The following is a 72,089-nucleotide window of genomic DNA, read 5'->3' as shown; positions in this document are numbered from 1 at the left end:
AACTCTTGTAGTTGAAACAGTAACTGTTGTTGGTTTCAGAGTTGTTGATGTGATCTTGGGTTTCTCTGTGAAGAAAACAATGCTAAGTTAAATAGTAGCTAAATCTTGTTGACCAAGTAAAGCTTTCCTAGTCATGTCTGGCTCAAAGACTATTCTCTTTCTCCCCCCAAAACCCCTAGACAGGACTTTTAGGAAACCAGTCCTTATTATGGCCCTCACAATGCTTGGTCATTTTTATTAGTGCATATTACTGTACATAACAATGAGTTTCATAACACTAATCCAACAAATATGACCTGTGTTCTGGTAATACTCCCCACCCCCTTACCCCCCCCATTGCTCCTGTGCATTCCCACACACAGCCTCACTTTACATGAAACAACAGAAACCAGTATACTAGGTAAAATAAGTCAGACTCTGAAAGATGAATGTCTCAAGATTTCTCTCAATTAGTGATTCTTAGATTTTATAAAAAAGCCTAAAAGTCTTATATGTAAGAAATGAAAGTAGAACCTACATGCATTTTGCTTGGATTAATTATAAAAATGTATAACTAAAGAGATTTACATCAATACAATATTGCAGGTTTTAAGCTTTTCTGTGTTGAGAAAAACCACAGAGTTGGAATAACATCTTACCATACCTCTAAAGAGGTATAAATATGTGTCAACTTTAATATACTAACAAAACATGCAAAACAAATAAAAATCCCTGCATGCCATCACCATGGAGACAGTCTAGGTAAATTACTGTATGCTAGTATGCCTGTCCCTGAAGCAACTGGTTATATCTGTAATCACATCCTGCCCTGCCCACCAGGCACAAAGTTCTGAAGTTCAAGTGGTATATGCAATTTTCATTGTTTTTATTTTTAAAAAAAATCTATGTCACACGCTGCATGTTTATAACTCAAAATTTCTGACACAGAGCACAGCTCCTCCCAGGTCCTCAGACAGTGAGGGTAAGATTGGACTTAAGTCACCTTTCTATAGAAGCTATTTCATTTTAAGGCGCTCATACATATATACAAATTATTCTTTGTTTCACTAAATTCTTATTTTAAATAAAAAGTATATATATACTCCCACTGAGTTTACAGCTTCCGGGAACTTCCTAATTAGCATTTTGTACTGATGCCCAATCTAATTCCACTGTGGTCAGGAAGAAGGCTATGAATACGGCACCAGGGCTGAGGTCAGCAGATGGTCCGTTTTGGTAACTGTGTCCTGGAAAGGACTGATCGTCTGTCATTATGGGGTTCAACTCTTCCATGAAATCTGCTTCACCTTAACCACTGGGGCTCACTCTCCTCGGTTCTTAGTGATCTTTTCCTGTTTTCTTCCTTTTTATCTTTTAGTTAGAGGAATAGGTATGTGGATTTCTCCAATGATAACTATAGATTTTTCTGTTTTTTGTCTTCCTATCCATTCAATATTTTTGGTACTAATATTAATCTACTAAACAAGACACCAGAAGGAGGAGGCCATTCAAAGCAAACGCCCTTTGTGGTAAAGTGTGTAAGGGTTCAGCATTAGCTATTCAACAAAACCATGACCCTTCTTAGCATGGTGCCTTAGGTAAACTGAAAAGAATTCAGTTTTCTATACCCAAAGTTCTGAGTGAATGCCAGACAGTATTTTCATTCAGATTCAGGTTCAGTATCAATTGAGATGGTGTGACCGAGATAGTAAAGTACAGGTCCTAAGACAACAGGCCAATGTCACTATACCTCAGGAACCAAAACCGCACTCTGACTTTCTGCAGCGACCCCATGAGTCTGCTAGAGTATTCCATGCATGCTTAGTTTTCCTGGGCTTGGTAGAAGAGGCAATTTGGCTCCTCGTCTCAGCTGTTAGGGGTAGGGCAACACCCAGGTGAGTGAATGCTGCTCTACTCTAGGTGGTCCTTTATCCCAAAGCTCCCCAAGAGACAACAAAAAGAACACTGTGAATAGATCAAAGCCCAACTGAGGAGCCTGAGGACCAGGGTATCTGGTAAATATTAATTAATGAGTTATAAGTCTGTCTCAAAGAGGACAGGATGTTGCATTCTAATAATCATTTGGAGGAAAGAGACATTTCAACCTTTTTTCCAAGACAGGAACTGTCTATAGAACTGGCTATTCTGGAACTAACCCTATAGACCTGGCTGGCTTCAAACTCAGTGAACCTCCTGCCTCTGCCTACCAGTGCTGGGATTAAAAGTGTGTGCTACCCCAGACTGAAATCCCATGGCCCAATTGAGGAGCAGAAGGAGAGAGAGCACGAGCAAGGAACTCAGGACCGCGAGGGGTGCACTGAGACAATGGGGATGTTCTATCGGGAACTCACCAAGGCCAGCTGGACTGGGTCTAAAAAAAGCATGGGATAAAACCAGACTTGCTGAACATAGCAGACAATGAGGGCTGCTGAGAAGTCAAAAACAATGGCACTGGGTTTTGATCCTACTGCACATACTGGCTTTGTGGGAGCCTAGGCTGTTTGGATGCTCACCTTACTAGACCTGGAAGGAGGTGGGAGATCCTTGGACTTCCCACAAGACAGGGAACCCTGACTGATCTTCGGGCTGCTGAGGGAGGGGGAGTTGATTAGGGGAGGGGGAGGGAAATGGGAGGTGGTGATGGGGAGGAGGCAGAAATCTATAATAAATAATAAATAAATAAAATAATAAGTGATACAAAAAAATAAATGTGTTGGGTAAGAAAAGTTAAAAAAAGAAAGTGTGTGCCACCACCACCTGGAATACATTGTTATCTATTACTAGGAAATCTTTTCAGGTGATTGGTGAGTTAAATAACACATGATTTTATTTGTCTTAAAAACCATCCGAACAGTAAGTATGCATTAAAATACACTAAGTGAAAAAGTATGTATATGAAGATAAATACACAGATTACCTGTGCACTGGGGTGCTGGGCCACTCCATTCTCCTTGATCACCATTCAAGGTACAATAAATGGAACTGTTTCCAACCAGGACGAAGCCTGTGGCACATGTATAGGTGACAGTGTGTCTATAGACGTAAGTTTTACTTTCTCCTTGCATTTCTCCATTTTTAATTTGTGGTGGATCTGGACAATGAATTTCTTTAAAAGAATAAAAATATCTTTTTAAATAAGGAAAAAACTGAGACTAAAACGAGATAAAAATTTTTGAAACAATTAAAATCAACTTTTTTTTTCTGAGCTCAGCATTACCACAGAATGGACGCTGACTAATGTCTATTGGTATAGTTCTCAACCTATGGGCAGCAGCACAAACCCTAGGGTAAGGGATTTTAGGGAAGACTGAATAACTGAGACCTTACACAGGACAGAAATTACAACCATTTGAATCAAAATAAATAAAGTGCAAGTTATGTTGTAATGGTTATACTGTTAAAAAAAACTTTCTGATAGTTATACTAATAGCAAGATTTTGGGTTTCATGTTCTTTAGAACCATTAAGTTAATCAAAAAAAAAACAATATCAGGCACGTGGTGGAGAACGGTGCAGAGACGCGGCGGAGATGGGATAGTCCAAGCATGAAATAGTGAAACCCACACTGACAGCAGATCGCCCCACTACAATTAAATAAAGTAGGTTTTTGAGGGCCTGGCCTGCAGAGTGGTAGGCCTTTTATTGGCGAGGTTCACTGGTGAACGGGGAGCCTGGTCCTGTTCCTGAAGACCCTCCTGGGTGAGGAGAGTGTTCTTGGTCTGCAGCGGGACACAGGAAATGGAGCAGGGGCATTCCCTGACCCCCTTGACCCCCTGGTTAGTCTGCGAGGACTGGTCCCCTCTGCTGGGTCTGCTCCTCCTCTGCTGCGACCTCTCTCTCCCTGGCCCATCCCAGCTTGCACCCAGGGGCCTCCTTCACTCGCCCTCCCTTCCACGCGGTCGTGGGATCACCCAGTTTAGCCTGATTGGGCTCTAGGTCAGGAGCTTGGGGCAGAGGGCAGCGGGAGTTTCTCTGTTTTGGTGGCTGGCCTACAGAGTGGTAGGCCTTTTGTTGGCAAGGTCCCTGGCGAACGGGGAGCCTGGTCCTGTTCCTGGAGACCCTTCTGAGTGGTGAGAGGGAACTTGGCCCGCAGCATTTTGTAAGCAGGGCCCCTGGCCAGCAGGGAAACCTGATCCGGTTTGAAAAGACCCATTAGATAGCATCGATAGGAGGAAATGGGCAGGTGCCAAGGCAAGAATTCACCCAACAATCTGAAAAACAACATGAAAACACCAGAACCCAATGATCTTACAACAGAAGGACTTGAACACCCTAACACAGAAGAAGTGGAAAAAATGACTTTATGAAAGCAATAGAGTCCCTTAAACAACATGTAAAAAATGCCCTTATAAAAATGGATGAGAAGTATAACAAGAAGTTTGAAGAAATGAGTAAATACGTAAATGATACCCTGGGAAACCAAGAAAAAACGATCAAACAGGTAATGGAAACAGTTCAAGAATTGAAAACTGAAATGGAAGCAAGGAAGAGAAAAAAACACAAACTGAGGACCAGCTGGATATGGAAAATCTAGGTCAATGAGCAGAGACTATAGAAACAAGCATAATCAATAGAATACAAGAGATAGAAGAAAGAATCTGAGATTCTAAGGACACCGTAGAGAAAATAAACGCACTGATCAAAGAAAACAGCAAAGCCAACAAATTCTCATCACAAAACATTCAGGAATTATGGGACACAATAAAAAGACCAAACCTAAGAATAATAGGGATAGAAGAAGGAGAAGAGGCACAGCTCAAAGGTCCAGAAAACATTTTTAACAAAATTATGAAAGAAAACTTTCCCAACATAAAGAAAGATATTCCTTTGAATATTCAAGAAGCATACAGAACACCAAACAGACTGGATCAAAAAAAAAGCATCCCCTCGCCATATAATAATCAAAACACAAAATATACAGAATAAAGAAAGAATGTTAAGAGCTGCAAAGGAAAAAGGGTAAGTAACTTATAAAGGTAAAGCGATCAGACTTACACCTGACTTCTCTATGGAAACCATGAAAGCCAGAAGGTCCTGGATAGAGGTACTGCAGAAACTAAGAGACCATGGATGCAAACCCAAACTACTATACCCAGCCAAGCTATAGTTCACTATCAATGGAGAAAACAAGACATTCCAGGATAAGAACAAATTTAAACAATACGTAGCCACAAATCGAGCCCTACAGAAAGTAATAGAAGGAAAATCACAACCCAAGGAATCCAACATTGCCAACACTGCCGACAATAACTCAGGCATCTAGTGACCCTTCACCAGCACGACTCAAAGAAGGGAGACACACAAACTCTACTACCAAAAACAACAAGAACAACCAGATTAAACAACCACTGGTCATTAATATCACTTAATATTAATGGTCTCAATTCACCTATAAAAAGGCACAGGCTAAGAGATTGGATACGAAAACAGGATCCAACATTCTGCTGTTTGCAAGAAACACATCTCAACCACAAAGTCAGGCATCTACTCAGAGTAAAGGGTTGGGAAAAGGTTTTTCAAGCAAATGGTCCTAAGAAAAAAGCAGGTGTAGCCATACTAATTTCTAACAAAACTGACTTCAAACTAAAATCAATCAGAAGAGATTGAGATGGACACTTTATACTCATAACAGGAACAATTCATCAGGATGAAGTCTCAATCCTGAATATCTACACCCCTAATATAAAAGCACCCACTTATGTAAAAGAAATATTACTAGAACTCAAGGTAGACATCAAACCACACACACTAGTAGTAGGAGACTTCAACACACCTCTCTCACCAATGGACAGGTCAATCAGACAGAAACCTAATAGAGAATTAAGAGAATTGTTGGAGGTAATGAAGCAAAGGGACTTAACAGACATCTATAGAACACTCCACCCAAATAGGAAAGAATATACCTTCTTCTCTGCAGCTCATGGAACCTTCTCGAAAATTGACCACATACTCGGAAACAAAGGAAACCTCCACAGATACAAAAAAAAAAATCAGTGTCCACCTGTATATTATCAGATCACCACGGATTAAAGTTAGAATTCAACAACAATGCTACCCCCAGAAAGCCGACAAACTCATGGAAACTGAACACTCAACTACTGAACTACACCTGGGTCCAAGAAGAAATTAAGAAAGAAATTAAAGACTTCCTTGAATTTAATTAAAATAAAGAGACAACATACTCAAACCTATGGGACAGGATGAAAGCAATGCTAAGAGGAAAGTTCATAGCACTAAGTGCCCACTTAAAGAAATAGGAGAAAGAATACATTGGGGACTTAACAGCATACCTGAAAGCTCCAGAAAAAAAAGAAGCAGACTCACCCAGGAGGAGTAGAAGACAGGAAATAATCAAACTGAGGGCTGAAATAAACAAAATAGAAACACAGAAATCAATCCAAAGGATCAATGAAACAAAAAGCTGGTTCTTGGAGAAAATCAACAAGATTGATAAAACCCTATCCAAACTAATCAAACGACAGAGAGAACACGCAAATTAACAAGATCAGAAATGAAAAGGGGGACATAACCACAGACACAGAGGAAATTCAGAGAATCATTAGATCTTACTACAAAAGCCTGTATGCCTCAAAACTGGAAAATGCAAAAGAAATGAACATTTTTTTGATAAGTACCATATACCAAAGCTAAACAAAGACCAGGTGAACGATCGAAATAGACCTGTTAGTTGTGAAGAATTAGAAACTGTTATCAAAAATCTCCCTTCCAAAAAAAGCCCAGGACCAGATGGTTTCAATGCAGAATTCTACCAGAACTACCAAGAAGACCTAATACCTATACTCCTTAATGTATTTCACAATGTAGAAACAGAAGAGTCATTGCTAAATTCCTTTTATGAAGCTACAGTTACCCTGATACCAAAACCACACAAAGACACAAACAAGAAAGAGAACTACAGGCCTATCTCACTCATAAACATCGACGTAAAAATTCTCAATAAATTACTGGCAAACCGAATCCAAGAACACATTAGAAAAAGAATCCATTATGATCAAGTAGGCTTCATCCCAGAGATGCAGGGCTGGTTCAACATATGAAAATCTGACAATGTAATCCACCATATAAATAAACTGAAAGAAAAAACCATGTGATCATTTCATTAGATGCTGAAAAAGCATTCGACAAAATTCAACACCCCTTTATGATAAAGGTCTTGGAGAGATTAGGGATAAATGGGTCATACCTAAATATAATAAAAGCTATTTACAGCAAGCCGACAGCTAACATTAAATTAAACGGAGAAAAACTCAAAGCCATCCCAGTAAAATTAGGAACACGACAAGGATGTCCACTCTCTCCATACCTCTTCAATATAGTGCTTGAAGTTCTAGCAATAGCAATAAGACAACATAAGGGGATCAAGGGGATTCTTATTGGAAAGGAAGAAGTTAAGCTTTCATTATTTGCAGATGATATGATAGTATACATAAGCGGCCCCAAAAACTCTATCAAAAAACTCCTACAGCTGATGAACACCTTTAGTAGCGTGGCAGGATACACGCTTATATATACAAAGGACAAGGAAGCAGACATGGAAATCAGAGAAGCATCACCTTTCACGATAGCCACAAATAGCATAAAATATCTTGGGGTAACTCTGACCAAGGTAGTGAAAGATCTATTTGACAAGAACTTTAAGTCTTTTAAGAAAGAAATTGAAAAGGACACCAGAAAATGGAAGGATCTCCCTTGCTCATGGATTGGGAGGATCAACATAGTAAAAATGGCAATTCTACCAAGGGCAATCTATAGATTCAATGCAATCCCCATCAAAATCCCAACAAAATTCTTCATAGATCAAGAGAAGACAATAATCAACTTTATATGGAAAAACAAAAAACCCAGGATAGCCAAAACAATCTTATACAATAAAGGATCATCTGGAGGCATTACCATCCCTGACTTCAAACTCTATTACAGAGCTAAAGTATTGAAAACAGCTTGGTATTGGCATAAAAACAGAGAAGTAGACCAATGGAATCGAAAGAAGACCCGAACTTTAACCCACAAACCTATGAACACCTGATTTTCGATAAAGGAGCTAAAAGTATACAATGGAAAAAGAGAGCATCTTCAACAAATTGTGCTGGCAAAACTGGATGTCAATCTGTAGAAGAATGAAAATAGATCCATACCTATCACCATGCACAAAACTCAAGTGCAAATGGATTAAAGGCCTCAATATCAATCTGAACACACTGAACCTGATAAAAGAGAAAGTGGGAAGTACTCTGTACAACACATGGGCACAGGAGACCACTTCCTATGTATAACCCCAGCAGCACAGACATTAAGGGCATCATTGAATAAATGGGACCTCCTGAGACTGAGAAGCTTCTGTAAAGCAAAGGACACTGTCACTAAGACAAAAAGGCAACCCACTGACTGGGAGAAGATCTTTACCAACCCCGCAACTGACAAAGGTCTGATCTCCAAAATATATAAAGAATTCAAGAAACTAGACCGTAAAAGGCTAATAAACCCAATTATAAAATGGGGCACTGAGCTGAACAGAAAATTCTCAACAGAAGTTCAAATGGCCAAAAGACACTTAAGGTCATGCTCAACTTCCTTAGCAATCAGAGAAACGCAAATCAAGACAACTTTAATATACCATCTTACACCTGTCAGAATGGCTAAAATAAAGAACACCAATGATACCCTTTGCTGGAGAGGTTGTAGAGAAAGGGGTACACTCATCCATTGCTGGTGGGAATGCAAACTTGTGCAACCACTTTGAAAAGCAGTGTGGCGGTTTCTTAGGAAATTCGGGATCAACCTACCCCTGGACCCAGCAATACCACTCTTGGGAATATACCCAAAAAATGTCCTATCATACAACAAAAGTATATGCTCAACTATGTTCATAGCAGCAGTTTGTAATAGCCAGAACATCTGGAAACAACCTAGATGCCCTTCAATGGAAGAATGGATGAAGAAAGTATGGAATATATACATATTAGAGTACTACTCAGCAGTAAAAAACAATGACTTCTTGAATTTTACATGCAAATGTACGGAATTAGAAAACACTATCCTGAGTGAGGTAAGCCAGACCCAAAACGAGGAACATGGGATGTATTCACTTATATTTGGTTTCTAGCCAAAAATAAAGGGCATCAAGCCTATAATACGTGATCCTAGAGAAGCTAAATAAGAAGGTGAACCCAAAGAAAACATATAGGCATCCTCCTGAATATTAACCTTCATCAGGAGATGAAAGGAGACAGAGACAGAGACCCACATTGGAGCACCGGACTGAAATCTCAAGGTCCAAATCAAGAGCAGAAGGAGAGAGAGCATGAGCAAGGAACTCAGGACCGTGAGGGGTGCACCCACACATTGAGACAATGGGGATGTTCTATCGGGAACTCACCAAGACCAGCTGGCCTGGGTCTGAAAAAGCATGGGATAAAACCAGACTTGCTGAACATAGCCGACAATGAGGACTACTGAGAATTCAAAAACAATGGCAATGGGTTTTTGATCCTACTGCACATACTGGCTTTGTGGGAACCTAGGCAGTTTGGATGCTCACCTTACTAAACCAGGATGGAGGTGGGTGGTCCTTGGACTTCACACAGGGCAGGGAACCCTGATTGCTCTTAGGGCTGCTGAGGGAGGGGGACTAGATTGCGGGAGGGGGAGGGAATTGGGAGGCGATGGCGGGGAGGAGGCAGAAATCTTTAATAAATAAATAAATAAAAACAATATCATTCCATGTGCACACAAAATTAAACTGACAATAAAGGTACTTAAGCTGGCATAGGAAACTAGCAAATTCATGATACATTTTAAACTAAGCAAGAACCACCCAATGAACCAGTCCAAGCATACTCAGAGCAACTAACACATAGTACTGTCCTGTGAGAAAAAAGAAAAAGCTACTTACTGGGTCTTAAGAAACAACAAAAAGAAAACTGAGGATGGATCAAGGCCCAACTGAGGAGCCTGCGGCCCATGGTATCTGGTAAATATTAATTAATGAGTTACAAGTCTGCCTCAAAGAGTACAGGATGTTGCATTTTAATAATGATCTGGAGGAAAGAGACATTTCAACCATTTTCCAAGACAGGGTTTCTCTCTATGGAACTGGCTATCCTGGAACTCACCCTGTAGACCATGCTGGCCTCAAACTCAGAGAAACTCCTGCCTCTGCCTACCAGTACTGGGATTAAAGGTGTGTGCTACTACCACCCGAAATACTTTGTTATCTTTACCAGGAAAACTTTTCAGTTGATTGGTGAGTTAAATAACACATGATTTTACTTGTCTTAAAAACCATCTAAACAGTAAGTATGCATAAATATATACTAAGTGAGAAAGTGTGTATATGAAGAGGAATATAACACTTTACCTGTGCACTGGGGTGCTGGGCCACTCCATTCTCCTTGATCACCATTCAAGGTACAATAAATGGAACTGTTCCCAACCAGGACGAAGCCCGTGGCACATGTATAGGTGACAGTGTGTCTATAGACGTAAGTTTTACTTTCTCCTCGCATTTCTCCATTCTTAATTGGTGGTGGATCTGGACAAAGAATTTCTTTAAAAAATCAAAATATCTTTATGAATGAAGAAAAGAAACTGAGACTAAAACAAGCTAAAATATTTTTGAAACAATTAAAATCAACTTTTTTTCCTCTGAATTCACCGTTACCACAGAAGGGATGCTCAGAGATGTCTATTAGAATTGTTCTCAACCTGTTGGGGCAGCACAAGGTCTACATTCTTACCTCTAGGGTAAGGGATTTTAGGGAAGACTGAATAACTGAGACCTTACACAGGACAGAAATTACAACCACTTGAATCAAAATAAATAAATGAAGTGCAAGCTATGTTGTCATAGTTATACTGTTAAAAGGATTCCTTTCTGATAGTTATCCTAATAGCAACACCAATGGGTTTCATGTTCTTTAGAACCAATATAAGAAAACATAATTCCATGTGCACATAAAATTAAACTGCCATAAAGGTACTTAAGCAGGCATAGGATACTATCAAATTCATGATACATTTTAAACTAAGCAAGAACCACCCACTGGACCAATCCAAACATACTCGGACCCACTAACACAGCACTGTCCCATGAGCAGAAAACAAGCCCTCTCAGAAGATTAGATGGGAATGGGGTCAGAGGGTATGTGGAAGAAATGGGAGGAGAGGAGGGAGTGGGAACTCCCACTGAGTTTACAGTTTCCAGGAACTTCCTAATAAGCATTTTGTTACTGACGCCTAATCTAATTCCATTGTGGTCAGGAAGAAGGCTATGAATATAGCACCACGGCTGTGATCAACAGATGGTCAGTTTTGGTAACTGTGTCCTGGGAAGGACTGATCGTCTGTCATTATGGGGTTCAACTCTTCCATGAAATCTGCTTTACCTAAACCACTGGGGCTCACTCTCCTCTCTTCTTAGTGATCTTTTCCTTTTCTCTTCCTTTTTATCTTTTAGTTAGAGGAATAGGTATGTGTATTTCTCCAATGATGATTAGAGATTAGTCAGTTTTCTCCTCCTGTCCATTCAATATTTTTGGTACTAATACTAATCTACTAAACAAGACACGAGAAGGAAGAGGTCATTCAAAGCAAACACTCTTTATGGTAAAGTGTGTAAGGGTTTGGCATTGATTATTCACCAAAGCCATGACCCTTCTTTGTATGGTGCATTGGGTACATTGAAAAGAATTCAGTTTTCTATACCCAAAGTTCTGACTGAGTGCCAGCCAGTATTTGCACTTAGATTCATGCTCAGCATCAATTGAGATAGTGTGACCAAGATAGCAATGCACAGGTCCTAAGACAACAGGCCAATGTCACTGGACCTCAGGAACCTGGGCCTCACTCTGACTTCCTGCAGCGACCCCATTACTCTGCTAGTCTTCCAGGCATGCTTAGTCGTCTTGCGCTTGGTAGGAGAGGCAGCTTGGCTCCTGGTCTCTGATGTTTGGGGTAGGGCAACACCCAGGTGAGTGAATGCTGCTCTACTCTAGGTGGTCCTTTACTCCAAAGCTCCACAAGCGACAACAAAACAAACACTGAGAATGGATCAGGGCCCAACTGAGGAGCCTGAGGACCAGGGTATCTGGTAAATATTAATTAATGAGTTACAAGTCTGCCTCAAAGAGGACAGGATGTTGCATTCTGATAATGATCTGGAGGAAAAAGACATTTCAACCATTTTTCCAAGACAGGGTTTCTCTTTATGGAATTGCCTGTCCTGGAAATAACCCTGTAGACCAGGCTGGCCTCAAACTCAGACAACCTCCTGCCTCTGCCTACCAGTGCTGGGATTAAAGGTGTGTGCCACCGCCACCCGGAATATACTGTTATCTTTACCAGGAAAACTTTTCAGTTGATTGGTGAGTTAAATAACACATGATTTTACTTGTCTTAAAAACCATCTAAACAGTAAGTATGCGTTAATATACACTAAGTGAGAAAGTGTGTATATGAAGAGGAATATAACACTTTACTTGTGCACTGGGGTGCTGGGCCACTCCATTCTCCTTGATCACCATTCAAGGTACAATAAATGGAACTGTTTCCAACCAGGACGAAGCCTGTGGCACATGTATAGGTGACAGATTGTCTATAGACGTAAGTTTTACTTTCTCCTTGTATTTCTCCATTCTTGATTTGTGGAGGATCTGGACAAAGAATTTCTTTAAAAGAATCAAAATATCTTTTTAATAAGGAAAAAAACTGAGACTAAAAGGAGCTAAAAATTTTTGAAACAGTTAAAATCAACTTTTTTTTTTTTCTGAGCTCATCGTTACCACAGAATGGACGCTGACTAATGCCTATTGGTATAGTTCTCAACTTATGGGCGGCAGCACAATCCCTAGGGTAAGGGATTTTAGGGAAGACTGAATAACTGAGACCTTATACAGGACAGAAATTAAAACCACTTTAATCAAAATAAATAAATAAAGTGCAAGCTATGTTGTAATGCTTATACAGTTTAAAAAAAAAAAACCACCCTTTCAGATAGTTATCCTAATAGCAAGACAATGGGTTTCATGTTCTTTAGAACCATTGAGTTAATCAAAAAAACAATATCATTCCATGTGCACATAAAATTAAACTGACAATAAAGGTACTTAAGCTGGTGTAGGAAACTAGCAAATTCATGATACATTTTAAACTAAGCAAGAACCACCCAATGAACCAGTCCAAGCATACTCAGAGCAACTAACACATAGTACTGTCCTATGAGAAGAAAAGAAAAAGCCAATTGAAGAATACTTACTGGGTCTTAAGAAACAACAAAAAGAACACTGAGAATGGATCAAGGCCCAACTGAGGAGCCTACGGCCCATGGTATCTGGTAAATATTAATTAATGAGTTACAAGTCTGCCTCAAAGAGTACAGGATGTTGCATTCTAATAATGATCTGGAGGAAAGAGACATTTCAACCATTTTCCAAGACAGGGTTTCTCTCTATGGAACTGGCTATCCTGGAACTCACCCTGTAGACCATGCTGGCCTCAAACTCAGAGAAACTCCTGCCTCTGCCTACCAGTACTGGGATTAAAGGTGTGTGCCACCACCACCCGGAATACATTGTTATCTTTACCAGGAAAACTTTTCAGTTGATCTGCGAGTTAAATCACACATGATTTTACTTGTCTTAAAAACCATTCAAACATTAATTATGCGTTAATATACACTAAGTGAGAAAGTGTGTATATGAAGAGGAATACACAGATTACCTGTGCACTGGGGTGCTGGACCACTCCATTCTCCTTGATCACCATTCAAGGTACAATAAATGGAACTGTTTCCAACCAGGACGAAGCCTGTGGCACATGTATAGGTGACAGTGTGTCTATAGACGTAAGTTTTACTTTCTCCTTGCATTTCTCCATTCTTAATTGGTGGTGGATCTGGACAAAGAATTTCTTTAAAAAATCAAAATATCTTTATGAATGAAGAAAAGAAACTGAGACTAAAACAAGCTAAAAAATTTTTTGAAACAATTAAAATCAACTTTTTTTTCCTCTGAACTCACCATTACCACAATAGGGATGCTCAGAGATGTCTATTAGAATTGTTCTCAACCTGTTGGGGCAGCACAAGGTCTACATTCTTACCTCTAGGTAAGGGATTTTAGGGAAGACTGAATAACTGAGACCTTACACAGGACAGAAATTACAACCACTTAAATCAAAATAAATAAATGAAGCGCAAGCTATGTTGTCATGGTTATACTTTTAAAAGGATTCCTTTCTGATAGTTATCCTAATAGCAAGACCAATGGGTTTCATGTTCTTTAGAACCAATATAAGAAAACAATATAATTCCATGTGCACATAAAATTAAACTGCCATAAAGGTACTTAAGCAGGCACAGGATACCATCAAATTCATGATACATTTTAAACTAAGCAAGAACCACCCACTGGACCAGTCCAAACATACTCTGACCCACTAACACACAGCACTGTCCTATGAGCAGAAAACAAGCCAATTGAAGAATTTACTTCCTAGGTCTTAAAATCTAGTGATGAATGTGCCTTGCCCTCCCTGATGATTGGATGGGGGTAAGATGGGAGGGTGTGTGGAGGTGATGAGAGGAGGGGAGGGAGTGGGAACTCTGATTGGTATTTTTTAAAAATATAATTTTAAAAAATCTAGTGCTTAAGGAGAACGGAGATGTTATATCACTATAATGTAAAGGTGAAGCAGGCATGGAAAGACAGAGAAGAGACATTGACCCGCCTAGAAAGTCCTCCTGAAGGACTCTTGATGGTGAACACAGCCAGGCAAAGAGGTTAAAGGCCCTTCTAGAACTGATCCAGATGTAGAAGGACAGTGTAGAAGTGTCAAAAATTATGAGAATGCGCTCGGTTATAGATCAGTCAGAATTGCTTCCTATACTAGCATTTCCCAAAACACATATTAAAAAGTTGAGATTAGTGGTGTGCTTCTGGGGAGGCTGGGAAGGTAGATACAGGCAGCTCCTTGGGGCTGATTCATGTCTAGGTTACCCAACTCAAGCCACGCCAGGTCAGTTGGACATTGTCTCAAAAATCCAAGATTAACAACTCCTGCTTAATAACAGCTGAAGTTGTCCTCTGTACCATTCATGTGCATGTGTGCACACATGTGAATGTCCCATATGTGCATCTGTAAACATATACATGGGGTGGGGAGATCATGAGATAGGTAGGCCTTGTGCCTCATGACTAGAGTCCCAGAGCCTGGAACAAGATGATTGTGAGACCAGCTTGGGCTGCATTTAGACCCTGACTCAACAAAGTAAATGAGGCAACACCTAAGAGCCAAAAAGAAGGTAGACAGTGTTAGCATTCAGTGCCATTAGATCTCTAAGTGCTCAGACATTCTGATAAACTTGAAGAAGGAAAAGACATGGACATTTGTGTTTCAGAAGCATCACCCTGGGCAGACTATGAATTAAGTAGTAATGAGGAACAAGGAAAGCCCATTCTCTAAACCCTGGGATTCTACCTACTGAGGTTCCCACACAGACCCCTCATTTAAAAGGTGTGCACTGCCCTACTGTGGCTTTCTTGTACTAACTGAAGTATCTGTTCTCTTTCTCCACCCACAAACCCATAGAAAGGACTTTTAGGAAACCAGTCCTTATTATGGCCTTCACAATGCTGTGTCATTTATATTAGTGCATATTACTGTACATAGCAATGAGTTTCATAACAATATACATTAGGACCTGTGTTCTGGTAATACTCCCCACCCCTCACCCTCCCGTTGCTCCTGTGCATCCCCCACACAGCCTCATTTTACATGAGACAACTGAAAGCAGTATACTAGGTAAATCAGTCAGGCACTGAAAGATGAATGTTTCGTGATTTCTCTATATTACTGAGTCCTAAATTTTATAAAACTGCCTAAAAGTCTTATATGTAAGAAATGAAAGGAGAAGCTACATCAGTTTTGCTTCAATTAATTATACCAATAAATGACTAAAGAGATTTACACCAATACAATATTGCAGGTTTTAAGGTTTTCTTCTGTGTCGAGAATAACCACAGAGATGGAATAATATCTTACCATGTGACAGATAACACATCTCTCCATTTTCTCCTCAAAGTTATCTTCCTCTACATACATCAAGACCAAAGAATGTTTTTCTATAAAAGCAAATGCCATCAGCTACTCTGTCCACTGTCTTCAGAATATGCTAGTGAATGCATAGACTTATTCCTCACTGCTTGCCTTTGGGGAGCTTTCACCCAGCCCCTTCCACAAAGCATTAAGTAGGGCTGAAGTGAACAAAATCTTTGACCCCTCTTAGATTTGTCAGCCTCAGCTAAACAATGGGGCTAAAAACAGGGCCATCAAATTGGATCAATATACTTCACATGTTCTCCCTAAATCATCAGAATACCCCCTAAAGTGGTATGAATATGTGTCAATTTTAATACACTAATAAATAATGTAAAACAAATAAAATCACAGTGCAGATTGCATGCCATCACCATGGAGATGGTGTAGGTAAGTTACTGTGCACAGGCATGCCTGTCCCTGAAGCAACTGGTAATATCCACCATGACGTCCTGCCCTGCCCACCAGACACAAAATTCTAAGGATCAGGTGGTTTATGCATTTTAAATTGTTTTTATTTTTAAAAATCTATATCAAACGCTGTTTATAAGACACAACTCAAAATCCCTGCCACATAGCACAACTCCTCCCAGGTCGTCAGACAATGATGGTGAGATTGGAGTAAGTGGCCTTTCTATTTCATCTTAAGGCCATCATACATGCATACAAATTATTCTTTGTTTCACTAAATTCTCATTTTAAATAAAAAGGATTTATATACTCCCACTGAGTTTACAGTTTCCGGGAACTTCCTAATCAGCATTTTGTTGCTGATGCCCAATCTAATTCCACTGTGGTCAGGAAGAAGGCTATGAATATGGCACCAGGGCTGAGGCCAGCAGACGGTTAGTTTTGGTAACTGTGTCCTCAAAAGGACTGATCGTCTGTCATTATGGGTTCAACTCTTCCATGAAATCTGCTTCACCTTAACCACTGGGGCTCACTCTTCTCTGTTCTTAGGGATTTTTCCTGTTTTCTTCCTTTTTATCTTTTAGTTATAGGAATAGGTATGTGGAATTCCCCAATGATGACTAGAGATGAGTCTGTTTTTTCTTTCTGTCCATTCAATATTTTTAGTACTAATATTAATCTACTAATGAAGGGGCATGGTCGACCGGTAGTTAGAATTAACCAGACCAGCTCAAAAAAAATGAATTTAGTTTAATAATTGGAAAACAGAGAGACTCGCGCAACAGGAGTTCCACGAGCACCATGTGCCACCAAGCAAGAGATTAAACAAAGGCAGGCACCTGGATCCCCTTCCTTCTTCCCTCACCCCCAGCGGCCACACCCTAGCCAAATGTGATTGGCTGAGCTTCCCCATAATCTCCCCCTTTTGTCTAAACAAGATCAAACCAAACCCAATACAACTATATACAATAGGAACAAATACTAAATATAAAATTACAAGTAACAAACAATATTAAGCAAAAAACATATAACAAAAGTTTTATTAAGCATTCTATTTCAATGAGTCTAAATAATGTATTGAAATTGAGTTTAGCTAAATCATGAGGAGGGTAACTACAATTATATAATCTTCAACTCCATCAAAGATCCGAGAAGGGAAATAATATTACTTGAGCCACCAGGAAGTACTAACGGGAAACTTCCAAAATGTGCAACAAATGACAGAGACAACTGACTACCTGGGCAATCACCCAAAGTCTCGTTTTGCAATGTTGAGGCAACCAACTTTGGCTAAGGCCTAACATAACTGACATGCCATTTTCAAAGGCAAGAAACTTTTTAGAACTATCTTACCCTGTCTTGGCAGGATAAGACAATCCTGTTTTTATCCATTTACGGATACTCTGTATCTCTGTCAGTGGTCAAGGTATGGGGTTTTCTTTGCCCAAAGGCCAGTTCTGCCAAGAAGAAGACAAGCTCCAAGTGGAGTGTCTTTGGTGCTCAACGTTCTCTTGGGAGTAGAGCGGTGTTGCCTGGAGTGATTGTGTCTCACTAGCACGGAACTCTAGGTTAGATTAAAGGCCATTTTCTACAGCTCTTCAAAGAGGTTGAAGATTATACTATCTATACTAAATATAATCTCTATGTATCTAAAGAACCTGATTAGCCTAAATATAAATATGACAAACATATATGACTATTGATCTATAATTCTCAATACCTGTCTAACTTGAAGACTAAGAGAATAAGCAACTGTGCAATAAATGAGGACAATGACCTCCGAATGTAAACAATGTATATCATTACATAAACAATATATAAGTATCTTAATCAGAGGTAGAAATGTACACTGCAATATAGTAAATATATGTATATATATCAATACAATATATATATATATATCAATACATAACAAAGGTTTTAAACAAGGTAGAAGCATACCCACATACAATATCCAATATAATTTAACTTTGTATCAATATACAAGAATCAATACCAATATAATTTTCTAAAAGCAATAACTCACAAATACCAATTTATTATCCCATCACCAATTACTTAAACAAGAGACCAGAAGCATAAGGTCATTCAAAGCAAACACCCTTTGTGGTAATGATTCTGATGGTTCGGAGTTGATTATTCAACAAACCATGACCTTTCTGTGCATGGTGCCTTGGGTAAATTGAAAAAAAAATAGTTTTCTATACCCAAAGTTCTGAGTGAATGCCAGATAGTATTTGTACTCAGATTCAGGCTCAGCATCAATTGAGATAGGGTGACCGAGATAGCAAAGCACGGGTCCTAAGACAAAGGTCACTATACCTCAGGAACCTGGGCTGAGTTTCTGCAGTGACCCCATTACTCTGCTAGAGTCTTCCACGCATGCTTAGTCTTCCTGGGCTTGGTAGGAGAGGCAGCTTGACTCCTGGTCTCTGCTGTTAGCAGTAGGGCAACACCCAGGTGAGTGACTAAGGCTCTATCTACTCTAGGGGTTCTTTACCCCAAAGCTCCAAAAGAGACCACAAAATAACACCGAGAATGGATCAGGGCCCAACTGAGAAGACTGCGACCCTGGTTATCAGGTAAATATTAATTAATACATTACAAGTCTCTCTCAAAAAGTGCAAGATGTTCCATTCTGATAATGATTTGGAGGAAAGAGACATTTCCACCTTTTTCCCAAGACAGTGTTTCTCTGTATAGCCCTGGCTGTCCTAGAAGTCACCCTGTATACAAGGGTGACTTCATACTCAGAGAAGCTCCTGCCTCTGACTCCCGAGTGCTGAGATTAAAGGTGTGCGCCACCACCCCCTGGCTTACACTGCTATCTTTTACCAAGAAATCTCTTCAGTTCATTGGTAAGTTAAATAACACATGATTTTACTTGTCTTAAAAACCATCTAAACAGTAAGTATGCATAAATATATACTAAGTGAGAAAGTGTGTATATGAAGAGGAATACACAGATTACCTGTGCACTGGGGTGCTGGGCCACTCCATTCTCCTTGATCACCATTCAAGGTACAATGAATGGAACTGTTTCCAACCAGGACGAAGCCTATGGCACATGTATAGGTGACAGTGTGTCTATAGACGTAAGTTTTACTTCCTCCTCGCATTTCTCCATTCTTAATTGGTGGTGGATCTGGACAATGAATTTCTTTAAAAGAATCGAAATATCTTTTAAATAAGAAAAAAAAAACTGAGACTAAAACATGCTAAAATTTTTTGAGACAATTAAAAACAACTTTTTTTTTCCCTCTGAGCTCAGCTTTAGCACAGAAGGGACGCTGACAAATACCTATTAGAATTGTTCTCAACCTGTGGGCACTGGTACAAGGTCTACATTCTTACATCTAGGGTAAGGGATTTTAGGGAGGACTGACTAACTGAGACCTTACACAGGGCAGAATTACAACCAGTTGAATTAAAATAAATAAAGTGATGGAGGAGTTAATTTCATTGGTTAAATAAAGAAACTGCCTTAGCCCTTTAATAGGACAGAAAATTAGGTAGGCAGAGTTGACAGAACAGGATGCTGGGAGAAAGAAGCCGAGTCAATGAGTCGCCATGATTCTCTCACTCCAGACAGACGCAGGTTAAGATCTTTCCTGGTAAGCCAGCTCGTGGTGCTACACAGAATATTAGAAATGGGTTAGATCAATATGTAAGAGCTAGTCAATAAGAGGCTGGAGCTAATGGGCCAGGCAGTGATTAAAAGAATACAGTTTCCGTGTAATTATTTCGGGGCATAAGCTAGCCATGCAGGCGGCTGGGTACCGGGGACGCAGCCCTGACGCTCATATTACAACAATAAAGTGCAAGCTATGTTGTAATGGCTTTACTGTAAAAACACCCCCTTTATGAAAGTTATCCTAATAGCAAGACCAATGGGTTTCATGTTCTTTAGCACAATTAAGTTAATCAAGAAAACAATATAATTCCATGTGCACATCAAATTAAACTGCCTTAAATGTACTTAAGCAGGCATAGGATACTAGCAAATTCATGATACATTTTAAACTAAGCAAGAACCACCCACTGGTGCAGTCCAAGCATGCTAGGAGCAGCTAACACATAGCACTGTCCTATGAGAAGAAGACAAAAGCCAATTGAAGAATTTACATCCTGGGTCTTGAGATCTAGGATGAATGTGCCTTGCCCTTTCTGAGAAGTAGATGGGGATGTACTAGGAGGGTGTGTGGAGGGAATGAGAGGAGGGGAGGGAGTTGGAACTTGGATTGATATTTTTTAAAAATCTAATAAACATAAATCAAGTTCTGAAAGAGACCGGAGATGTTGCGTCAATATAATATTAAAGCTAACACAGAAGTATGCATGGAAAGACAGAGAAGAAATAATTAACCTGCCTAGGGAGTCCTCCTGAAGGACTCTTAATGGGGAACATGGCCAGGAAACGGGGTTGAAGGACCTTCTAGACTGATCCAGCTATAGAAGGACACTGCAGAGGTATCAAAAATTATGAGGCAGCACTGGGTGATAGCTTAGTCAGAATTGCTTCCTATATTAACATTTCCCAAAACACACATTAAAAAGTTGGACTTAATGGTGTGTTCCTGGAGAGGCTGGGAAAGTAGATACAGGCAGTTCCTTGGGCCTGATTGATGGCTAGGTTACCCAACTCAAGCAAGCCCAGGGCACTTGGACATTGTCTCAAAAATCCAAGAATAAAAACTCCTGCTTCATAACAGACTATGTTGTCCTCTGTACCATACATGTGTGTGCACACATGTGAATATCACATATGTGCATCCGTAAAACATATAAATATACATGGGGTGGGGAGATCATGAGATAGGTAGGCCTGGTGCCTCATGACTGGAGTCCCAGAGCCTGGAACAAGATAATTGCTGTCACACATGTGACAGATTGTTTCTAACTCAACAAAGTAAATGAGGCAAAACCTAAGTGCTGAGAAGCAAGGAGACAGTGGTAGCCTTCAATGCCACTAGGAGCTTAGATCTCTAAGTACTCAGACATTCTGATAAGCTTGAAGAAGAAAAGACATGGACATTTGTGTTTCAGAAGCATCACCCTGGGCAGACTATGAATTAAGTAGTAATGAGGAACAAGGAAAGCCCATTCTCTAACCCCTGGAATTCTACCTACTGAGTTTCCTACACAGACCCAATATTGAAAAAGTGTGCACTGCCCTACTGTGGCTTTCTTGTACTCATTGAAATATCTATTAGGACTAGTGAATGTGTCCAGTGACAGCCCATCCTACCACCCATTCCTGCAGTATAGGACATACTCAAACGTCAAGAATCCCCTGTGCCAGTTCCTCCTCCAGGGTTCTTTCTGCTAGCTCACATTCTTGAGAGCAGTCTTTGTTGGTAGTGTGCTCATTTCTAAAGCAAAGGACAATGAAGTCAGCATTACGTTCATGGTAGACATGGCTCAAATGTATAGGATTTGCTGCATTCTTATGTGTGCCAGAGGATCCAGGAGCCTCACAGTTGTGTAAGAAAGGGAACAGTAGCTTTGGGGCCATGGGTCATTTTTAATATTCAAACCTTGGTCTTAATAATGTTAGGAGTAGTCCTCAGTACAAGAGTCCAGATGGAGAGAAATAAATGGTATTAGAAGTAACACAGAAGGGAGTAAGACACAGTAAGTACTTCCACATACTGTGGAAGTAGTAAAGAAAAATACCTTAAAGAAGCGAAAACAAAGAGAATAGTCTGAGAAGACAGTCATAGTAGAGAAGCATTGATCAGAGGTAAGCAGGTACCATCAGTCAACTGAAATTAATCCAAAAGAAATAAATAAAGTAACAACAGTGAGATAAGAAAAAGCAGATCCTCCCATGAGTGAGGCTTCATTCAGTCAAGTCTGCCCCCTACCCATGCCGTGTTGGCATTTAACTAAAGACGATCCTTGAATGTGCTCATCATTGCTCAAGTCATTTTCCTCTGACCAGAGTCACACTGGAGACTGGGCACCCTCAGCCATCTAAGTACCAAAGCTACACACTTGAACTGTCACCAGAAACAATTCACCTCCAATCAGCTGTGAAGAGCTACACTTCAGAGGACTCCGTCTTCTCTAATGGGCTGGCCATGCTCCAGCAAGTATATGGGCAACACAAATTGGACTGGGTGTTGTTTTTTTGGTTTGTTTTTTTTTTTTGAGGGGGAGGGCTGCAAGGGTGGGAGGTTAGATCTGGGAGGAATGGGAAGTGAATGTTACTGGGGTGCATTGTATGAAATTCCCAAATAATTAATAAAATATTATGTTTAGGGAAAAAGAAGAATTTGCTTTCCACTTTTTTCTTTTGGTGATGTCAAAACAAAATTTTAAAAAAGTAAGTTAATGTGAAAATCAAAAATAGAGGAGTCTCACACTTGGGATTACAGGAATATGCAGTAACACTGGACTGCCAAGGTACAAGGGATTTTCCAGGGGAATGTGGCTATCAGTAGCTGCTGATGGGGAGGTGACTTAGAGTCAAGAAAACAAGGGTGTTCACCAGAAAGAGCAAAAAGAAAACAGGTTGTTGCTTAGGTGCAGCACAAACAGGAAGTGAGTTTTCTGCAAATACTTCTGTACTAGGGTACATTCCTGATGGGCACTTTTCTGTGGCCCTATGGCAGCATCTACTCACAAAAATACTGGCTTCAGCCTTGGAACCTCCTACCCAGGCTTTAGGCCAGGTTGTCTGGGCCAACAAACTATGTATTCCAGCTCCTCCTCGGCCTCATCTTTTAGTGTTGTTACAAGGCCTTTTACTATGAGTGGGACATAACGATGATAGTGAGAGGAAATGACATGATGGGTTAGCAGGGTGGGCCCACGATGGGTGTGATGGGAGTGGGCTCCTTGACAGCAGGCTTCCTATGAGCTGCTTCATGGCAACCGATTCCACCAGAGGTCAGTCCACAAAGGACTGTCTGTTCAACTTTCCTCCTCCTAGTAACACCACACACACACACACACACACACACACACACACATTTTAGAAGCCATTGGAATAAGGTGTAAGTTAAGTATCAAAGGAATGAAGTCTACATTTATTTAAAAATGTCTGGGGCTTAGTGGGACTTAGTGGTCTCAGCATACCTGAGAACCAGAAACCTAGCCCTCAAACAAATTTACAAACTGCACACATTTTCCTTCTCTCAGTTTTTAAAAAGAGCCATGTCTCTAATGGATTTAAAGGTGATGGATATATTCCCTTATGATATTATTTCTACACTGCATTTTCTCTTTGAGAAGTTGAGATTCTTAAGGGTAGGAATGGTTTCTTTATTACACAATCTTATTCCTCTAATGATAAAAACGTCCTACTTTAAAACCTTCTAGGGAATTATCTCAGCTGACAACCAACTCTAAAAAGATTCAGGTAGGCAACACTGGGTCTTAGGGAAAGAGCATTTGTGGTAAAAGACCTATATTAAATGCCTTGAAGTGACACTTTTGAGAGATGGAACCGTAGGGACTCTGAGGGGCATTTCCTTCCATGAAACTGGGAGATCTCCTGCTTCTCTGATTATTAGAAGGAATGGTTAGATATGACCAAATGACCAAGTATAATATAAACCAAAGTCAGTTCTTAATTATTAATGAAATTATTCTGTAGTTAAGGATATTAATTCTAAGAGCTAACTTTAGGAGGACTCCCATAGCTGATAAATTAAGAAGTCTGTCATTAGTAGAGACACTGAAAAGTTGCGGTACCACAAATATAGGGCATGAATAATTCTTAAATGAAAAATAATGAATTTCATTAATCCTTTGGCCCCACAATGTGAGGACTCAGGCTTTTAAAAGGGAACATACCTGCGCATTCTGGGAGTGGGTCAGTCCAGTCGAGAGTACTTCCCGTAAAGTAACAGAAGGCAGAGTCTACACCAATTAGCTTGTACCTAATGGAGAGGGGAAGGCTGCTATATTCAGATACTTAAGTCTGATTTTTTTCATTCTCCAGAACATCATTTTAAAAGATTGAGTATACCAGAAGATGGAGACAAAATGACAGTTGGTAAACATATCCATTAAAATTTAAAAGAAAACTGTTTAGTTCACGGAAATGATACTGAAACGGCAAGACTTCCGGACATGCAAAATGCTCCATTAGCTTACTGTATAGAACATACGTAAATGAAGAAAACCTTCTAAAATCATGTTTGATGAAACCCTTTATTCTAAATTCTAAAAGAACAGGCTTCACAAATCACAGAGTGCATTTCTATTTAAAGGGTTCATGGTGTAGCATGGCCAAGGGCTTACACTATGGTAAACTCCTGACCCCACTGAACCTCTGTTTAATAAAGGCAGTGGCAAAGTGCTACCTCTTTCCCGTCTTAAAGTTGGAAACAAATTTTGCTTCATTTGTTTCTAAGAAGACGTTCTGAGAACTTTTCGCATGACTGTAAGGAGTTTTGATCAGCTCTAAAGCCACTTCCTCCCGCTTGCAACCCCTCCTCTAGTCCACTAGGCCGCCTTTTCCCCTAATTCCATGTGCTCCTGGGGACCCACTAAACTCAGTGCTGCCTCCATCTGATATAAAGTGGGGAGGAAGGGCGGCGACCCAGCTTGGAGACACAAAGAAATGAACTGAAGTTTCCCACTGCCTGAGAGGCTGATGGCATTAATTAAAGAACTTCCTTGTTCTACATGCAGATCTAAAAAAGCCTTAGCGACCTATTAGGAGGGCATCTTCACACTCAGCATTTTTAAGCCCACGACCTAACAGTGTGTCTGCATACAGGAAACTCAGATGCAAATTAATATTTAAGTCAGTTTAAAATTGGCTTGATTTTTAACACTTTAAGGATTGTTAATTTTGTATCATCGACAAATTTCAATTGTTTCTTCACTAATCATATTTAGAATTACATACATATTGGAATCTAATAATGCAGAGATGTTAGAAGTATAAAAATCTTTTCCCGGCCCACATTACTAATACTAAATTTACAATTAGCTGTGGCAAGTGTTCTTTGGGAGAGGCTTTATGTCTTTCCACTTTTGTCCATAGCTTTCATCTGACATTTACATGCGTGTGCATCGCTATGCGCATTTACATGCATGTGCATGACTATGCACATTTACACGCGCGTGCATCACTATGCACTGTTCATATCACCCCCACTCTCACTATGGGGCATTATTTTGCTACCAACTAGTGAACAGGTCACAAATCTATCAGTGTCTACTGAACTCCTAATTTGTTGTCATTAATTAAACATAAAGCTTTAGTGTGATGAAACTTACCCTGTGTTGCATGAGAAGAATATTTCTGAACCAAATAATATGTCCGTTGTTATGTCAATATTACCATTTTGCAATTCTCCAGGATGAGGACATGATTCTCCTTAAAAAAAAAAAATCAAATTTTTCTTTTTCATTATTAGATACAAGCAAAAAAAAATTAAGTAAAACACAAGTCTAACTGTACTGACGATGTTAACGGAGTGGTAATAGTAATCATATACATGTGCACACACACAGTGCTAACAGTGAGGGGGAAGACGCGGTCTTACGGGAGCAGCGATGAGGAAAAGGAGAGGTCTACCTGGAACGTGACAGCAGAAGGGCAGGAGACCCGGGGTCAGGAACCAGTGGGAAGGTGAGAGACGGTGAGAGCGGAATAAGACAAAGTAAAATGACCCGATGCATGAAAACACCGCAGAGAAACACATGAGTTCCATTCGAACTTAAAATTTAAATGGGGGAGGAAGTAGAGAGAAGGCTGGGCTGGTAATGTTCTTTGCATGTAAGGGCGAGCACCTGACGTTGATCCCCAGGACACACATAAAAAGCTGGCCATGGTATCAAGCACTTGGCAGGCAGAGACAGGCAGAGCCCTGGGGTTCACTGTGCAGTCAGTCAGGCCTCCTTGGGAAGCCCCAGGCCAATGACAGATCCTGTCTAGATATAAGGTGAACAGTACCTGAAGAATGACACACACACACACACACACACGCAAAAGAGAAACCTGCACGCACATAGAAGCAAATACAAAAGAACATTAAGGGCCTGGGGAAATATCTCAGTAAATGAAGTGCTTTCTTTTTATTTCGGTCACCAGAATCCATGTAAACAGCTGGACACAGTGACACACCCCTGTATTCTCAGTGATAAGAGGGAGACAGAACCTTTTTAAAAACCAGCGGGGAGGGAGGGAGAGGACAGCATGGGCTATGCAGTGAAGTTCCAGGCTGACACCTAGGGCTGTCCTCTGCCCACAAACACATATACCATAAACATGTACAGTCATACCTACTTATGAGCACATACACGCATGCATGAAAAACACATACACACAAATAATAAAGATATTTTTATGAAATAATACGCACCTTGAATTTACATGATTATAACTTAGGACAGTGGGAAAAAATAAATATGAGACACATACCCAAAATCATTCTCTAAGCGACTGATAATTCTAACCCTTACATTTTTTTAATTTTACATTCATGCTTTGTTGCTTCAAAAAACAACATACTTAGAATATCATCATTTTAGGTAACCTTAAGTAAACATGAAATCTGTGAGTAAGTATTCTTATTATGTAAACATTTGTCTAATAAAAAAAACACTCAGCTGGGCAGTGGTGGTGCACACCTTTAATCTCAGCATTCTGCAGGCAGAGACAGGCAGATCTCTAAGATCAAGGCCAGTCTGGTCAACAGAGAAAGTTCCAGGACAGCCAAGGCTACATAGAGAAACCCTGTCTTGAAAAACAAAAATAAAAAAAAAAAATTCATGATTATTTGAACAATCATTCTTTAGATATATATGTGTGTGTATATATATATATTTATATTTCTAGCACAAACATATATATGTATGTGAATATATATGCCTATATATGTATACCTATATACAGGTATTATATAGGTATACATATATAGGCATATACACACACATATATTTCCACAAACACAGATGATTGGAATTACTTATTTAAATTATACTCACTTTCACAAAATTCAGCAACTGTGGACCATTCTAAATTATCAAGGCAAGTTGATGTGTCTGACAGTGAAGGTACTCTTCGATATCCTGGCCGACACTCATATTCCACAGTGCTACCAATCGGAAAATAACTAAAATAGATATATTTCTTTTTGAGGGATGCAAAAATCACTCTTGTTGGAGCATTACAGCTTTCTAAAAGGATTAACAAAGTGTCAGAAAAAGGAACAACACAGACTGTAAATTAATCGACATCTCATAATATCTGGCAGTTAAACCACCCCCGTTTCATTTAACTATTTACTAATTATTTGGTATGGATCCTTACCTCTTTATATATTCGTTTTTAAATAAACATCACTGTGGTATTTGCAGTATATCCAGTGTATTCACATGATGCTTTCATTTCCCGGCTACTAAGTATGTTTCCCCATTAAATGTTAATAATAATAGGAATAAAAACATCTTGTATTTATTGAATATTCCTAAGTGTTTTACACACTTTCTCATTTAATCTTACAGCAGCCCTTGGTAACGAGGGCCAGATGAACCAGCTGTGTACATCAAGTATGCACCAAGTGTAAACAGCTGGAGCAATGAGCTCTAGCAAGGCAAGGAGCAGAGTAAGAAACGGTGGCTCAGTAGTTCCGAGGCCCAAGCTTGAAGCCTGGCTTTTTGGCATAAGAGATTCTGGTCTTGTGCATATTATTTACCTTCTGGTAGAAGATTTCCTCAACTTTAAAACTGAGAAGAGTCCCCACATCCACAATTCATGGGGTGACTTGAAGGGGTAGGTGAAGCAATACTGGGGATGGTTACGAACTCTAAAGCGTGGTAAAGGCTGATGGCTTTCTTGCCTTCTATAGCGGCTGAAAATACAGCTGCAAAGTCTCTTTCACATAGGGGTCAAGAGTTCGCTTTGAATGATTCTGAATTCCCTGTAGCTTCTCCCAATTCAGGTCGCTCAAAGGCAGCAATCCAGTCTTTTATCTTTACTTTTCAGCAGTCACAGAATGATATTCTGATCCATGATGGGCCACATACATAAATGTGGTTCCTGCAGGTATGTAATGGAGCAGAACTATTCCTGTTGCCTAGCAACACTGCAGCCATCCTAATGTAATTTCTTACTAACATGTTTGCACTGGTGCTGGGGATAGCAACCAGGGTCCATGAAATTCATGAGGGTGGAGCACATCTAATCACACAGGGTAGATAATGTTTGGTAGGAAGTGTATAGGTTCAAAGTCCTGTGTTTATCAGACTATACTTTTATTTTTATTGTTATTTTAGAGTGTAAAAAGATGAAAAGGGGGAAGCCAGGTAGGTTATAATTCCAGACACTTGAGAGGCTGAGGCAGGAGGATTTTGAGAGTCCATGAGTTCAGGTCAGCCTGAGCAAAATACTGTCAAACAAACAAATAAAAAATGGTAATAATAATAATAATGTTAGTTCATTACTTTTTAATGAAAATTAGCATCGCCTGGGTGTACAGTGTCTGTAAAGCCTAAGTAGTGGGCAGAAATGCCTTAAACCCTGAGGGCCACTCCTCTCTCCCTGACTAATGAGCTACAAATGCCAATGCAATTAGCAGAGGAACACGCTACACAGGCTTATAGTGAGAGAACAGGCAGCACTACGGAACCGGGTGGGCAGACACAACATACAGTTCTGAATCCCTGTACTGTGTTCAGATTCGCCAGAATCACCTACAATCTGTATCTTAAAGCTAACACAGGGCTATATATGTACAACAGATCTTTTAAAAGTAAGATCTTAAAATGCCTCCCAAGAGTTGTGCTCTTTACTTAACAAAATAAAGTTGAAGAAGGCAGATCACCTGGGTGTGTGTCTCAAGGTATGAGCCAAATATATTCACATATAATTTACTCCCTAAACAGGACCTATCATTTATTTTCTCTATTAGCCTGTGCAATAGAAAAGAATTTTTATTGATTTTTATTGAGCTCTACATTTTTCTTTGCTCCCCTCCCTGCCTCTCCCCTTCAGCCCTCCCCCAAGGTACCCATACTCCCAATTTATTCGGGAAATCCTGTCTTTTTCTACGTTCCATGAAGACCAGATACATGTAAGTCTCTCCTAGTGTCCTCATTGTTGTCTAAGTTCTCTGGGATTGTGTTTTGTAGGCTGATTTTCTTTGCTTTATGTTTTAAAACCACCTATGAGTGAGTACATGTGATAATTATCTTTTTGGGTCCAGGTTACCTCACTCAAAATGTTTTCTAGCTCCAACCATTTTCCTGCAAAATTCAAGATGTTATTTTTTTTCTGCTGTGTAGTACTACATTGTGTAAATGTACCACATTTTTCCTTATCCATTCTTCGGTTGAGGGGCATTTAGGTTGTTTCCAGGTTCTGGCTATGACAAACAAAGCTGCTGTGAACATAGCTGAGCATATGTCCTTGCAGCACGATTGAGCATCTTTTGGATATATACCCAAAAATGGTATTACTGGGTCTTATTTCCTAATTTTCTGAGAAATTGCCACACTGACATCCAAAGGGGTTGTACCAGTTTGCATTCCCACCAGCAATGCACAAGTGTTCCCTTTTCCCCGCAACCTCTCCAGCATAAGTTGTCATCAGTGTTTTTGATCTTGGCCATTTTTACAGGTGTAAGATAGAATCTCAGAGTTGTTTTGATTTGTATTTCTCTGATGACTAAGGATGTTGAACACTTCCTAAGTGTCTTTCAGGCATTTTAGATTCCTCTGTTGAGAGTTCTCTGTTTAGGTCTGTACTCCATTTTTTTATTGGATTATTTGTTCTTTTGATGACCAATTTCTTGAGTTCTTTGTATATTTTGGAGATTAGACCTGATGTGGGGTTAGTGAAGAGCTGTAGGCTGTTACTTTGTCTTGTTGACCATGTCCTTTGCTTTACAGAAGCTTTTCAGTTTCAGGAGGTCCCATTCTTTAATAGTTTCTCTCAGTGTCTGTGCTGCTGGGGATATATTTAGAAAGTGGTTCCCTGTGCCAGTGTATTCAAGTGTACTTCCCACTTTCTATGAGGTTCAGTGTGGTTGGATTTATGTTGAGGTCTTTGATCCATTTGGACTTGAGTTTTGTGCATGGTAATAGGTACGGATCTATTTTCATTCTTCTACGTGTTGATATCCAGTTATGCCAACACCACTTGTTAAATATGCTTTCTTTTTCCATTAGATATTTTTTTGCTTCTTTGTCAAAAATCAGGTGTCAGAAGTTGTGTGGATTAATATCTGGGACTTTGATTTGGTTCCATTGGTCCTCCTGTCTGTGCTTATGCCAATACCAGTACTGTAGCTCTGTAGTAGAGTTTGAAATCAGGAATTGTGATGCCTTCAGTTCTTTTATTCTACAGGATTGTTTTGGCTATCCTGGGTTTTTTGCTTTTCTATATCAAGTTGAGTATCACTCTTTCGAGGTCTGTGAAGAATTTTTCTGGAATTTTGATGGGTATTGTGTTGAATCTGTAGATTTTTTTGGTAAGATTGCCATTTTAATATGTTAATTCTGTCTACCCAAGAGCATGGGACATCTTTCCACTTTCTGGTGTCGTCTTCAGTTTCTTTCTTCAAAGATTTAAAGTTCTTGTAACACAAGTCTTCCACTTGTTTGGTTAGAGTTACTCTGAGATATTTGTGGCTATTGTGAAGGGTGTTGTTTTCTGGTTTTTTTCCCCAGCCCTTTTATCATCCCTGTACAGGAGAGCTACTGATTTTTTTTTTTGAGTTAGTCTTGTATCCTGCTACATTACTGAAAGTGTTTATAAGTCGTAGAAGTTTTTTGGTAGAATTTTGGGGATCTCTTATGTAAACTATCATAACATCAGCAAACAGTGAGAGTTTGACTTCTTCTTTTCCAATCTATATCTTCCTTGATCTCCTTTTGGTGTCTTATTGCTCTAGTTAGGACCTCAAGAACTATTTTGAATAAATATGGAAAGAATAAACAACCTTGTCTTGTTCCTGATTTAGTGGAATCGCTGGGAGTTTCTCTCCATTTAATTTGATGTTGGCTTGCTGTATATTGCCTTTATTATGTTTAGGTATGTTCCTTGTATCCCTGCTTTCTCCAAGACCTTTATCGTGAAGGGATGTTGTATTTTGTCGAAAGCTTTTTCAGCATCTAATGAGATGATCATGTGGTTTTTATTTTTCAGTTTGTTTATATGGTGAATTACGTTGACAGACTTTCATATGTTGAACCATCCCTGTATCTCTGAGATGAAGCCAACTTGATTACAGTGGATGATAGTTCTGATATGTTCTTGGATTTGATTTCCCAGTATTTTGCTTAATATTTTTTTAAAGTAAGATCTTAAAATGTCTCCCAAGAGTTGTACTCTCTACTTAACAAAATGAAGTTGAAGACGGCAGATCACCTGGGTGTGTGTCTCAAGGTACTTGCCAAATATATTCACATATAATTTACTCCCTGAACAGGACCTATCATTTATTTTCTCTATTAGCCTGTGCAATAGAAAGACAAACTCTTAATGAAGAAGCAGGACCTGCTATAGGAAGTACTGCCTTCAATTAGCTGGAGTGTGAACTGCCAACATGTATACTCTGGGGGTTAATAATGCTAGAAAACTATCAAACTACCAGGCAGTCCAAAGAGGAGTAAAAATAACCTCAACGAGATACACAGCCCCGTCACATTTCTAACAAGAAATGAAGAACTTACTGTTACAGAATGTGTCCGGGCTCGACCATTGACCATTTTCAAGACAGATCAGTGTGTCTTGCTTGCCTGGAATTTTTTGATAGTCTTTATTACATGAATATACCACAAAACTTTGCTGGGGAAAACTGGTTTTTCCATCCAACTCTGGCGTGGCATTAGGTATTTCTGGAGGTGGGCCACAGTCACCTAGGAAGATGAGAGCAGAGGTAAAGTAGACAACTCCCCACCCCCAGAGATTTTCTTTCCCCACACCTGGAATAAGGAAAGCAGCAATGACTCTTTACTTCCTCCCCATGCTCAACCTTCCCAACAGGAACTCCCCATGCTCAACCTTCCCAACAGGAACTTGCAACGCCTAGGCTCTCATCAACACAACACAAAATTAAGTGAAGAGTAAATATTCCGTCCCCCTAAAGAAGAGGTTCAGAATGTCCTCAAAATCCACTCTGATACCGCGGCTAGGTGCAAGTTAAGATACTGGAGTGTGTGTTGCCAGATGCTGCTTGCCGCTGGACTCTCAGGGGCACAGATGGTCCGCCATCTGGCCTTAAGAATGAAAGAACCCGGAGCAGGGCTGAAGATTCTCACTCAGCTCTCTCTCTTTTGATTTTCTCCCGGTCTCGGGTAGCGGGATCCAGTCGCAGCCCCGACAGTCCACCACTCCACACCCATCCCTCCCGCCGGCCAAGGGCACCTGCTCGCTGGAGCTTCGAGTTACAGGGAATAATGCCTGATGAGCATGAGCGCTCCCGGCTGGCCGCGGCTCAGTCATTGCTGGTGGCGCCCAGCTCCGGGCCACTCACCTCGCATGTTCCGGGACAGCAGCAGCCGCGGCAGCAGGGACAGCAGCAGCAGCGGCAGCAGGGACAGCAGCAGCAGCGGCAGCAGGGACAGCTGCAGCCGCGACTGCAGTGGTGGTGAGGGCTGAGTCCCGGGCGCGTGCGCGCTGCCCATCGCCCCAGGTAAGAGAGAGAGTCCGGCTGCAGCTGGACCTGTTTCTCCTGCCGCGGTCAATTGAGTGACTGTGGCGGGGTTGGGTGGGGCTCTTGTGACCATGGGTGGGGCGGCCCACGTGCAGAGGGCGTTCCCTCCGTGGCTTGGGCGAGATTTGAGCGTCACCCTGGGGATCCAGCCTCGGGGTGGACCTGCTGTCTATGAATTCTGTCTGGAGAGGAACTATTCTGTCTGGAGAGGGGTAGGCGCGGTGGAATTTCTGGGCTGGTGGGAGCTGAGAAACAGGTCACACCCAGGACCTGTAGCTTCAGCTGCAAGATGTCAGATGAACGGTGGGAACCAGTGAAACAAGTATGTTGTCTTCATGGTCTCTCCATGGTGTCAAAACAGAAATTAGGAGATGAGCCAAGAAGACAAGACTAGACTAAAAGAGAGCTGGAGAATGTTGGGTCCAGGGGGATCGCACAAAGATAGGAACACCACCAAGTCTAATAAACCAGAAGCAAACTTTATTCCAGAAATCAGATCCCAGGAAAACCAGAAGCAAACTTAAAAATAAAAATACAAAATACTGCTGGGCACAGAAGCTTACCAGCTAACTGAGACCACAGCCAGAGATGGTGTTTGTTAGACTGTGGCAAAAGGCCGGTTTTCTGAACCCACCTTTTATAGTTAGGGCGCCAAGCAGGTCTGAACAAAGGAATTTTTATGATCTTGCCCCACCACGGGTCAGTCAATGTAGACCCTAAGGAGGGGAGTGAGTTCTAACATCAGTGGGTAACTAAGTAGCTGTCATGAAATATGTAGATTACAGCAAAAGTCACTGATTGTAAGAAAGCAGATGTCTTTAGCAATTAGTCAGAAAAGGGACTGCTAGTAATGCCAGAAGGTTAATAAATTAGAATTAATTGGTTCTTAGGCTGGGAACTTAGAAGATAGCAGAAAGCTTTCCACACTATCTCAAGGTAAAACTCAGATACAGACTGTCATACTTTACAACCTCCATTATCAGAGCTCATTAATTAAACCATTGTTTGTATGTGTCCACTGTCTTTTGGTACTTCCAGGCAGTGTATACTGGTGTCCCATGCCTCCCCTTTGGTGGCGCCAGTTTTCCATAACGGAGACAGTGTCTAACCCAGAGGTCACAGATCTCTGTCTCCTAAAGGTTAACTCAGTTCACATCTGTCGTTTATCAGGGATAGCCAGGACACTCTTCGCAATTTGCAGGGAGAAGCTCTGGCCTTGTAAATCAGCCAGAATGGAATGATCTAAGCTGATGGAGGCTTCCCAGGCATCTGTGAAAACAGCTTCACTGTGAGTCCCTGATCTCCTGAGGAAGCTGCTGACAGTCTGTGCTCGTTCTCCTAGACTTAGAACTTTATATTTCTTTATCTTTACTTCTGGAATCTACATTTTTATTTTTTTTATTCTTGGACTCTTAAGAGGCCAGCCTGGCAGAGCCCTCTCGAACAACACAGAGTCTAGGGAGCCTGACAGATCATTTTTAGATCTTTGCTAGGTGAGGAGTCGCTTTCCTAGTCCTGATTCGGGTTATGTACCAAGGACCCACTTTGAATTCTAACTTTAGGATTTAGTCCTGCTATAAAATGAAATTCAGAAATAGGTAGTAGACCCTAAGGCAAAGATTTTTTTTGTGCTGTGAAAAATAGCCAATGATACCCCAAACGATCTGTACATTGGAATCACCTGGAATCATTAAAAAGAAAAAAATCCAGAGGGTGAAGCTGTGCCAGGACAAGATGAACATCTTTGAGAACAGCTCTAGGAATTAGGATTATTTAAGGTGTGTCACTGTGCAACCTAGTTTGTGAAGCCCCTGATCCAGGTGATACCTTTAAAGCAATCATGTACCCCAGGGTGATGCTAATGGAGAGGGGGGAACATGGAGGACAGAGAGAAGGGAAAAGGCAAGTTGCAGTTCCTCAAGTGAAGAGCTCTGAAGTTTTACTGTGTCTGGGTCTGGTTAGCAGAGTCCTAGCCTGAACTATCTGCTCCCATAGCTGCTGTACCTGGCTGGCGAAGCCCCTCAGCTGAAATTCTGTCTTTGATGATGGGCCAGCTGTGGGAGTGTTTGTTACACCCTATGCTGATAGTTTTTCCTGAAGTTTGCTCATAGATTCTTATAGGGTAGTGTGATTTCTGAAGAGGAATCTTGTTTTCAACAAATGTTTAATTTGTTGAAAATCCTTACTTAGTTCACCAAACACCATGTTGCCCAATGCAGAGATTATAGGAAAGGGTCTCCTATAGCCGCTTGTTGAAATCTAACAGTATTTAAACGTTCTGGAGTTGATATCATTCCGTAGTGACTCACGCCTGTGAACTTGGAAGGTTAAGCAAGAGGTTTAGGGCTCAATGCTTCAAAGTTCCAAGTTAACATGGCCTGTATAATGGGATCATTTCTCAAAAACAAACAAAAACATCCTAGAGTTTAAAAGTCTTACAAAAGTGGAGTGTTTTAAAGCCATCAGGTGTGTTTCTCATACTCGATGGTAAAAAGTGTACCATTGCTTAAGTATGTGAGGGCCCAGCAGAGACTGAGAAGCAGTATCAATGGGGCCTTCATGTCTTCCTTCAGAGCTTTCTGTGACGTCATTCCATACTTTTCTTCTGCCAGGCCATAGTGTCGAGGACCAGCCTTAACAAAATCACCTCTTGCCAGGTTATGTGCATGGGAATTGAAGAAATATAAGTAAAGAATATGAAGACACATAAAAATAATAAGAGAGAAAACACGGAATAATGCCAGGTGCTTATTCCAGGGATTACTGAAATCTCCCATGTTTATTTTTCCACAACTTTTATACCCAACATAAATGAAGGGGGCACAACATAAGACTTTATTAACATGATACTAAGGTTAACTCACATAGTCAATCTCTTTATCACTCTGAGACATCAAATCATTAGTATTGTGTTGTCTAGATAGCAAAACTGCTATAGGTCATGTATTCTGAAGACTGTGCTTCCTTAGGTGACCTCATAGTCACAAAAGAAGGAGCAGAAGTACATCTCCGTATCCTGCCCACCTGTCAGGATGGCTTCAAGCTATCTTAATTTCAAAAGAACCAAGCAGTCACATCCTGAGTTGGGACTGGCAACTCTGCTTGTCAATCTCCAAACACTCTGATATCAGACAAGGTGGACATGGGCCTGCAGTTTTTGGCCTCCACACCATAGGTAGATTGAGTCAAAACCAGCTAGGGAGCTCTGGGAAATCTTTGAAAGAGTTCTCTAAATGTGTGTTAAATGAACACCATAGCTTTCTTTCTAGATAGAACAATGGACTCAGAGTGTCAAAAACTATCTTCATCACCCAGCTTAGAGCAACACCGATTACTCCAAGCATTCACTTTCTGAAGTAGGTTGTTCTCAGGAATAAGTTCTTTTGAAAGGAGCAAGTAGAAGAAATACTGGCTGGACCCCTAAGTCATGCTTGTCAACACCCAAATAATTACAACTCTCTGGAGGGGAAGAATTAAGAGTATCGCATGATTCACTTACTTAATTCAAAAAAGACATGCACTAAAAAGTAAGCATGACTACGAAAAGAACAAAACCTTCAAATTTATAACGTAGTGAGAGTATTTTATTTTAAATGCTGGCCCCGGTTTGCTGTATTCCTGTTGCTTTATGTGTGTACCGTTTTACCGGCACAGCTTCAGAAAGCAGAAATGCTATCAATATTTCACAGATTAGAGAACAAAATAGTTATTTCTACCAACTACTCTACAGTTAAGAATTGACTGTTAGGAAAATCTTAAGATAAGCCTCTTCTCTGACACAAAATAACTTCAATCAGACCATATTAGACCAAATCAAAGATACCCCCGTTTAATAAATGCAGAGCTCCTGGGTGGTCGGGAGCATGGACAGAGAGGGAGAAACCATGCAAAATGGACCACCTGTTCCTTTTTCCTGCACAAGCCTAAATAGCCTGTGGGAGTGGTCCTGACCCTCCCTGGGAAGGGGTCAGCGTTTGGTGGGCTTTCCTGGAGGTGGAGTCTAGCTCAAGGCAACTCCCAAGCCAGGGACTGGGGTGACACTTCCAACTTAATATTACAGTGACCAGATTAGAATGCAAATCTAACTTGATTCTAAAGCTTAGATTTTCATGTTTGTGCGTGCACATATGTGCTTGTGTGTGCATGTGTCCCCGTTGTGGGCAGCAACAGAGGACAACCTTGGGTGTCATCCTCAGGAACACCTGTCTACCTCCTCTGAAACAGGGTCTCTCACTGGAACCTGGGGCTCATTGACTGGGCCAGGCTGGTTGGTCAGCAAACCCCAGGGACCCACCTGTCTCTGCCTTCCTGGTGCTGGGATTACAGATGTGCACATTTTTACAGGGGTCCTGGAGATCCAACTCGGGTCCTCACACATGTGCAGCAAGCATCCTACCAACGAAGCCTCTCCCCAGTCCATTCTCTGTAATGAAAATCATCGAATATCTGTTCTACATAGAGCAGTGAGGTAGGTAGTCAAAGAGAAGTTTTGAAACCCAGGGCCTTCTGGCGTGGACACTAATTCGTTGCTTTTATTCTGCACTCTGAAAGGTAGCCATGTGTCTTCCAACATCTCATTCCACACTGATTTCAAGATGTTCAGGAACAACTTATATTCCCTATAGAGATCTTCAATCCCCAAACGATACATTTATGTAATTAGGTAGGAAACATAAAGATGCAGAAAAATAAGTATAATTTTGAAGGAATGAGAAAGCATAGCTCTTGCCCAGTAGAAAAGGCTAACTGGGTGTTTTAAACATTTGGGGAATGTTTAAGACTTAGGAAGCATTGATATTTCCTTTCAAGAATCCCTAATCTGTGTTGTGCCCAGATTATGACCCCCAGAGAGAGACCACCAGAGAGGCCCAGACTGTAATAAGCAAGGTTTAATTAGCATAATTTAATCATGTTTGGAACCCATCTCTGGTCCTGCTGCAGTGAGTTAGACCCTGCTGCAGTGAGTTAGAGAGGAGTTGTATCTCCTCTGTGAGGTAAGCTTTTAAAGGCGTAACTACAAAGAGACTTTTTTTTTATTTTATTTATTTTATTATCCTAGAATTTTTTTTATTCTTTTTTAATTAAAATTTCCAACTGCTCCCCGTTTCCCATTTCCCTCCCCCTCCTCCCACATATTGCCCCCTCCCCCCACTCCCCTCCCCCATCCCCACTCCTCTTCTCCTCCCCCCAGTCCATTCCCCCTCCTTCTCGATACTGAAGAGCAGTCCAAATTCCCTGCCCTACAGGAAGACCAAGGTCCTCCTACTTCTATCTAGGTCCAGGAAGGTGAGCATCCAAACAGGCTAAGCTCCCACAAAGCCAGTTCATGTATTAGGATCGAAACCTAGTGCCATTGTCCTTGGCTTCTCATCAGCCTTCATTGTCCGCCGTGTTCAGAGAGTCCAGGTTCAACCCATGCTTATTCAGTCCCAGTCCAACTGGCCTTGGAGAGCTCCCAATAGATCAGTTCCACTGTCACAGTGGGTGGGTGCATGCCTCGTGGTCCTGATTTCCTTGCTCATGTTCTCCCTCCTTCTGCTCCTCATTTGGACCTTAAGAGCTCAGACCGTTGCTCCAAATTGGGTCTCTGTCTCTCTCTCGATCCATCGCCAGATGAAAGTTCCCGTGCCATTCTCCTTGGCCTCTCATCAGCTCTCATTGTCCACCACATTCAGAGAGTCCGGTTTTATCCCATGTTTTTTCAGTAGCAGTCCAGCTGGCCTTGGTGAGCTCCCAATAGATCGGCCCCACTGTCTCAGTGGTTGGGTGCACCCCTCATGGTCCTGACTTCCTTGTTCATGTTCTCTCTCCTTTTGCTCCTCATTATAACCTCGGGAGCTCAGTCCGGTGCTCCAGTGTGGGTCTCAAAGAGACTTTTTGAAGCTGCTTTTGGTACGGGTGCAAGGTCTTTTGCTCTCTCCCATCCTGCTTCTTTATCACCAGGATGCTGGCTGGCTGGGCTGAGCTAAGTGACCTTGTGCTAGAATCTCCCGGGTAAGCAAGGGGACGGCCACTATCTTCCTGGGAAAACATTCTGCTAGGAAATTTCTTCTCAACCCCTTGAGAAAAGGGGGTGAGAGTCCTACAGTCTGCTCATGTGAGGGCTGCACTGATTGTACCAAACAGGACTAGCAAGTGTGAGCCTGTCCGGCCAGGGATAAGGCCAGAAGGAAGAGCAGTGTGAGCAGGTGGTCCAGCTCGCAGAAAGGGCAGGACTGAGAGAGAGGCTAGAAGATCTGAGAAGCTTGTGTGTACAAGCTGCTCGTGAGAGTTAGCAGACTGTTGAGCTATTGCAGGGAAGCACTGGGTAATTGGAAGTTGTGCACGGATTCTGGAAATGCAGCAACTCCAATAGCACCAGTTCAGAGGTCAACACCAGGGAACAGAAATTTCTTAATTTCAGATATTTAAATGATGAATCTATATTAAAGAAGTAAACCTGATATTCTTAAAAAAAAAAAAAAAAAAAAAAACCAACCTCACATTATTATTACAAACCCTTGGGTTTCAGTTCTTGCTTAGACCAAAGGCATTTTGAAGGAGGAGTCCACAGAATTTGACAACCGAACAGAAGCTAAACAATCTTAAAGGTGACTCTAAAATTTGAGCATGTGTGTTAGGAATTTTTCCTAACGCTAGCTCTCTGCTGGTGCAAAAACCCCAATCAAGCGAAATCACAATAAGCCAAATTAAAAAATATCCAGATTTAATGGGATTCCTGTGCTCTCTAGTGGACCTGAGGGGGAACCAGGAGGCCTTTAACCGGACCACCAGAGGGAAGGAAAAGAGACCATGAGGAGACTTTTCAGGGAAGCAGTTTAAATAAACTGAGGGCATAGTCAAGATTTTGGAGGGCTCCTCTTGACCCTTTCCAGGGGTCAAGTCTAAGCGGCACACTGACGGGGCCTCCAAAGATGGAGGCCAGAGTCCGGGGCTTACAGTAAGGTGAAGAGGCAGCTTTAAAAGGAACCTTATTCCAAAACCTGAAGGCAACTGAGGGAATAAATCACTAGTTTAACTCTGCTAGTTAAGAATAAAAAGCATCAGCAACATTTCAGCGTGGAAATGCACAGCATGAAATTGAAGTGTAGGAGAATTGCTGGAGCAAGAGACCTGTCTTAAGGCGCAGGGGGGGGGGGGGGGGACAGGAGGGACGGGACCAGGGAGAGGGCAAACAGAAACTCAGAGGGAAATCTTGAAGTCACACAGTACCGGGAGCAAGTGAAAAACGAAAGAGGGTATTACAATTTCCTGAAAGACAAGGCTGCCTTATGGTCAGCCAGATTCTGTCATTCTTTTTTTTTTAATTAAAAATTTCTGCCTCCTCCCTACCTCCCATTTTTCTCCCCCTCCCCCCACTTCCCTCCCCCTCCCCCCACTTCCCTCCCCCTCCCTCTCCAGTCCAAAGATCAGTCAGGGTTCCCTGCCCTGTAGGAAGTCCAATGTCCTCCCCCCTCTATCCAGGTCTAGGAAGGTGAGCATCCAAACAGACTAGGCTCCCACAAAGCCAGTACATGCAGTAGGATGAAAACCCAGTGCCATTGTCCTTTTCTTCTCAGCAGCCCTCATCGTCTTCCATGTTCAGAGAGTCCGGTTTTATCCCATGCTTTTTCAGTCCCATTCCAGCTGGCCTTGGTGAGCTCCCATTAAGCCCCACTGTCTCAGTGGGTTGGCACACCCCTCGCGGTCCTGACTTCCTTGCTCATGTTCTCCCTCCTTCCGCTCCTCATTTGGACCTTGGGAGCTCAGTCCAGTGCTCCAATGTGGGTATCTGTCTCTATCTCCATCCATAGCCAGATGAAGGTCTTTTGCTGGAGAGGATGTGGAGTAAAATGTACACTCATCCATTGCTGGTGGGAATGCAAACTTGTGTAACCACTTTGGAAAGCAGTGTGGCAGTTTCTCAGGAAATTCCGGATCAACCTACCCCAGGACCCAGCAATACCACTCTTGGGAATATACCCAAGAGATGCCCTATCATACTATAAAAGCATTTGTTCAACTATGTTCATAGCAGCATTATTTGTAATAGCCAGAACCTGGAAACAACCTAGATGCCCTTCAATGGAGGAATGGATGAAGAAAGTGTGGAATATATACATATTAGAGTACTACTCAGCGGTAAAAAACAATGACTTCTCGAATTTTGCATGCAAATGGATGGAAATAGAAAACACTATCCTGAGTGAGGTATCCCAGACCCAAAAAGAGGAACATGGGATGTACTCACTCATAATTGGTTTCTAGCCATAAATAAAGGACATTGAGCCTATAATTCGTGATCCTAGAGAAGCTAAATAAGAAGGTGAACCCAAAGAAAAACATATCGTTATCCTCCTGGATATTGGAAGTAGACAAGATTGCCGGGCAAAAATTGGGAACTTGGGGGAGGGGTGGGATGGGGGTAAGAGGAGAAGGGGAGAGAAAAGTGAGAAGGGGAGGATGGGGAGAGCTTGGGGGAATGGGATGGTTGGGATAAAGGAAGGGTGGATATGGGAGCAGGGAAGTATATATCTTAATAAAAGGAGCCATTTTAGGGTTGGCAAGAGACTTGACTCTAGAGGGGTTCCCAGGTGTCCAGGGAGATGTCCCCCCAGCTAGTTCCTTGGGCAGCTGAGGAGAGGGAGCCTGAAATGGCCCGATCCTATAGCCATACTGATGAATATCATGCATGTCACCATAGAACCTTCATCTGGCGATGGATGGAGATAGAGACAGATTCTGTCATTCTCGTAGGTGAGGGAGGCCACTGGAGTTCAAAGGTGTCGCGAAATTTAAAACACTTAAAGCACTTAGAGCCTGAAGGTCTCAGGCCACTCCACCTCTCTCTTCCAGGAAGTCTCCCAGGTCAAAGGTCACAATGGAGTACTTTGCTGCTTTCTGTCCTACACACACCCCCACACACACACACACACACAAGCACACGTCTCTCAGTCCTCCTCCTAGGAACCTTCTCTGCCTTCCTAGCGGCGTTCAGTATTCCCTCACAAATCTGAGAGCAGCCAACAAAAACAAGACCTTTGGGCTGAAGTTTTTCTTTGTCTTCTTTTTGTCACACAGCTGCAAATCGAGGCTGCTCTGCACTACAAATGAAGTGAGGCATGTTTTCTAGAAGTTAATGGAAACAGATGAGCACACCCGCTTCTTGTTTACTGAAGAAACATCCCATACATCTTCTGGTCATGGATTTCCCTTGTGCAATGACTCCCTACCCTCCCCACCAATCCAACTCCACACCCTCTCTCCTTCCAGAAAACCAACAGGCAAACAAACAAAAACAACAGCAACAACCAAAATAAAAAGGAAGAAAAAAACACAAGAATGAGACAAATACACCCACACTCAAAAAACATGAAGTTGGAAACCAAAATATACAAGCAAAAGTTGGTAAGACAAAAGAAGGAAAAAAAAAGAAAGAAAAGAAAGCCCAAACGAAAGCAATATGACACACACACACACACACACACACACACACACAGACAAAAAAAATTCTACAAAAATACCATTGAGTTCCTTTAGTGTTGGAAATGTACTGCTGGGCATGGGGCCTACTCTTAATACATGAATCCAGTGAGACTTCTGTGTAAAAGTAAGTTTTTTCTTTGCAAGTGGATGACAATTACAGATTGCATCTAGCAACCCTATTTCTTATAAAGGAGTTTTATTTTTGTAATTATTTTTTAAATTTTCATGCAATAATTTTGGTCATGTTCTTTCCCTTTCCCCAACTCCTCTAGAACCCTCCACTCATATCCTCATTTCATAGTCTTTCTCTTTACTAAAAAAGAAAGAAAACAAAACAAACGTGTGTGTGTGTGTGTGTGCATAATGTCAAAGGACCCATTCACAGGAATTTCATATTAGATATCCTGTATATCAGATATTTAATTTACAATTTATAACAGTAGCAAAATTGCAGTTATGAAGAAGCAACAGAAATAATTTTATGGTTGGGAGCATCACCACAACATGAGGAACTGTATTTAAGGGGATGCAGCACTAGGGAGGTTGAGAACCACTGACTTAGCAGAATAATTATAGTAGGTGTTCCCTTGTCCAGTCTCCGGTTCCTGGCCTCATTCTCCCATAACATTTGTGCCACTATTGGCTTAGTAGGCAGGTTGCTATTGTAGCTCAAAGGAGGTTCATAGTTGGATGGGATCAATGATTGTGTTTTCTTCTACAGTAGCGTGTATAGTACCTTTCAACACTATGAATGCTAATCAGTAGGGGTGATGCTCAATGTCTCCATGAATGTGGTATCTTCAGGAGTCGGGTCCTAATCTCAGGTTGTGGAGGGCAACCTAATAGCATTGGCAATGGCCTGTGAATTTGAAGGACTCTATAGGACTCCTTTGTCTAACAACTCAAAAGATGTAAATGCAGTCCTGATAGTGGGGGTTTTATTAGGTATCATAGGATGTCCAGTTGAAGCATTGCCTCTCCCATCATATGGTAACTTCATTTAAATTATATGTGTGTGTGTCTGTATGTGATATATATTCATGCATATATGGAACTGTTGGGGAATATTATTTTAAGGTGTGCTAGTTTTGTTTATGCTATGGAACATTTGTTTAATAATGTAAAGATTATTGCTTTTGTTTATGCTGCATTTGTTTAACTCTGTGAAGCTGTGAATCTTTGCTTATGTAAAACACATGATGGTCTAATAAAGAGCTGGATGACCAATAGCAAGGCAGGAGCAAGGATACGTGGAGCTGGCAGGCAGAATAAATAGAAGTAGAAAATGAGGCAGTTGGGAAGAATCAAGAGAACGAGGAGGGCAGGGCTTAGCAACCCATCCACAGAATAAGAAGGAAAGTAAGATATATAGACATAAGTAAAGGAAAAAGCCCAGAGGCAAAAGGCATTTGAGATAATATAAGTTAGAAAAGCTGGCAAAAACAAGCCAAGCTAAAGCCGGGCATTCTTAACTAAGAATAAGCCTCCATGAGTGATTTATTTGGGAGCTGGGTAGTGGACCCCTTAAAAAGTCAAAAGAGTAAACATCGCACAAGGGGAAGTTCTAGAGTAGTGGGTTTCCATCTTTCCATCTGGCTTTTCAAAAGGCCTTTAGTGTGAGTTGTCCCTCCCCATATTCCCTGCTTTACCTACACTCACTCACACACACCATTTAATCTTCCTGTTCTGATTTTCTGTTTATCCCTTTAAAACACTCCATTTCCCCTTCCTTGGAAAACCCCTTCTTCCTTCCTAGTCCCTTATTAGCTACTTAACCCCTGTGAATATTCTAAATAAAACACTCATTGCTAACACTAACATGTTCATTTAAGAGAAATACAGTGTTTGTCTTTCTGGGTCTGGTTTACCTCACTTGGGGACTGTTTCTACCTCCATCCATTTTCCTGTGAATTTCATAATTATGTTTTCCTTAACAGCTGACTAATATATCATTGCATAAATATGCCATTTCAGTATCCAAATTCATCAACCAATAGACATCTAGGCTGCTTTTAGTTAGTTTTATTTGCCAAGAACTCACTAATTGAAGTGTGAGTGTGCTACAGAAGTTCGGGGCTTATTTGTTTATTTTTCACTAGGTTCAGGTTCAGAGCTATTTGGTTAGCAGAGCCAATAAGATGTAACATGTCCACCTGGCAGAACCACTTCAGCATGCTTCTGGTATGCTTGGGGAGAGAGTCTCCAGGCAAGTGGGAGGGTAATGTTGACCTCGCATGAGCAAATGCTTCATCATTGGGCCCTGGTTTTATGAGACTCCAGTGGTTTGTTACTGCCAAAGCAAAGAAAAAGAAAGAAAATTCGAGCTTGTTGGGGGAGTGTGTGTGTGTGTGTGTGTGTGTGTGTGAGAGAGAGAGAGAGAGAGAGAGAGAGAGAGAGAGAGAGAGAGAGAGAAAGGGAGAGAGAGGAGGAGTGAGCCTGTGCATGTGAGAGAGTAAGGATGAGTGTGTGTGTGTGAAAGAGAGTAGGGAGTATGAGTGTGAGTGTGTGTCAGAGAGTGTGTATGCACATGTGTGCACACACGCACACTCATGATAAAAGGCAATACAGCACAGGGCAGATTTCTGAGATTCAGAAAAACCCAGGCTCTAACACTGACACTTCCTTTGCCTTCTGTGTAGTCAGCCACTCTGGGTAAAAAATTGGCACGAGCATAGTTCCAGTCTCACAGTGTTGTGAGGAACAAAAGAAATAAGAGTCATCAAGCATCTGGTTCTTTGCTTAACTTACAATAAATACTCTGTAATTCATAGGCAGTCATCACTGGCAGTGTCTGACATAAACATTTCAGATACCAAGTGGGACCTGCCCATGGTCCCATGATCTGTCAAGACATAGACCGAATAAACCTGTTCAAACTCAGATTTTCCAAAGGGAGGCAAACGGTGCTGATGTAATCCAGTTGTCCTCATTCTTTCTCCTCCCCAGTAGAATTTATTCTCTGGCAAAGATTATTATTTAGGTCATTTGTGCAAATATTCAAAACTGTTGAATCGCTGGACTCTTTCTCGATGTCCCAGTCAGCCCAACTGTAGTGTATTTGCCCTAATTTCTGCTCTTGCAATCCAAGAAGCAGATCTCCATGCTGTCTCAAGAGGACAGGGTGAAGAGAGAAGTGAGAAACACTGGTAAGGGCGCCATGTGCCCTTCTAGTTTGGGACCTTGCCTGGTTAGCCATCACAGCGCTGCAGTCTTTGTACACAGATTTTACAATTGCTGTGCCATTCTGTCAGGAACGGCACAACCAAAACCAGGTTCCCCTGCTTCCTAATTTAGCACCTCAGCTAGGTAATGGTGACCCTGTATTGTGGTTTGGGTGTCATTCGCATGCCCCTCCTGGTCTCGGGTTTCCTATGTTAGGCTTGGTTCCCAGGGAGACGATATCTGGAGGTGCTATGGAGCCTCGCAGGGCTTAGGCCAGGAACTTAGGCAGGTCTTAGCGCCTGTGTAACTACCACCCAAGTCTCCTGACTCCTTACACTTCTCTTTCACGATTGTTCTAAAAGGAACAGGTGTGGCCCTGCACAGCCCCTGGTTGGAGATGCACTCATTTACATTTGTCCTTAGAATATATAAAATGTCTTAGTTTACATCTGATTAATTATATCTTTTGGTAGTGGGGTGTTATCTTTCCTTCCTGTGTCATCTATTTTCTGAGTTCCTTTTGGTCTGCAGTTGTTAGCTTGGCCCTTTGTTTTCAAGCTAAACCTTCCCCAGGTGTCTAACACTCCATGGCTGTCTATGAAAGAGTGACTATTCAGAAAGCTGGTGGGAAGTGCTGGCTACGTGGTTAAGACTGGTTCCCTGATGAGCCGAAGTGCAGGGCTATTAGGGCCAAAAATCTAACTGTGTATATAATCATCTGAAAACATTTTCACTCAAACTCACTTCTCTAGAAACAGAATTCCCAAAGTCCTGTCTAAGTGAACAGAGAAGTATATGCCAACGATCCTGGATCCTAAAACAAAATGATCAAGACCTTGACATTCAACATCCACCACTTCTATTTCTTTTCTTTTCCCCTCTGTTTTCCAGTTTCAGGGTTTCTGAGTCTTTTTCCCCTTTCACGTTCCCTACCCCATTGAGACAGGAAGGTCACTCACACACTGCACTAGGGGAGGGTCCTTTGGCTCTGTGCACTCTGAATACACTTTCAGGTGATCCTAGTTTCAGTTGCATCCTTCAACCTCTTTGCAGAGGTTCCTGGGACCTTAAAATCCTGCACCATCAGTGGTTGGTTGCAGACTGTAACATTTCAGCTTTCCCTTCTGCCCTAACTCAGTATGTCCTTCAACACCTCACTGTCTGGCATCTCCTGTCCTGTGTTTTCGTGCCTTTAAGACGCCCCTTTACTGTCATTTAGTGAGAGGCATTTTTTAAAGGAACACAAATATGTATAAACAATCATTTAATATTTTAAGCTAGAAGGATGTGTTTATTGCTTCACCATTGCATAGAAGACTCTGGATTGTCACCTTGACTGCAGAGTCCTTCATCAGTCACTATTTATTTAGCATCTGACTAGAGATTTTGACAAAACTGATTATGTCAATCAAAACTTTAAAAATGAAGTCATAGGTTGTAGAATAGTATTTTAAGATATGTTCCATTTGTTTATGCTATGGAACATCTGTTTTAATGATGCAAAGATGTGTTGCATTGGTTTTTGTAGCATTTGTTTAACTCTGAAACTGTGTTACTTTGCCTGTCTAAAATACCTGATTGGTCTAATAAGGAGCTGAACAGCTGATATCCAGGTGGAGAAAGGATAGGCAGGGCTGGCAGGCAGAGAGAATAGAGGAGAAATTTGGGAGAGCAAGGAGCAGGAAAAGGAGAAGGAGAGGAGGACATCAGGGACCAGCCACCCAGCTACACAACCAGCAATGGAGTAAGACAGAAAAGATATACAGACATAGAGGAAGGTAGAAGCCCAGAGGAAAATGATAGACAGGATAATTTAAGAAAAGCTGGCTAGAAATAAGCCAAGCTAAGGCCAGGCATTCATAAGAAAGAGTAAATCTGAACTGAGTGGTAGGCCTCTAAAAGAGCCAAAGAACAAAGCGAACAAAAAAGCAGTCATAACTTGAAAAAGAATCTCCTGTCCTTATGATGGAGGTGCACAAAATGCAAAGCAAATGATTCTTAGCTCTCCCATTTTATACAGCAGGGGAGAGGGCTCTTACAATGCAGCCTTAAAAGCAGTCGGGGCACCTCTTCGGAGAGCCAGTTAACTTGTGAAGTATAAAGGAAAACACACAGGAGCTACCTATGTTTCTTAATGAACTGGAAAATGTTAACTCCGTGCCTGTACTCTGTACCTGAAGAAGGGCCTTAGGCTGTGTGACTAGCTTTTCTCATAGGTAAAGTAGGAAGATTGTGGAATCTTTCTTTCCTTCTGTAGTGAGTATGGCCAGTTTGCTGTGAGTGCCATCTACACCCCCTGCAATTAGGATGGTCACACATGAGTTTTGCCTTTTGAAAATTCTCGGTTTAGTTCCACAAACATTCCTTTCAATACCACACTATTATAAGAGCTATGAGAATCTTAGGTAAACAGACATCTCACCAAGAGGGGAACGATTTTCAGGCAGATAATACTACAATGTTCCATTGGGGAATCCTCTCTGGTAAGATTGGTTCAGGAGCTTACAGACTCGACCCACATCCACCACGAGGTCCTTCAGCCTTCGACTGTGGCAGGCTAGGAAGATGGCATTGTGGGAGGTCCCAGAAGCTACTTGAGAGGGTCAGCCAGAGGCTAGCGTTGACAGTGGGCATGCGTAAGCAAGGCAATGTACCAGAAATGCATGATCGCTGAAGCCAGTGCTACAAGGTGGCCAGTTTCAAAGTCCCCTGTGGATGGATATCATTCAGAGGCTTAAGGTGCCAACCACACCTTGGGGAGTCTTGCCTTGCCCTCCTAGGGTCTCCTGCAAATGTCCAATTTTTGTTTTATTCTATTGGGCCTGTAAGTTTTGTTCCATCAGTGTTCTGTTAGGGCTAGTTCAATAACATCAGTGCCCTGTGCCACACTGGAGTTGGTTCATTACCATATCAAAGCCTGCCTTAGGCTTGGTTCCAGTTGGAGCTGGCTTGTGGTTAGCTCCTGCCTCACAAGCTTTACGTTACTCCAAGTCACATAAAAGAGTTCCACTAACCTGGAAGCGATGGCACAGGCCTTAAACCTTTAATTCCATCACTCAGGAGGCAGAGGCAGGTGGATCTCTGCGAGTTCGAGGCCAGCCTGGTCTTACAAGAGCTAGTTTCAGGACAGGCTCCAAAACCACAGAGAAACCCTGTCTCGAAAAGAAAAAAAATAGAGTTCCACTAATGTCCCTTTTAAAGCATCCAGGGAGGTCATCAAGAACCACCTTCGTGCATTCTGTCTGTGCACACAGCACCAATGTACTGACTTCTAGCGGAAGTCCTAGAAGAGAACAAGGTTTTCACCATTTGAATATCAAGACTAGAATCTCAGCTTCCAAAAGAAGCCCAAAATAACAATTTTTTGAGATGATATCAAGCTACAATTAACAGATTACACAGCTTCTTTGAAAGATGTCAACTGTATTAATATGAAATGACATAACCTACCTGCTCCTCATGGACTCGCACCAAAATGTGGAAATGAAATGTAAAGAGTTTTAGTGTGGATGCTGCACTGAAAGCCAATTCACCTTTATCTTTACTTCTTCATTCCAAAGTAAACTCTGCGGACCATTTCCAGGACCTGTGGGTTACTGAAAACCCCCTGAATCCCTCAATTTTGTGTGACATTTTGTAATTCGACAATGTTGGTGATGTTTCAGGGTTGCTAAAGGAAGGCTTTTCTGCTGTGAAGTTTCCACAGAGACTCTCTGTGGAGGGCCAAGTGATGTTCTGAATATGAATTTAGACAATAACAAGATTCCCTCAGATGTTGATCCACCAAGGAGACCGACACAATTCCACTGTGCAAAGTTTATTGCAATAAAAGGGCCTCGGGGTCATGATTTAGCCTCAAAGTGGGAGAAGAGTTACAAGAGTTATAACAACAACCTCTGACTCAAAACATGATGAGGCTCTGAAGAAAAAGGCAGAGCTTCTCTCTAAAACTTGGAGAGGTGCTTCATTGAGAATGGGATGCAGGGGCAGGGCTGCCATGGGAAGGATGGGGCGGGGCAGAGAAGCCTCTTCGGTAAGCGACTTTCATCTCTGGACCAAAGCTCCCGGAACTCGCTCTTCCTGAGAGGTCTCAGACAAATGCCAGAGCCAAGGAAAGGCTGGAACTTTTATAACCTTTTAGGGGTAGTAGAGTTTTCACATCGTGTGTTGTGTTTAGTTAAGCCCCGCATATTTGACAGGCACCATGGAGGAGCCAGGTAGCAGAATTTGAGAGCTGTCAAGTCCCAGCACAGATTGCATCTTACTTCTCTGTCCCAGAGAGAGCTGCAGAGAGGCATGGCTATAGGATAAGGCCTTTGTGTACAGGGCTGTGTTCTGACAGTGTGAAGTAATTGTCCAAACTCCCAACACACATACACACACATTCCTCATCTCCTATGCCAGGACATTTTGAAGTAATTATTTCTCTCTCTTACATCACCAGTTATTTGGTTGTGTTCCAGGGGTGCTTTCATGTAAACATAAGCTCATAATTCTCTGATCCTTAGAAAATGCAAAGACCCTCTTTCTGGCTATATTGCCACGTCTAGTTTTCCTGCTTAAAAAAAAGGAAAGGGAAAAGAAAAGACTTTATCACCATAAAGACTAGGCTGATCTTGAACTCACGATCTTCCCTCCTCAACTTCTGGAGTGCTGAGGTTGCAAGTGTGTGTGACCAGGTCCTACTTTCCTCTGCATCGTGAAATTATTCCATGTCACATTGTCTACTACGACTGCATTACTGATGACCTCCTGTCTTGGTCTGACAACAGATAGGACCCCACTGATCAGCTTCTTTACCTTAATGTGCTCCTTTCTCTTCAGCACCAACTGGGCTTTGGGAACTCAGGTCAGTACTTTGCTGCAGGTTTCTGCCCCTGTCTCCATTAGTTACTGGATGAATATTCTATGGTGACATTTAAGATCGTCATCAATCTGACTACAGGGCATGACTAGTTCGGGCACCATCTCCACTATTGCTTAGGGTCTTGGCTGGAATTATCCTTGAGATGATTATTGAAAATTTCTCTAGTTCCCAGTTTCTTGCTAGCCTCATAATGGTTCCTTCAATCAAAATATCTCTTTCTTTGCTCCCTGTTTCTGTCCTTCCCCCATCTCAACTATCCAAAGGATGTTCAATCATACTGCAAAGACATTTGTTTAACTATGTTCATAGCAACATTATTTGTAATAGCCAGAACCTGGAAACAACCTAGATACCCCTCAACCAAAGAATAGGTAACGAAAATGTGGTGTATTTACATAATAGAGTACTATTCCATGGGTGGGTGAGGAGTGGACAATGACATCTTGAAATTTGCATGCAAGTGGATGGAACTAGAAAAAAACATCCTGAATGAGGTAGCCCAGAAAGATGAACATGGTATGTACTCACTCTTAAGTGGATACTAGCTGTAAAGTAAAAAATAATGATCCTACAGTCCATGATCCTAGAGAATCTAAGTAACAAGGTGAACCCTAAGAGAAACATTTATAGATTCCCCTTGGGAAGGGGAAATAGACAAGATCTCCTGACAAAATTGGGATCACAGGGGTGGGGAAATAAAGAAGGGTTAAAGGGGAGGAGAAGGGGAGAGGGAAGGAGAACTTGAAGAAACTGGATATTTTACTTTTCTTTACAACTCAGGAACAATTCTGTTTTGCATATGTACTACACTTTCATTATCCATTTGTTGATAGGCATCTAGGTTGGTCCATTTTCTTGCTAGTGCGAGCAGAGAAGCAATTACATGGATGTGCATCTATCCCTGTGGTAGGATTTGGAGTTCTCTGGGTATATGCGCAAGAATGGATGGCTGGGTCGTATGGAGGTTCTAAATTTAAGTTCTTCAGGAATGAAATTTCTTTGTGTGTCTGTGTCATGGAGACTCTGAAGTTCATCTCTCCTGATCCTAGGCTGAGCATTTGTGCTGCATTTTCTTCTCCTCTAGGTATGCTGCTCCTGTGGCCTTGGTAGACCCCTCAATGCTGATCCAAACTGTACGTTGATTGAACTCTGTTGGTTTTCAAACTCAGAGGCCAACTTATTACCAAAGACCACCACTGAGAGTTCTCAGCTCTGTCAGGTCCATCCTGCAAAAGTGACATTTTCTTCCTGCTCCCTCAACAGCCACTCTGGCCTCTTCTGCTGTTTTCTCTCCTGTGCTTGTAATTAGTAACATCACAAGACATCTTGTGAATTAGGAATGGATTTCCACAGTCATCTTGGAGTTAATCTCCTTTTTCCTCCTTCCCAACATACTTTCGTTGGGTTGTTTATTTGAGTATTTCCTTCATGGGTATTATAATCGCATCATTTCCATTCCTGACTTTCCCTTCTTCAATTCCTCTTTTGCCCCAACCTCTCTCAAATTTATGGCTCCTTTCTTTTTTTAATTATTATTGTTACACACACACACACACAAAAAAAAAAAAAAACATACCGAGTTAAATTGTATTGTTTATATGTGCACATGTTTAGGGATGATAGCCTGGAATTGGCTAACCTATCATGGAGCTTATCCATGAAGGAAACTGATTCTCATCTTCTCAGTTAGAAATCAGTTATCTATAATGCTTCACTTAGGATGGGGATTTTTGAAACGTTCCCCATCTCCATTGTTATGTCAACCGGGGTTGTTATTATGCAAATCTTGTTTAGCTAAGCATATTGTTTAGATTTCATGACTGGAGAAGTCACTGACTCTAGTGGAAAACCTATAGCTGCCATTCTCCGAAATCATTATAATTTCTATCTATATTCTACATATTCTTAAACCCACATGCAACAGCAGTAGTTGACTTTCTTCTGGAGTTCATGAACCCTTCAGCCGTGGGTAGGTGGTTAGATTCATAGTACTGAGCATTGAACTCCCTCCTATAGAATAGGACTTAAGTGCAGTGTTAGCTACTCCTGAGATAAAAGCGTCACTACCGCTCCCCCTGGGAACACACTGATGCTTGTTGTGGTTCTAAGAGTTTACATCCAGGTGTGACAGCTGCTTGCCTCCCTCCGATGGATAGCACCTTCTTAGTCTATAAAAGAGCTGGTCCTTAGGGGGAGGATTTCAGGTCTCCAGCTCAATTCCTCCCAAGTCTTGTGTCCAAAGTGTGTGGTATCTTCAGCAACAGAAACTGTAAGGTTCTAGGAGACACCCAAAGACAGTGGCCACAGCCTGTATTGTTTTGGGAGTCTCATGGGTCTCCTGACCAATTCAAAGTAAGATTGCCAGTGCTTGGCACTAGAACTCTTGATAAATTTTCCGTGGCTCTTGGAGGGAGGAGTGTTATTATCCCATGTATGTAACCATAAATATATATGTTTATATATGCACATAATTATATTATGTATTTTAAATTATGTATTATGAAATAATGTATTATGTATTTTAAATTATGTATTATGAAATAATGTCCCTCCCTGTGGCTTTTTCAAATATCCTTAGTGTTATCCCTTTCCTCCCTACCTCTCTGTCTGCATCAACCTTCACCTCCCCAATTACAGCTTCCATTTTTCTCCTTCCCACTTTTATATCCCCTATGCTCCACTACCCTACTCTCTGGGGCTCCTTCTCTCCCCATGGTCCCTTTTTTCTTTCCTGGCTCTTGGGGTTTCTTCTCATTATATGCTCAAATCTGAAGGTTCAGACTTGGATCACTAAAAAAGACAAAACGCTCAAAGCATTTGTCTTTCTGAATATGGATTACTTCACTCCATATAATATTTTCCAGTTCCCACAATCAGTCTGCAAACTTTCCTTTTCTTCACGGTTGAGTACAGTCTGCTATGCATATGCATATGATGTTTGGTTATACGTTCACCACTTGCATTTCCCAGCCACTGTGAGTACAGCGTCCATGAATGTGGTTGAGCAAGTGTCTCTATAGTAGGATTTCGAATCCTTCGGTGTATGCCTAGGAGATACATGACTGGGTCATTCGACAGATCTATTTGTAACTATGGGAGACGCCCCCACGCTGATTTCCAGCATGGCTGTACCAGTTTGTACTCCCACCAGCAGCGAATGAGGGTTCCACTTTCCACCTTGCCAGCACTTGTGGTCAGTTGCTTTCTAGATCTCAACCATCCTGACTGGGGGAAGAGGAATTCTTAAAGTAATTGTAATTGGCATTTCCCTGCTTGCTAAGGACACTGAATCCTTTGAAAGTTATTTTTTAGCCATTATTATTTCTTCTTTTGAGAACGCTCTGCTCAAATTCACAGCCCATTTTTAAACTGGACTATTTGTTTTCCTAATTCTTTGTTTTTTGAGTAATTTCTATGGTGTAGATATTAACCCCTTATTGTATATGTAGCTAGCAAAGATTCTCTCTCACTCTGCGGCTTCCTTTTCTTTGCTGGAAAGAGATTTTGAGTTTCGCGAGGTCCCGTTTGTTAGTTGTTGGCCTTGGTTCCTGAGCAAATGGAATCAATCCTATTCAGACAACCCTTCCTTCTGCCTACATGCTGTAGGGTGGCCTTACATTTTCTTCCAGCAGTTTCAGAGTTTTTCCATATATGGGCATCCTGTTTTCCCAGTACCTTTTGTTTGAATGCTCTCTTTCTGCAAGTGTGTAATACAGGCATCTTTAGCAAATGCCTCATGGCTCTAATTATGAGAATTAATATCTGAGTCTCTATGCCTGCTTTTGTGCCAGGACCATGCTGTGTTTGCTCCTCCAGTGCTGTAATAAAGCTGGGATCTCATGGCAATCCCCCAGCACTGTTCCTTTTGCTCAGGGTTGCTTTGGCTATCTGGGATCTTTGGTGCTTCACTGCGAATTTTAAGATTTTTTATTTCCATGAAGAATGTCATAGATATTTTGATTGGAATTACATTGAATTTTCATGGAATTTACAAATTGTTTAGTAGAATGATCATGTTGACAATATTAATTCTGTCCATGAGCTTGGGAGTTCTTTCCATCTTCTAATGTCTTCCTCAATTTCTCTCTTCAGAGATGTGAAGTTTTCACTGTTGAGATCTTTCACTTCCTTGGGTAGGTGTATTCCCAGATGCTTTACCTTTATTGAGGCCATAATTGCGAAAGGGAGTGTTTGTTGTTGGTTTACAAAAGGATTTTATGAGTTAATTTTGTATCCTTCTTTTTTGTTGAAGGTGTTGACCATTTAGAAGATATATGGTAGATTTTTGGGAGCCCTCTTAAATATGATACTATATCATCTCAAATAGGGATAATTTTACTTTTTTCATACATGGATTCCATTAGTTTCCTTCTCTTGCCCTAATGCTATATATAGAGCTTCATGCACTATGTTGACAAGGTTTAGGGATATTGAACATCCCTGCCTCGTTCTTGATTTTAATGGGATTGCTCTGAAATTTTCCACCACTTAGAATATTGTTGGCTTTGTGCTACCATTGCCCTAGCACATTTTACAGACAGGACAGACTGCAGATCAAAGGTTTTGTGGCTAGGTTTGTGTTTATGTTTCTCTTTTGGTAGCCTATAGAGTACCTTCCCATACCAAAGATACTAAAATGTATGGGTCAAGGTTCTATGTAGGCACCAGCTCACCCTCTCCATGTTCAGTGAGTTGTGTAGGTGTTGTCTTCAGCAATGGACCTTTCCAGTTTGGGAAGAGCAACTCATTGTCTTGGTAGCAGCCTCTGATTTACATGGGCTTCTATGAAGAATGTATATTCTTTGATGTTTGGGTGGAATGTTACATAGATACTGGTTGGGTTCATTTGATGTGTGATATTTAATTTTAATGTTTCTCTCTTTATTACTTTTTTGTCTGGATGGCCTGTCTATTGAAAAAGTAGGGTATTGGGCTCACCTACTATTACTGAGTTGAGGTAATATGTGTTTTTGAAATCTAATAGTATAATTTTTATGAAATATAATGTTCAAGAGTTTAGTGCATTTATGTTCAGGATTGTAATATCTTCTTGGTTAATCATTCCCTTTATTAGAATAAAGTTTTCTTCTTTATTTTTTCTGACTGATTTTAGTCTGAGATCTATTTTGTCATATATATGGATAGTGACGCTTCCTTCCTGGTCCCATTTAGTTCTAAACTTTTTCTATCCTTTCACTTTAACGTAGTGTCTTACAAGATGAGTTTCTTGTAGATAACAAAAAAAATGGATTTTGTTTCTTACTCCATTCAGTTAGCCTGTACCATTTGGTCGGGTACTTGAGGCCATTAATATTTAAAGTTGCTATTGAAAGGCATGTGTAGATTGTTGTCATTTCTTTTTTTTTCTGTGTGTGCTTGTTTCTCTTTTGTGTCTTAGCAATTATAATTTCATTTGTTTTTATTAATTGATTGTTATTAAGCTGTACATTTTGCTCTGCTCCCCTCCCTGCCTTTCCCCTTCCCCCATGGTCCCCATGCTTCCAATTTACTCAGGAGATCTTGTCTTTTTCTACTTCCCACATAGATTAGATCTATGTAAGTCTCTCTTAGTGTCCTTATTGTTGTTTAAATTCTCTGGGATTGTGGTTTGTAGGCTGGTTTTCTTTGCTTTATGTTTTAAAACCACCTTTGAGCGAGTACATATGATAATTTTCTTTCTGTGTCTGGGTTACCTCACTCAAAATAATGTTTTCTAGCTCCAGCCATTTTCCTGCAAAATTCAAGCTGTCATTATTTTTTTTCTGCTGTGTAGTACTCCATTGTGTAAATGTACCACATTTTCCTTATCCATTCTTCAGTTGAGGGACATTTAGGTTGTTCCCAGGTTCTGGCTATGACAAACAAAGCTGCTATGAACATAGTTGAGCACATGTCGTTGTGGCACGACTGAGCATCCTTTGGATATATACCCAAAAGTGGTATTACTGGGTCTTGAGGAAGGTTGTTTCCTAATTTTCTGAGAAATTGCCACACTGACACCCAAAGGGGTTGTACCAGTTTGCATTCCCACCAGCAATGCACAAGTGTTCCCTTTTCCCCAAAACCTCTCCATCATAATTTATCATCAGTGTTTTTAATCTTGGCCATTCTTACAGGTAGAAGATAGAATCTCAGAGTTGTTTTGATTTGCATTTTTCTGATGACTAAGGATGTTGAACATTTCCTTAAGTGTCTTTCAGGCATTTTAGATTCCTCTGTTGAGAGTTCTCTGTTTAGGTCTGTACCCCATTTTTAATTTGATTATTTGTTCTTTTGATGACAAACTTCTTGATTTATTTTATATTTTGAAGATCAGATCTCTGTCTGACGTGGGCCTCGTGAAGATCTTTTCCCATTCTGTAGGCTGCCATTTTGTCTTGTTGACCGTGTTCTTAGAAGAATGAAAATAGATCCATATCTATCACCATGCATAAAACTCAAGTCCAAATATATCAAAGACTTCATTATAAAGCCAACCACTCTGAACCTCATAGAAGAGAAAGTGGGATACAGCTGAACATACTGACACAGGAGACCACTTTCTAAATAAATCCCCAATAGCACAGACACTGAGAGAAACAATTAATAAATGGGACCTCCTGAAGATTAAGGATTTTAAGACAACGAGGATCAGCCCCTTTATATATCAGAAAAATCAACAGGGCAGGCTGTGCCTGTACCCAGCAGAAGGAGCATGTGGGATACGTCTGTCTGTCTATCTATCTATCTATCTATTTATCTTTCATCTTTCTACCTACTGATTATCTATCTATTTATTCATTCATAGATGATGAACTACCCAATAGTGTTTAATGATTATATTTTACTAATTTTAATAATTTCATACATTTTACATCATTTCTATTTCCCTTCCCATTCCTATTGTGTCTCCTTCCACTTTCTCTCAAATTCATGACCTTTTCTTAATTATTATTGTTATACACACATGCACACACACACGCACATATTTAATAAGTATATGTATATAAACACAGCATGCTAACCCATTGGGTGCTGCTCATCAGTATATATGTTTAAGTCTGACCACTTGGGATTGGACAACCTCTCAAGGGGCTCGTCCCTGGGAATGAGTGATTTTTCCTCTCTAAGCTAACATTAATTGCCAATAGCTCTTCATTTAGGACTGAGGCCTTCTGAGAATTTTCCTAATAGTATTGGGATATTAAGATATCAACAGGTGTTGCCATTTTCCAGGTCTTGTTTAGACCACTGTATTGCTACTTTTTCATGGGTGCATTTCCCTGTATAGAGAAGACCGTCTCCTCCCTCATGTTTGGTTCTATCCTAGGTCTCTGGGTCATCCTGCCTCTGGGCCCTCCAGGTAGTGTCAGGTGTGGACTCCCTCTCATGACAGGGATCTTCGGCTGGACCAGTCACTAAATGGCCACTCCCACAATCTCTGTGCCACCCTTTCCCCAGCACATCCAATAGGTAGGACAGACTGGAGGCCAAATTGGTTGGTGTCCCAGTTCCTGCACTGGGAGTCTTGCCTGGTCACAGGCAATGACTGGTTCAGGCTATCTATCTTCAATTGCTGTGGGTCTTAGCTGGAGTGTTGTGGGACTTTTGTACACTGTATGAAAATTTATTGCTATGATTGGTGTAATAAAAATCTGAACAGCCAGTAGCTAGGAAGGAGGAGGGACTTCCAGAGACAGAGAGAACTCTGGGAAGAAGGTGGAGTCACCAGCGAGACTTGAAAGAAGCAGCACGGGTAGTACAGAGAGATAAGGTAATGAACCAAGCAACAGAACATAGATTAAAATAAATGGGCTAATTTAAGTTATAAGAGCTAGTGGGACAAACTTAAGTTAAGGCTGAATTTTCATAATTAATAGTAAGTCTCCATGTCATTGGGAGCTGGCTGGTGGGGCAGAAAAGGATTCAGTACACTGGAACAATCCTTGTAAATTCCTGGGAGTTTCCTTTGCACTTGGTTTCTACTTGACCCTGGAAAGACTCCCATTTTCCAGTTGGCTCTGTCAGTACTATCCCCCCTGCCCCACCCTACCTGATTTCTCATATTCCCATCCCCACCCAATGCAAGGATGCCTAATTGTATCCTGTTATACTCATAGATTAGTGCCTAGTCCAGTAGTAATCAGAGAGGCTTCATCCAGCAACTGTGGGGAACAGATGCACTGACACAGTCAAACACTAGGCCAAACGTGGGGAAGCCTGCTGAAGAGGGTGTGGGAGGATGGTAGTGGTCAAAGGGGTCAAGGACATCATAAGAAATCATAGAATCAACTAAGTTGGACTCCTAGGGGCTCAGAGACTGCACCAACAACCAGGGAGCCTGCCTAGGCCCTCTAAATATATGTTACCGTGGTGTGGCTAGGTATTCTTGTGGGACTCCTAGAAGTGGGAGCAGGGCCTGTCTTTGACTCCTTTTCTGGCTTTTCAGACCCTTTCCTCCTGCTGGATTGTCTTGTCCATCCTCAATACCAAGGGAGGTGCTTAGTCTTACTGCTACTCGATATGCTGTGTTTTGTTAATATCCATGGGAGGAATGCCCTTACTATTCTGAATAGAAACAGAGCAGGAGTGGATCAGGGGAGGAAGCAGAAAAGAAGTTGGGAAAGGACTTGAAGGAGAGAAGGGAGGGCAAATTACAATTAGGATGTAAATAAATAAATAAATAAATTACTCTCATTGGAAACACTCTGTCTTCTGGCTCTTCTTCTTTTCCTACCCTTCACTGCTGTTCACCGACCTTTTGGAGTAGGGGCTGTGTTATAGATGTATCCATTGTGAGCAGGCAGCTGTGTCATATCCATGCAGTAAGTTTGCAGTAACTTGATATAGTAGCAGGATGAGGCTAGGTTCAGACTGTGTGTTGATAATGGGGTAACAGTCTTCTTCTGTTGGACCCTAAAGTCCAATCACCAAGGAGAAGTTGCCCCAAGAGACCATCTTTCACACCATAGCTCATATAAAAGCATGAGGATTTTATTAATTTTATCATGACAGGGTCTTTCAGCATTTGAAAAGACAGAAAGACCCCAAATGGCTGGTACAAGCTATTTTTAAAGGAAAAAGCCACAGAAGGAAGGGAGGTGTCTGGTTACCAATAATTGGCTGGAGAGCGGTTGCCTGATTAGATGAGGTAAGGGGGGAACATCTGAGGGTCATTTTGCCCCTTTCTCAGGGCCTGACTCAAAACATCAGTAACTAAGTCAACGTCTAAGGGTTATCTAGCCCCTATTCAATAACTGAGTTCTATTTGGAGAACATTCACAAGGACTCAGGGAAATGATGGAAACTTCCCAACATTTCTGTACATGTGTGGGCAATTGTTAGGTCCTTAGTTCCCAGGGGAGGGGGAAACATTATGGTCAAGAGGCCTCAGAGTTGTCAGAAATGGTTTCAGAGTTCTACACTTCCTTTCCAGAAAGGGTTGACTTTGTATTGATGTACCCAGGGAGTATGAGTTGAGTCAGCTACTAGATAAGTCACCCCAGGGCAGCTGCCTCAACTCCCATGCCCTAGTATGTACAGTAGCTTTGATGAGCTATGAACTGTGTTCTCAGGTGCAAAAATGTCTTAAAGCCGGTCTATTGGCCAAGTTGTATTTAAGCTGGTCTCTGAAATTTTCTTCATATTATAACCGAGACTTCTCATAAGGGGATATATTAGGGATATTTTATGATTTTCATCTGCCTGATGCTGGGAATTATGCTCCTATGTTGAAGGAGGTCATGAAGCAGAAGATGACCATGTGGGGATATACATGGGTGACAGAGGAATACAGAGGCTATGGTTTGCAGAGCCAGTATGGGACATTAGTGGAGATAGAAACAGAATCACAACTTTAGAAAGCAAAACTGGCATCCTCAAAAACATAACAAGGAGAAATGCGATCCTGACCACTAGATGGCAGCGTAGTGTAAGCAGAGGGAAATGTCTTTTCCCAGCTTCTGGTTCTACAGCTGGAAAAAAATGCTCCACAGCTGCTTCCAAGGCAGGGGAAAGAAATCAGGCGAGTTAGGGCAGCCATTGTGGGGAGCAGGGCCAATCCAGATCCGTTCAGGGCGGGCGAGTCCTGGGCAGGCTGAGTGAGCATCTGTGCATTAGTACTTTATACTAGCTGCAGGAGTGTGCCAAGATGCTTCTCTCTGTAAGGTCCTAGTTTCAACATACGCAGTGCACATGAATATTAATGTCTTCCATGCAGTGGTGCTATAAACATATGTGATTTTAAGATGTGGGGTGGAATGGGCAAGCACCTGCTTCCTTCCTCCATCTCTTTGCTTGAGAAAGAATTAAAATTTGTTTTGGATCTGAAGTTTAATCTCTAGAAATGCTTGTGATACAACCAAGGGTATTAGAAAGTAAAGACAGGTGATGTTTCTTTCTTTACTGTGCTTTGGTTTTGCTAAGACCATCTTAAGACCTTCCCTTCTGCTGCCTGTATTCTCTTCCTCACTTCCACGTTACAATGGAAGCTCATTTCCCATGGGAATAATGCTCAACTTGCACGGTGGTCTGAAATCCTAGACCAACATTTGTGATCGTGGCCTAGGCTGGAGGTCACAATGGACACAGCAAGGCTTGGAATTCCCCTCTTGTGTTGCATAAAACTGGCATTCGGTTTATAGGCACACAAAAGAGTGTTACTCAAATAGCAGAATTCATCATTTCAGAGTCAAATATGACTGCAGAAGATGCAGCCACCCAGAATGTACAAATTGACCTTATTTTGACAAATAAACCCCGGCAGTCATAATTAAGATAGGATCATTAGTTAATTATCTAAATTATCTAGGTAGACCCTCACAGATAGGAAGGTATCTGTAGATGGTGAGTTTAGATTCTAGAAGACACATGGTCTCTCATCAGAACAAGACCAGTTACAATTCAGTAGGATTCTGTTTGACTCGGTCCATTCCTTTCTGAATTCTCACAGATCCCTTTGCTATAGGCTTAATTATCCCAACTTTACATTTCTGGAAGCTTTAGCTCAAAACCTTAAATCCTCTGAGGGACAGGGGCCCCATTTCTGTTTTTTGAAATACAGCCATTTCCACCCTTGATATAGTGCTTAAATTCATGGTCAAGCCCTTTCCAGGTGTCTTAGCTACAGTTCTATTGTTGTGCTTTATGCCATGATCAGAAGCAATGAAAGGAATTTCTTTTTATTTTACTTACACTTCCTTCTGAAATACTCTGTTTTTATATTGATTGCTAACAGTATAAACCAAGGTGACCAGGACTGTTCTCCAGATGAGGCCGCCTGCTCAGGTGATCCTGATTTGTGGCAAGTTAACATTAAAACCAGCTACAGGACCAAGTGTCTCACTTGCAGGCTGGGGTCCTGTTCTTACGCCATCTTTTGATGGACAGTTGATTGCTCAATTCTCTACCTTCACAGGGTGTTCGAAACTACCTCATATTTCAGTCAGGGCCATGATGAGTTCTCTGGCTCTATGGAAGCAGTGCATATGGAAGGCTTACCTTCCACTTTCCCAAATATTGAACTTTTGGACTACGTTATTTAAGAATGTATGTTTTGAGAGCTGTGTCTTGGTTGAGAACCAGAAGACCATGTCTGGGGTGTACTAAAGCACTGCTAGAATAGGTGTAGCCTGGGACCCAACCAGGCTTCGTCTCCAGGCCCAGGCTGTGTTTCATGCTTTGCACACTCATCGCCACCAAGAGGAGGAGCGTGGACACCGAAAGAGTCGTCTACCCCACAGACGGCATGGATCTAGGAGAAAATTTTGCAGAGCTCTGGGAAACAGTCTAGGGATATTTGGATAAGGAACTATGAAGACTGGGCACTGCATCATGGTCTGAGAGTGGATGGAGTTACCTCTGTGGACATGTTCATTGGCCCCCTGCAGCCTCATTCCATTGCACAGAGCATGCTCTGAGATGGTAGGGGGTGAAGACTCATAGATGAGTCCAAGGGCCGCAGTGACCAGGGTTTCATTAGAGCCTGGATTCCCTACATAAGGAACACTGTGACAAATGGCAGACAAGTGACATTGTCCTCAAGTCAAGCTGTTGTTTGGAGTTGGTTCTATTCAGCCCTTTAGGATTACTGCCATAGTACTCAGTGTTTCTTTGGAGACACAGGACCTCGAGACCTCCATTTCCAGAGCACATAATGTCAAACACAACGTCTTTTCCAAAGGACCTTGCTATATTTTATTTGAAATTATTGTGCATTTGAGACAAAGGAATGCATTTGTGAATGATAGAATTTCTAGACACAGTGGGAACATCCTTGTTACATTTTCAATGTCTTTGCCAGCATTACGATAACAGATGGCCCCCAAACATAGTAGCTTAAGGAAGTATTCATTGAAGACCTGTTGGGACGAGATATTAAGACGTTAACAGATACATGCATCATCTGAAGACTTGGGGAGAATTCTCCCTTCCACTTCCAGCTTCTGGTAGATCTGCTCCTTGGTCTTCAGGTATGTGACTGTGTTACCGCAGCCCCTATCTCCATGTCGAGACAGCCCTTCTTTTAACTCTCCTTGTTCTGACTAGTGACCATGTGACCACGTCTTTTCTAGAACTCTTGAGATTTGCTAGGATTAAGTATGGCACGGAATATGGCCATAAGATGGAACACACTCAAAAGCATCAGTTGTCTCAAGAACTGAAGCAAACGTTTACCCGTGCTGAACTCTGCACACACACAAGCCTGTACGATGGAGCATCTGTAGAATTCTCATGATGAAAGGCTATCTGAACATTCAGAAGGGACTGCTGACCTGAGCTGCCCATTTAAAGTCCCAGAGTTGAAAATGTGAATCTTTACTATCAGTTTGAGTAGACTCAGGCAGAAATTTCTATGACATGATACAAGGAGATGTATTCTTGGTTTAAAAAAAAAAAAGAGAGAGAGAGATTTATTCTGTTATTTTAAATTATGTGTCTCTGTGTGTTTGTGTGTGCAGATGAGGTGTGGAGCCCAGAGACACCGGGTCCCCATGGAGCTGGAGCTGCAGGTGGCTGGGAGCTGCTCCTCCTGGGTGCTAAGAATGGAATTCAGACCTCTGAGGGAGCAACACATTGCCGCAACCACTGAGCCACTGCTCCAGTCCACTCAGGAATCTTGAATATCGGAGTACTGTAGGAGAAAAAAAGTGTTTTGTGCTGGAAGTTATGATAATTTATTAGAGCAATGCGAAAACAAAAGGAAATAACGCATGGTAAATAAATATAGTAAATAAAAATATAGCAAATAAAATAATATAGTAAACTAAGTGTTCTAACTGGCATAGTCTGTTAGATTCTGTTCTCTCTTTTCTAATATCTGGAGAGATCCTTAGACATTTGGCAATGATGGTGGGGAAGGATTTATTTTTGATAGCTCAGAATTCCTTATTCTGTCCTTGGAACAGAACCTATTTATTTCCTCTGGGGATAGTTTCCCCCTAGGAGCTGTCATGTGGTGGCTGGAGAGATTGCTTTCTGGTACCCTGATCTTTATACCATTGTGGAATATTTTTGCTTCCTAGCCATAGTTACTAAAGATTATGCTTTATGTAATAAAATACCAAACATTTCTAAGCAAAGGCTTGTACTCTGATGAAGTCTGTAGAAGGTCACCCTGCTTGCTGTAGGTACTAACCAGCAGGGCAGACAAGGTAGGGTTTTTTTCTCATGCCCACCTTCTGTCTGGACCTCTTGTGTTCACTCTGTTCACTCCTTCAGTTGACTCTTGTTCTTCTCAGCGCTGAGGCACTGGGGAGGTGTTCAGAACCATGACTCTCCTCTTTTGACGTGCAAGGAGAGACTTTCCAATTAGGCCAATTCTCTATTAAGTAGAAACATAAATACCATGTTATTTTCCGTGTAACACTATTAAGCATCGTCTCTGGCTACAGCAGTGCAGGTGCTGTGATTTCTGCTGTTCCTCAAAGCTGAAGCACACAGCATAGCATCTGGGAGGAAAAGGTGAGGAAGCACACAACATAGCATCTGGGAGGAAAGGCGAGAGTGACAGACAGTGGAGCAGTGGACAGGATGCTGCAGCTGGATGAAAATGGACAATACGGGTCCCTCTCTCAGGCCTCAGCCACTGAGACATTTCTTGAGAGACTGTCAGCTGTCTGAGTAAAGATAGCAATGATGGATACAGGGCTCTGAAAAAGCAGGGAACAAGCTAAACGTCAGAGTCCCAGAAGAGGACCTGCCCTTTCCCTTGAGTGTTGCTCATGAACACGCGGCAGTGTTCAGAACAGGGTGGGGGACCTGGCATCCAGGGGAAGCTTGGGGGGCTGTGCCATCAGTTTGCCATCATGGTAACAAATGACAGAAATAGTCAAACTACACAGAGTAGAGGTTTATGAGGCCTCATGGTCAATTGACCTTGTTGCTTTGGGCATGTGATGAGGCAACACGTGCTGATGAGAACACATCCCGGAATGAAATCACCGACCTCAAAAAAATAAATAAATAAATAAAAACAAGGAGGTCCAATAAAGAACCAGGATCCCACATTCACTTGGAGGCACACCCTCGATGACATAAGACCCCTCAGTAGGACCTGTTTCTTAAAGAGTCTGTTTTCCAATAGCACTACCCTCTCGACCGTCATGTAGAGACCTCTGGGGGCTTCAGGCATCCATTTACAGAAGAAGGTGTGCCTCAGCGGCTGGGCCTTCACCTGCAGTCTGCCTCACAGCAGCAACAGGGCTGGTGTTGCCTCAGCTCTGAGCAGCACAGCCTCGCGTTCCACCCAGCCTCTCATCTCCTGGTCTTTCCAATCACTGTTCCCTTGACACAGAAAACCAGAAGAAAATTTAGTTCCCTGCCAAGAAGTTTTCTAATACTGCTGTCCAAAAATAGGACAAACTTTTCTCCAGACATAGTCTCCACCCTGCACCTCATAAGGAGCCCCAGCTGAGGCTTAATAACCTGTTGTGAGGCAATTGGAAAGAGAACTAAAACCCCGCAATTAAGGAGATAAGCATTGGAATATAAAGGATTTACGTTAAAAGTCTCTCTTTACTTAGATATTTTATGTTGAGCGATCTTCAGATTCTGGTGCTGAGTGGCCTAATTTTAGAGGCTGTTCTGCTACCCAGGACTGTGCCAAGCTTGCCTGTCCTTACTCATCTACAGAACTCACTGATCTTACCTGTGAAACGTGGACAGAAATTGTGCACTGGTAAGTGCTTTTTCCAGCAGCGTGTGAGAACTGAGCCAGTCAGAATTCATAAGCCTTTCATTAGAGATCATCATCCAAAAATAGAAAGCATTTGATAAAGGCTAACAGTTACTGTTGTTATTTGGCTCCACAGCCCGTGTTTCCTTTGCAATAAACACAGTGTTTGGTTTGGTGTGTGAACATAAGCTCATAGGTGAGCATAGGCTCAGGTGTGTGAGCACTTGGGCCCCAGTTGGTGGCCCTGAGTAGGAGGTTATAGAGCCTTCAGAACCCCCAAGAAAGAATATGGTATGTACTCACTCATTAGTGAATACTAGTTATAAACAAAGGACATTGAGCCTATAGTTCATGATCCTAGAAAAACTAAGTAATAAGGGTGAACCTAAAGAAAAACATATATAGATCCACTTGGAAATTGGAAACAGGCAAGATTGCCTGATAAAATTGGGAGCATGGGAGTGGGGGGGGTGTAGAAGGAAGGTGAGAAGGGGAAAAGGAGGGGTAAAGGAGGAGGGTTGAGGAGAAGTTGAGGGAATGGGATAATCGGGATGGAGGAAGGACAGAAATGAGAGCAAGGAAAGAGATATCTAGATTGAGGGAGCCATTATGGGATTAGCAAGAAACTTGGCTCTAGGAAAATTCCCAGGAATCCAAAGGGATGACTCCAGCTAAGACCCTAAGCAATAGAGGAGAGGGTGCCCAAACTGGCCTTGCCCCTGTAGTCAAATTGATGAATATCTTAAATGTCACTATAGAACCTTCGTCCAACAACAGATGGAAACAGAGGCAGAGAACCATATCAGAGCATAGGACTGAACTCCTAAGGTCCAGTTGAAGACTGGGAGGAGAGAGACTATGAGCAAAGAGGTCAAAACCATGAGGGGTTCATCCACTGAGACAGTTTGCCTGAGCTAATGGGAACTCACCAACTCCAACTGGATTGGGAATGAACAAGCATAGAATCAAACTAGTGTCTCTGAATGTGGTTGACAGTTGGGGCAGACTGAGGGGCCACTGACAGTGGCACTGGGATTTCTCTCTACTACATGTAGTGGCTTTTTGGGACCCTATTCTCTCTGGATGTTTACCTTGCTCAGCCTAGATGTAATGGGGAGGACCTTGGACTTTCCACAAGGCAAAGTGCCTTACCCTCTCTTAGGATTAGAGGGAGGGTGGGATGGGAGGGTATGTGAAGGGAATGGGAGAAGAGCAGGGAGTGGGAGTGCTAATCAAAAAAAGAAAAAAAAAAGAAAGTTGAAATAGAAGAGTACAATTTGAGGAGAGAAAGTGATCAATAAGCCAGGAAGGTAAAGAGCAATATATACCTGAAAGTATCATAATGACCTCCCTTACTCTATACAATTGATATACTAATAAGAAAACTATTTTGTATAATTTATATTTATTAATACAATTTTCTTCAACAAGAGAGATTTAAAATATTGGTAAGTTAAAATAAAATTAAGATTCTGTGATTGAATAGCTGACCAATGGCCAAATATCAAAAGGATTTTTTCCAGTGTACTTTCTGGGAAGAGCTACCAATAAATTGTTTGTGCACAAAATTAAGTATGTGCTCATTCCCTCTAATTTAATACAATGGTGATGGGTGGAGGAGGTAGAAAGGAAAGGGAAACACGGGAACACAATGAAAACCAAAGCATGCAAATCTCTCTCACAGGAGAGATGGGGAAAAACTGTATCACACCTCATCTGTCTTATATGGAGTATATTTATTAATTTCCACCATAATTGTATTTGATATTTGTTTTCAAAAATGTGGAGTTTTCCTGTTGAAGGTCAGAAAATAATTTAAAAATTACTGTATGATTTTAGGCTGCATTCCAAAATCTATAAATGTCTCTCATCCTAATAAGCTATTCTGTACTGTCAGGATCTAGACATGTGAATTGTTTTTCCCTGTGAATTATATTTTAGATGGTATTTCTTGACATTGTCAGTGCAAATGTTTCTGATATGCATTATTTAACAACTCCCTTTTATCCCATCTTTGAAATGCTAAGAAGCCTATGGTCTCTTAGTTTTTAGTTTCTATGAGCTGAACAAGAGGCCTACCACTGAACAACTTATTTTTGTTTTCTATATGAGTAGTTTCTTCATACCCTGACTTAATGAACACTGTCTGAAACTGGGTTTATAGAAGACACAGTGGAACGCTAAGATCTCATTTCCACTTTCCAGATTCATAGGCTCTTGTTGAGGTGGATAGAGAAAGGGAAAGTATGAAGTATGTCTACAAAGTAGTTGAGGAACAGCATAATCTTTGGCTGTTTACCCTCAGGTTGAGATCACTCGGGAGTGAAGAGGAGATCTGCCCTCTTAGGGCTGCTACGATAGGGTGATGCAATTATCGTAGGCACCGGCTCATGATGTCTGTTCTCACTTTCTCACTGACATTGGAACAAAACACACATCTCTTCCACCTACACGATGGCCATGATGATATCTCCTTTTGACAGTGACTGCAGGAGCTCGAGACAAAGTATGGACAAGTCTGCCACATTGCAGTTAGTTAGGAACTGTGGCTTTGCTATGTCTATCCTTACATGCAATTATGTAAATACCCCAAAGAATGGTGTGGTAAATTGTATAAGAATGGTCCCACAAGCTCAGTCATGAAAGAATGGAACTCAGGTGATTAGAAGATTTGGGAGGTGTGGCCTGACCTTGTTGGAGGAAGTGTGTCACTGGGAGGGTGGGCCTTCAGGTTTCAGGCCAGAGCCGGTGTTACTTTCTCTCTCTGCCTATGGAACAGAATGTAGAACTCTCTGCTACTTTTCCAGCACTGTGGCTGCTTGTGTGCCACCATGTTCCTTTCGATGATGATAATGGACTGGCTTCTGAAACTGTAAGCAGTACTTTCTTTACAAGAGTTACTTTAGTCATGGTGTCTCTCTTTAGCAAGAGAACAATGACAGATGGGTCGAATTTAGAGACATTCTCAGGGATTTGAGATCTGAATGTGTTTGTCATGTGGAGGGGAAAGGAGTGAATAACAGGAGCAGAAGTTCCATCCTGACAGTGTCAAAGGCTAGGGACAATTGTGACAGGACCTGTAAGCATGGGTCTGTGCCACCTTGACTAAAGGTCAGAGAGTTGGAACTTACTTCTGTGCCTTTAAGGTTATTGTCAACACATCTCCCTGGACTATCAGATTTCTCTTGATTTATGGTTAATTAATTTGGCAAAAATTGCATAGCCTCTAAAATCTAGCTGTATCCACTAATCCCATACCGTATCCACCTAAACTTGTTCAATTTATTATTGGTTTTCTCTCCCTTCTACATCGTCCCTGATTCTTCAGTCTTCATCTTGAGGACTTTTGTTGAATTCACAGAGAAACACAGTTTATCAAAGCTTGGACTCTAGATCTGATTCACATATCTTGTCTTAGCTCAGTCCTTCCTTATCTATCAAAGCAGTGTGGTAGATGACCCAGACTCTACTGCCAGGTTTGTCCCGAGCTCCACCACTGGAAATCATGGCAGATGCCTCTTAAGTAAAATGGCCAAACAGAAAAATGTGGAATACTGGGGAGACAGTAGGTAGGGAGGTTGTGGTAGCTAAAATTTAAGCAAAATAAATGATCGACACTTCAGGGCTCTGAGACTCCAAGCTTGTAAAAACAGTTTTTGAAATCCTGGCCAGCTCCTCTTCAGAGCCAGAGACTTTCAAACTCTCTAGAAAACTGTACTCATTTGCCTCGGCTGAGTTAGAACCTGTCCCAGGAAAAATGCTCAACTTTTCAATCAAATTTCACCAGCATTGCTCACCACAAATGATCCAGTCACTAACCAAGGTCACGGATGCCTATGAGGGTGTTTTATGGAACTGGAAGATTGATGGTGCTGTTTACAACTTTTACCTTGGAACCTACCTGTTACCAGTTAGATACAATTAAAACTAACAATCAGGTTACCAGACCTGTGGTGATTTGAATAAGAAGGGCCTACATAGGCTTATATATTTGCATGTTTAGGGAATGGCTTTAGGAGGTATGAACTTGTTGCAGTGGGTATAGCCTTGGAGGACCTGTATCACTGTGGAGAGGGGGGTTGGAGTTACAAATGCATAAGCCAGGCCCAGAGTATGTCTCTCTTCCTGCGGCATGACAATCTGGATGTTGAACTCTTAGCTCCTTCTCCATCACCATGCCAGCCATGTTGGCCTGTGCCAACATGTACCGCCATGCTTCCCACCATGATGACAATGGACTAATCCTCTGAAATTAAGCAAGTTCTAATTAAACGCTTTCTTTCATAAGAGTTGCTGCGTCACGGTGTCTCTTCACAGCAATATAAACCGTAACAAAGACCATACTAAAAGCAAGTATTAAAACCCTGGCCAGGAAGAAGCTCTTGAACTGATGATCGGAACCTCCTTGTGTTTGGCACTGCCTCATTCCTATTCTTCTTTAAGCAACCTCTTTCTCTTCCCAAATGCACAGGTCCTCTACTATTCAGGGAATAACTTGTCAGAAATAAGGGCATGGATTAAAGAAACCTTCAAAGAAGCAGTAGTACTGACCTCTAAGGGGTCAAATTATGTATTAGGACTCCAGGTGCAAGAAATACTAACCCTTCCTGTGTTGTGAAAAGAGACAGATGACTCTTCCTGAATCCCTGAAGAAAAATGACCCTCCCTTCCTCCAGGAAACATCAACTGTCCATAGCTTCTCTGCTGGGGGGGGGGGGGGGCTTTGTGAGTCCCTCCTCCATCCATGCTGGTATTTTGACTGGCTTGATCTTGTCCAGGTCTTATGTCTGCAGTCATAGCTGTTGTAATAGGAGCGGTGGGCTGCGTTCCCGCCCAGCTCCGCACGGCTAGCTTTACCAGAAATAATTACACGGAAACTGTATTCTTTTAAACACTGCTTGGCCCATTAGCTCTAGCCTCTTACTGGCTAGCTCTCATATCTAGATTAACCCATTTCTAATAATCTGTGTAGCACCCCGATCTGGTGGCTTACCAGGGAGATCTTTTTTTTTTTTTTTTTTTTTTTTTTTTTTTATTATATTTTTTTTTATTCTTTTTTAATTAAAATTTCCAACTGCTCCCCGTTTCCCATTTCCCTCCCCTCCTCCCACACATTGCCCTCTCCCCCCTCTCCCCTCCCCTAACCCCACTCCTCTTCTCCTCCCCCCAGTCCATTCCCCCTCCCTCTCGCTACTGAAGAGCAGTCCAAATTCCCTGCCCTACAGGAAGACCAAGGTCCTCCCACTTCCATCCAGGCCCAGGAAGGTGAGCATCAAAACAGGCTAAGCTCCCACAAAGCCAGTTCATGTATTAGGATCGAAACCTAGTGCCATTGTCCTTGGCTTCTCATCAGCCTTCATTGTCCGCCATGTTCAGAGAGTCCAGTTTCAACCCATGCTTATTCAGTCCCAGTCCAGCTGGCCTTGGAGAGCTCCCAATAGATCAGTTCCACTGTCACTGTGGGTGGGTGCACGCCTCGTGGTCCTGATTTCCTTGCTCATGTTCTCCCTCCTTCTGCTCTTCATTTGGACCTTAAGAGCTCAGACGGTTGATCCAAATTGGGTCTCTGTCTCTCTCTCGATCCATCGCCAGATGAAAATTCCTGTGCCATTCTCCTTGGCCTCTCGTCAGCTCTCATTGTCCGCCACATTCCGAGAGTCCGGTTTTATCCCATGTTTTTTTCAGTAGCAGTCCAGCTGACCTTGGTGAGCTCCCAATAGATCGGCCCCACTGTCTCAGTGGTTGGGTGCACCCCTCATGGTCCTGACTTCCTTGTTCATGTTCTCTCTCCTTCTGCTCCTCATTATAACCTTGGGAGCTCAGTCCGGTGCTCCAGTGTGGGTCTCTGGCTCTATCTCCATCCATCGCTAGATGAAGGTTCTATGGCGATATGCAAGATATTCATCAGTAAGATTATAGGATAGGTTCATTTCAGGTTCCCTATCCTCAGGTGCCCCAATGAACTAACTGGGGACATTGCCCTGGGCATCTGGTAGCCATTCCAAGTTCAAGTCTCTTGTCACCCCTTAGGTGGCTCCCTTACCTAAGGTATGAGTTTCCCTGCTCCCCTATCCAACCTTTCTTTATCCCCATTCACCCCGATTCCCCCAGTTCCCCTCATCCTCTCCTTCACACTTTTCTCTCCCCATCACCCCTCATCCCCATCCCACCCCACCCCCAAGATTCCAATTTTTTGCCCATCAGTCATGACTATTTCCCATAGCTGGGAGGATATCTATATGTTTTCCCTTGGGTTTACCCTCTTGTTTAGCTTCTTTAGGATCACAAATTATAGACTCAGTGGCCCCTATCCA

The 72,089-nt window shown here is 41.7% G+C and overlaps 1 protein-coding gene across 1 annotated transcript; it reads right to left on the bottom strand.

Moving 5' to 3' along the window:
* Window positions 1–13,146: 13,146 nt before the first annotated feature.
* Window positions 13,147–33,005, bottom strand: LOC130874175 (complement decay-accelerating factor-like; the record flags this gene model as incomplete). Its single annotated transcript, XM_057769156.1, has 8 exons — window positions 13,147–13,211; window positions 13,716–13,904; window positions 19,474–19,662; window positions 24,306–24,391; window positions 25,743–25,842; window positions 27,456–27,647; window positions 32,145–32,330; window positions 32,948–33,005. Coding segments are annotated over 8 exons (1,065 nt in total), but the record flags the coding sequence as incomplete, so codon positions are not given.
* Between the last annotated feature and the right edge of the window lie 39,084 nt (window positions 33,006–72,089).

The sequence above is a fragment of the Chionomys nivalis genome, chromosome 5, assembly GCF_950005125.1.
Source record: "Chionomys nivalis chromosome 5, mChiNiv1.1, whole genome shotgun sequence".
In the NCBI taxonomy this organism is placed as follows: Eukaryota; Metazoa; Chordata; class Mammalia; order Rodentia; family Cricetidae; genus Chionomys; species Chionomys nivalis.
This window is presented reverse-complemented; position numbering and strand designations above follow the sequence as displayed.